The 63,141-nt window shown below is 46.4% G+C and overlaps 2 protein-coding genes across 2 annotated transcripts; both read left to right on the top strand.

Annotated features, from left to right (window-relative positions):
* Window positions 1-15,710: 15,710 nt before the first annotated feature.
* Window positions 15,711-19,249, top strand: TMEM70 (transmembrane protein 70). The gene is made up of 3 exons (XM_075272127.1): window positions 15,711-15,905; window positions 16,830-16,941; window positions 18,786-19,249. The coding sequence occupies exons 1-3, from the start codon at window positions 15,777-15,779 to the stop codon at window positions 19,232-19,234; spliced, it is 690 nt and encodes a 229-aa protein (XP_075128228.1). The 5' UTR covers window positions 15,711-15,776; the 3' UTR covers window positions 19,235-19,249.
* Window positions 19,250-34,066: 14,817 nt separating this feature from the next.
* LOC142201134 (lymphocyte antigen 96-like) lies at window positions 34,067-60,271 on the top strand. The gene is made up of 4 exons (XM_075271959.1): window positions 34,067-34,192; window positions 34,456-34,542; window positions 50,013-50,141; window positions 60,207-60,271. Exons 1-4 carry the CDS (start codon window positions 34,087-34,089, stop codon window positions 60,269-60,271), a joined length of 387 nt encoding a protein of 128 aa, XP_075128060.1. The 5' UTR covers window positions 34,067-34,086.
* The last annotated feature ends 2,870 nt before the right edge of the window (window positions 60,272-63,141 follow it).

Raw genomic sequence — 63,141 nt, 5'->3', positions numbered from 1 at the left:
ATTGCTGGAGCAGCAGTAAGCCCCGGCCACTATCACTGTAACATTGCTGGAGCAGCAGTAAGCCCCGGCCACTATCACTGTAACATTGCTGGAGAAGCAGTAAGCCCCGGCCACTATCCCTGTAACATTGCTGGAGAAGCAGTAAGCCCCGGCCACTATCACTGTAACATTGCTGGAGAAGCAGTAAGCCCCGGCCACTATCCCTGTAACATTGCTGGAGAAGCAGTAAGCCCTGGCCAATATCCCTGTAACATTGCTGGAGAAGCAGTAAGCCCCGGCCACTATCCCTGTAACATTGCTGGAGAAGCAGTAAGCCCCGGCCAATATCCCTGTAACATTGCTGGAGCAGCAGTAAGCCCCGGCCACTATCACTGTAACATTGCTGGAGCAGCAGTAAGCCCCGGCCACTATCCCTGTAACATTGCTGGAGCAGCAGTAAGCCCCGGCCACTATCCCTGTAACATTGCTGGAGAAGCAGTAAGCCCCGGCCACTATCACTGTAACATTGCTGGAGCAGCAGTAAGCCCCGGCCACTATCACTGTAACATTGCTGGAGCAGCAGTAAGCCCCGGCCACTATCACTGTAACATTGCTGGAGCAGCAGTAAGCCCCGGCCACTATCACTGTAACATTGCTGGAGCAGCAGTAATCCCCGGCCACTATCACTGTAACATTGCTGGAGCAGCAGTAAGCCCCGGCCACTATCACTGTAACATTGCTGGAGAAGCAGTAAGCCCCGGCCACTATCACTGTAACATTGCTGGAGAAGCAGTAAGCCCCGGCCACTATCACTGTAACATTGCTGGAGAAGCAGTAAGCCCCGGCCACTATCACTGTAACATTGCTGGAGAAGCAGTAAGCCCCGGCCACTATCCCTGTAACATTGCTGGAGCAGCAGTAAGCCCCGGCCACTATCCCTGTAACATTGCTGGAGAAGCAGTAAGCCCCGGCCACTATCCCTGTAACATTGCTGGAGAAGCAGTAAGCCCCGGCCACTATCCCTGTAACATTGCTGGAGCAGCAGTAAGCCCCGGCCACTATCACTGTAACATTGCTGGAGAAGCAGTAAGCCCCGGCCACTATCCCTGTAACATTGCTGGAGCAGCAGTAAGCCCCGGCCACTATCACTGTAACATTGCTGGAGCAGCAGTAAGCCCCGGCCACTATCACTGTAACATTGCTGGAGCAGCAGTAAGCCCCGGCCACTATCACTGTAACATTGCTGGAGCAGCAGTAAGCCCCGGCCACTATCCCTGTAACATTGCTGGAGCAGCAGTAAGCCCCGGCCACTATCACTGTAACATTGCTGGAGAAGCAGTAAGCCCCGGCCACTATCCCTGTAACATTGCTGGAGAAGCAGTAAGCCCCGGCCAATATCCCTGTAACATTGCTGGAGAAGCAGTAAGCCCCGGCCACTATCCCTGTAACATTGCTGGAGCAGCAGTAATCCCCGGCCACTATCCCTGTAACATTGCTGGAGCAGCAGTAAGCCCCGGCCACTATCACTGTAACATTGCTGGAGCAGCAGTAAGCCCCGGCCACTATCACTGTAACATTGCTGGAGCAGCAGTAAGCCCCGGCCACTATCCCTGTAACATTGCTGGAGCAGCAGTAAGCCCCGGCCACTATCCCTCTAACATTGCTGGAGAAGCAGTAAGCCCCGGCCACTATCCCTGTAACATTGCAGGAGCAGCAGTAAGCCCCGGCCACTATCACTGTAACATTGCTGGAGAAGCAGTAAGCCCCGGCCACTATCCCTGTAACATTGCTGGAGCAGCAGTAAGCCCCGGCCACTATCCCTGTAACATTGCTGGAGCAGCAGTAAGCCCCGGCCACTATCCCTGTAACATTGCTGGAGAAGCAGTAAGCCCCGGCCACTATCACTGTAACATTGCTGGAGAAGCAGTAAGCCCCGGCCACTATCCCTGTAACATTGCAGGAGCAGCAGTAAGCCCCGGCCACTATCCCTGTAACATTGCTGGAGCAGCAGTAAGCCCCGGCCACTATCACTGTAACATTGCTGGAGCAGCAGTAAGCCCCGGCCACTATCACTGTAACATTGCTGGAGCAGCAGTAATCCCCGGCCACTATCACTGTAACATTGCTGGAGCAGCAGTAAGCCCCGGCCACTATCACTGTAACATTGCTGGAGCAGCAGTAAGCCCCGGCCACTATCCCTGTAACATTGCTGGAGAAGCAGTAAGCCCCGGCCACTATCCCTGTAACATTGCAGGAGCAGCAGTAAGCCCCGGCCACTATCACTGTAACATTGCTGGAGAAGCAGTAAGCCCCGGCCACTATCACTGTAACATTGCTGGAGCAGCAGTAAGCCCCGGCCACTATCACTGTAACATTGCTGGAGAAGCAGTAAGCCCCGGCCACTATCACTGTAACATTGCTGGAGCAGCAGTAAGCCCCGGCCACTATCACTGTAACATTGCTGGAGAAGCAGTAAGCCCCGGCCACTATCCCTGTAACATTGCTGGAGCAGCAGTAAGCCCCGGCCACTATCACTGTAACATTGCTGGAGAAGCAGTAAGCCCCGGCCACTATCACTGTAACATTGCTGGAGCAGCAGTAAGCCCCGGCCACTATCACTGTAACATTGCTGGAGCAGCAGTAAGCCCCGGCCACTATCACTGTAACATTGCTGGAGAAGCAGTAATCCCCGGCCACTATCCCTGTAACATTGCTGGAGCAGCAGTAAGCCCCGGCCACTATCACTGTAACATTGCTGGAGAAGCAGTAAGCCCCGGCCACTATCCCTGTAACATTGCTGGAGAAGCAGTAAGCCCCGGCCACTATCCCTGTAACATTGCTGGAGCAGCAGTAAGCCCCGGCCACTATCACTGTAACATTGCTGGAGCAGCAGTAAGCCCCGGCCACTATCCCTGTAACATTGCTGGAGCAGCAGTAAGCCCCGGCCACTATCACTGTAACATTGCTGGAGCAGCAGTAAGCCCCGGCCACTATCACTGTAACATTGCTGGAGCAGCAATAAGCCCCGGCCACTATCACTGTAACATTGCTGGAGCAGCAGTAATCCCCGGCCACTATCACTGTAACATTGCTGGAGCAGCAGTAAGCCCCGGCCACTATCACTGTAACATTGCTGGAGCAGCAGTAAGCCCCGGCCACTATCCCTGTAACATTGCTGGAGAAGCAGTAAGCCCCGGCCACTATCCCTGTAACATTGCAGGAGCAGCAGTAAGCCCCGGCCACTATCACTGTAACATTGCTGGAGCAGCAGTAAGCCCCGGCCACTATCACTGTAACATTGCTGGAGAAGCAGTAAGCCCCGGCCACTATCACTGTAACATTGCTGGAGCAGCAGTAAGCCCCGGCCACTATCACTGTAACATTGCTGGAGAAGCAGTAAGCCCCGGCCACTATCACTGTAACATTGCTGGAGAAGCAGTAAGCCCCGGCCACTATCCCTGTAACATTGCTGGAGCAGCAGTAAGCCCCGGCCACTATCCCTGTAACATTGCTGGAGAAGCAGTAAGCCCCGGCCACTATCCCTGTAACATTGCTGGAGCAGCAGTAAGCCCCGGCCACTATCACTGTAACATTGCTGGAGAAGCAGTAAGCCCCGGCCACTATCACTGTAACATTGCTGGAGCAGCAGTAAGCCCCGGCCAATATCCCTGTAACATTGCTGGAGCAGCAGTAAGCCCCGGCCACTATCACTGTAACATTGCTGGAGCAGCAGTAAGCCCCGGCCACTATCACTGTAACATTGCTGGAGCAGCAGTAAGCCCCGGCCAGTATCCCTGTAACATTGCTGGAGCAGCAGTAATCCCCGGCCACTATCACTGTAACATTGCTGGAGCAGCAGTAAGCCCCGGCCACTATCACTGTAACATTGCTGGAGAAGCAGTAAGCCCCGGCCACTATCCCTGTAACATTGCTGGAGAAGCAGTAAGCCCCGGCCACTATCCCTGTAACATTGCTGGAGCAGCAGTAAGCCCCGGCCACTATCACTGTAACATTGCTGGAGAAGCAGTAAGCCCCGGCCACTATCCCTGTAACATTGCTGGAGCAGCAGTAAGCCCCGGCCACTATCACTGTAACATTGCTGGAGCAGCAGTAAGCCCCGGCCACTATCACTGTAACATTGCTGGAGCAGCAGTAAGCCCCGGCCACTATCACTGTAACATTGCTGGAGCAGCAGTAAGCCCCGGCCACTATCCCTGTAACATTGCTGGAGCAGCAGTAAGCCCCGGCCACTATCACTGTAACATTGCTGGAGAAGCAGTAAGCCCCGGCCACTATCCCTGTAACATTGCTGGAGAAGCAGTAAGCCCCGGCCAATATCCCTGTAACATTGCTGGAGAAGCAGTAAGCCCCGGCCACTATCCCTGTAACATTGCTGGAGCAGCAGTAATCCCCGGCCACTATCCCTGTAACATTGCTGGAGCAGCAGTAAGCCCCGGCCACTATCACTGTAACATTGCTGGAGCAGCAGTAAGCCCCGGCCACTATCACTGTAACATTGCTGGAGCAGCAGTAAGCCCCGGCCACTATCCCTGTAACATTGCTGGAGCAGCAGTAAGCCCCGGCCACTATCCCTGTAACATTGCTGGAGAAGCAGTAAGCCCCGGCCACTATCCCTGTAACATTGCAGGAGCAGCAGTAAGCCCCGGCCACTATCACTGTAACATTGCTGGAGAAGCAGTAAGCCCCGGCCACTATCCCTGTAACATTGCTGGAGCAGCAGTAAGCCCCGGCCACTATCCCTGTAACATTGCTGGAGCAGCAGTAAGCCCCGGCCACTATCCCTGTAACATTGCTGGAGAAGCAGTAAGCCCCGGCCACTATCACTGTAACATTGCTGGAGAAGCAGTAAGCCCCGGCCACTATCCCTGTAACATTGCAGGAGCAGCAGTAAGCCCCGGCCACTATCCCTGTAACATTGCTGGAGCAGCAGTAAGCCCCGGCCACTATCACTGTAACATTGCTGGAGCAGCAATAAGCCCCGGCCACTATCACTGTAACATTGCTGGAGCAGCAGTAATCCCCGGCCACTATCACTGTAACATTGCTGGAGCAGCAGTAAGCCCCGGCCACTATCACTGTAACATTGCTGGAGCAGCAGTAAGCCCCGGCCACTATCCCTGTAACATTGCTGGAGAAGCAGTAAGCCCCGGCCACTATCCCTGTAACATTGCAGGAGCAGCAGTAATCCCCGGCCACTATCACTGTAACATTGCTGGAGAAGCAGTAATCCCCGGCCACTATCACTGTAACATTGCTGGAGCAGCAGTAAGCCCCGGCCACTATCCCTGTAACATTGCTGGAGAAGCAGTAAGCCCCGGCCACTATCACTGTAACATTGCTGGAGCAGCAGTAAGCCCCGGCCACTATCACTGTAACATTGCTGGAGAAGCAGTAAGCCCCGGCCACTATCCCTGTAACATTGCTGGAGCAGCAGTAAGCCCCGGCCACTATCACTGTAACATTGCTGGAGAAGCAGTAAGCCCCGGCCACTATCACTGTAACATTGCTGGAGCAGCAGTAAGCCCCGGCCACTATCACTGTAACATTGCTGGAGCAGCAGTAAGCCCCGGCCACTATCACTGTAACATTGCTGGAGAAGCAGTAAGCCCCGGCCACTATCACTGTAACATTGCTGGAGCAGCAGTAAGCCCCGGCCAGTATCCCTGTAACATTGCTGGAGCAGCAGTAAGCCCCGGCCACTATCCCTGTAACATTGCTGGAGAAGCAGTAAGCCCCGGCCACTATCCCTGTAACATTGCTGGAGAAGCAGTAAGCCCCGGCCACTATCCCTGTAACATTGCTGGAGCAGCAGTAAGCCCCGGCCACTATCACTGTAACATTGCTGGAGCAGCAGTAAGCCCCGGCCACTATCACTGTAACATTGCTGGAGAAGCAGTAAGCCCCGGCCACTATCCCTGTAACATTGCTGGAGAAGCAGTAAGCCCCGGCCAATATCCCTGTAACATTGCTGGAGAAGCAGTAAGCCCCGGCCACTATCCCTGTAACATTGCTGGAGCAGCAGTAATCCCCGGCCACTATCCCTGTAACATTGCTGGAGCAGCAGTAAGCCCCGGCCACTATCACTGTAACATTGCTGGAGCAGCAGTAAGCCCCGGCCACTATCACTGTAACATTGCTGGAGCAGCAGTAAGCCCCGGCCACTATCCCTGTAACATTGCTGGAGCAGCAGTAAGCCCCGGCCACTATCCCTGTAACATTGCTGGAGAAGCAGTAAGCCCCGGCCACTATCCCTGTAACATTGCAGGAGCAGCAGTAAGCCCCGGCCACTATCACTGTAACATTGCTGGAGAAGCAGTAAGCCCCGGCCACTATCCCTGTAACATTGCTGGAGCAGCAGTAAGCCCCGGCCACTATCCCTGTAACATTGCTGGAGCAGCAGTAAGCCCCGGCCACTATCCCTGTAACATTGCTGGAGAAGCAGTAAGCCCCGGCCACTATCACTGTAACATTGCTGGAGAAGCAGTAAGCCCCGGCCACTATCCCTGTAACATTGCAGGAGCAGCAGTAAGCCCCGGCCACTATCCCTGTAACATTGCTGGAGCAGCAGTAAGCCCCGGCCACTATCACTGTAACATTGCTGGAGCAGCAATAAGCCCCGGCCACTATCACTGTAACATTGCTGGAGCAGCAGTAATCCCCGGCCACTATCACTGTAACATTGCTGGAGCAGCAGTAAGCCCCGGCCACTATCACTGTAACATTGCTGGAGCAGCAGTAAGCCCCGGCCACTATCCCTGTAACATTGCTGGAGAAGCAGTAAGCCCCGGCCACTATCCCTGTAACATTGCAGGAGCAGCAGTAAGCCCCGGCCACTATCACTGTAACATTGCTGGAGAAGCAGTAATCCCCGGCCACTATCACTGTAACATTGCTGGAGCAGCAGTAAGCCCCGGCCACTATCACTGTAACATTGCTGGAGAAGCAGTAAGCCCCGGCCACTATCACTGTAACATTGCTGGAGCAGCAGTAAGCCCCGGCCACTATCACTGTAACATTGCTGGAGCAGCAGTAAGCCCCGGCCAGTATCCCTGTAACATTGCTGGAGCAGCAGTAAGCCCCGGCCACTATCCCTGTAACATTGCTGGAGAAGCAGTAAGCCCCGGCCACTATCCCTGTAACATTGCTGGAGAAGCAGTAAGCCCCGGCCAGTATCCCTGTAACATTGCTGGAGCAGCAGTAAGCCCCGGCCACTATCACTGTAACATTGCTGGAGCAGCAGTAAGCCCCGGCCACTATCCCTGTAACATTGCTGGAGAAGCAGTAAGCCCCGGCCACTATCCCTGTAACATTGCTGGAGCAGCAGTAAGCCCCGGCCACTATCACTGTAACATTGCTGGAGCAGCAGTAAGCCCCGGCCACTATCCCTGTAACATTGCAGGAGCAGCAGTAATCCCCGGCCACTATCACTGTAACATTGCTGGAGAAGCAGTAAGCCCCGGCCACTATCACTGTAACATTGCTGGAGCAGCAGTAAGCCCCGGCCAGTATCCCTGTAACATTGCTGGAGCAGCAGTAAGCCCCGGCCACTATCCCTGTAACATTGCTGGAGAAGCAGTAAGCCCCGGCCACTATCCCTGTAACATTGCTGGAGAAGCAGTAAGCCCCGGCCAGTATCCCTGTAACATTGCTGGAGCAGCAGTAAGCCCCGGCCACTATCCCTGTAACATTGCAGGAGCAGCATGGTCGTGACTAGAATGGAGTTGCTCCTGGTAGGTATGATGTCACCGGAAGGGGCGTGGCCTCTCAGAGGAGGGCGGCGTTTCGGCCATCACTGCTCGGTGCTGTATAGAGGAAGCCGGAGCCGAGCACATGGAGCTGGAGAACAGAAAGCAGAGAGGATTGTAGCGTGGTAATGGAGGCTGGAAGGGGAGAGAGAGGTTTGTTTTACATGGGACTGCATGTTGGATGAGGCTGAGGGAAGGAGTGATGTAGTTACATAGGCCTGCATGTTCAATGAGGCTGAGGGGAGAGAGTGATGTAGTTACATGGGACTGCATGTTGGGTGAGGCTGAGGGGAGAGAGTGATGCAGTTACATGGGACTGCATGTTGGATGAGGCTGAGGGGAGAGAGTGATGTAGTTACATAGGCCTGCATGTTCAATGAGGCTGAGGGGAGAGAGTGATGTAGTTACATGGGACTGCATGTTGGGTGAGGCTGAGGGGAGAGAGTGATGCAGTTACATGGGACTGCATGTTGGATAAGGCTGAGGGGAGAGAGTGATGTAGTTACATGGGACTGCACATTGGATGAGGCTGAGGGGAGCGAGTGATGTTGTTACATAGGGCTGCATGTTGGATGAGGCTGAGGGGAGAGAGTGATGTAGTTACATGGGACTGCATGTTGGATGAGGCTGAGGGGAGCGAGTGATGTAGTTACATGGGACTGCATGTTGGATGAGGCTGAGGGGAGCGAGTGATGTAGTTACATGGGACTGCATGTTGGATGAGGCTGAGGGGAGCGAGTGATGTTGTTACATAGGGCTGCATGTTGGATGAGGCTGAGGGGAGAGAGTAATGTAGTTACATGGACTGCATGTTGGATGAGGGAAGGAGTAATGTAGTTACATGGGACTGCACATTGGATGAGGCTGAGGGGAGCGAGTGATGTTGTTACATAGGGCTGCATGTTGGATGAGGCTGAGGGGAGAGAGTGATGTAGTTACATGGGACTGTATGTTGGATGAGGCTGAGGGAGGAGTGATGTAGTTACATGGGACTGTATGTTGGATGAGGCTGAGGGGAGAGAGTGATGTAGTTACATGGGACTGTATGTTGGCTGAGGGGAGAGAGTGATGTAGTTACATGGGACTGTATGTTGGATGAGGCTGAGGGGAGAGAGTAATGTAGTTACATGGGACTGTATGTTGGCTGAGGGGAGAGAGTGATGTAGTTACATGGGACTGCATGTTGGGTGAAGCTGAGGGAAGGCGTGATGTAGTTACATGGGACTGCACGTTGAATGAGGCTGAAAAGAGAGTGATGTTTTACATCGGACTGTATCCTGGAGGGTCTGGGGGATTGGATTGATGTTTAGGGTGGTATAGGAGTCTGTTGGCATGGAGGGAGACAGGGTCCTTTGGGTGTTCCTGGCATTTAAGGGGGCGCAGGAGATCTTTGGGGGTACTGCTGGCATCTATGCTCAGCAGTGCCCCCCCCCCCCGCCACAGTATTATAGTATTACATGCCCAGCAGTGTCCTCCCCCCCAAACAGGATTATATGCCCATCAGCAGTGGCGTCACTACCGGGGTAGCTACCCCTGCCTTTTTTTTCTTTTTTTAATAGGCTGTTACCGGCAGCGGCCGGGATCGGTAAGTGACACCGCGGGGCCCCCAAGCACTATTATTATACTAGGTTTTTTTTTAATACTACTATTATACTATTTTCAGAGCCCCAAGTATAATGATCGGAGGCCCCGGAAAGGTAAGAGAACATAATAAACATCACACAACTAGGCCCGGGTCATGTGACGTCCGTACGTCATTAAAGGTGGCCGACGCCACTGAAGACTGCAGCGGAGCGGGAGATAGGTAAGTTACAGTGTTTTTTATGTTTGTATCACCCTTGGTCTCCGTTTATTATACTCTGGGGTCTGAAAAGACACCAGAGTATAATAATTGTTCATGGGTGGTCATTATGGGACATAATACTGTGTGCAGGGGCCACTATGGAACATAATACTGTGTGCAGGGGCCGCTATGGGGCATAATACTGTGTGCAGGGGCCGCTATGGGACATAATACTGTGTGCAGGGGCCGCTATGGGGCATAATACTGTGTGCAGGGGCCTCTAAGGGACATAATACTGTGTGCAGGGGCCGCTATGGGACATAATACTGTGTGCAGGGGCCGCTATGGGACATAATACCGTGTGCAGGGGCCGCTATGGGGCATAATACTGTGTGCAGGGGCCGCTATGGGACATAATACTGTGTGCAGGGGCCACTATGGGACATAATACTGTGTGCAGGGGCCACTATGGGACATAATACTGTGTGCAGGGGCCGCTATGGGACATAATACTGTGTGCAGGGGCCACTATGGGACATAATACTGTGTGCAGGGGCCGCTATGGGGCATAATACTGTGTGCAGGGGCCACTATGGGGCATAATAGCGCGTGCAGGAATGCGGCGGGAGGTCTTCGGTGTCGGTCAGGAAAGGGGGGGGCATGTCAAAAGTTCGCCATGGGGCCCCGCCATTCCTAGTTACGCCACTGTCCAGCAGTGTCCCCCACCCCCAAACAGTATTACATGCCCAGCGGTGCCGCCCCCCCCCCCCCCCCACACACACACAGTATTATATGCCCCGAAGTTCCCACCCCCACAGTATTACATGCCACACGGTGGCTCAGTGGTTAGCACTGCAGCCTTGCAGCGCTGCAGTCCTGGTGTTCAAATCCTGCCAAGGGCAAAAAAAAACATCTGCAAGGAGTTTGTATGTTCTCCCCGTGTTTGCATGGATTTCCTCCCATATTCCAAAGCCATACTGATAGGCAAAAAAAATGTACATTGTGAGCTCTATGTGGGTATATCTCTATGTGGGGCTCACAATCTACATAGAAAAAAAGAAAAAGGGCCTGGCAACATGCCGGTGCCCCTTTTCATTTACAATATATATAGTGGTCGGGGAACCAGGCTTTCCTCGACCGCTGTCATAGTGGTACTGGACCCCGGCTATCTCTAGCTGGTCACTATAGTTACGCCCCTGGCAGGGGGTCTTTGAGGTACTGCTGGCATCTAAGGGGGACAGGGGGTCTTTGGGGTACGGCTTGCATCTGAAGGGGGAGTAAACATCCCTGGGGTGCTGCTTGCATGTAATGGTGGGCAGGGGACTTGCTGCATGCGTTTGTATGGGATCCCAGGGGTATTGAATTTGTGTGTTGGGTTCCTGGGGCACTGCTTGTGTGTGAGAGGGAGTTCTGGAGGTGGTCCCAGGGTGCTGCCACCTGTGTCCTTGTTTGGAGGTCCCTGGGATGCTACCTGTGTGTGTGAGGGGGTGCTGGTGGTGGCCCCTTGGGTACTTCCACCTGTGGGCATGTGGCGGAGGTTCCGAGGTACTGCTTTGTAGTGTTTAGGTCACTTGGGTGATGCCTTCATGTAAATGGGGGATTCCTGCAATGCTGCCTGTATGTGGGCGGGGGTTGTTGATGGGCTCTGAGATGCTACCACCGGTGTGCGTGTGGGGATGCTACCTGTGTGTTGGAGGGGTCCGGCATCTGAGGTGCTGTCACCTATGTGTTAGGGTGCTTCTGCTGTATGCTGAGGGGGATGGGGGCTTCAGTCCCTGGGGGGGCTACCATCTGTATCCTGAGAGGGGCGCAGGGGCTGCCATCTGTATGCTAGGGGGATCCAGGACCTGGGGGCTGCCTCCTGTGTGCTGTTGTGATCTGGACCCTGGGGGGCTGCTGCTTGTGTGCTGAGTGATCCAGGCACTGGGGGGCTACCACTTGTGTGTTGGGGGGAGGGTCCGGTCCATGGGCGGCTGCTGCCTGTATGCTAGGAGAGGGTGGTGGTCCGGTCCTTGGGGGGCTGCCACCTGTATGCTGGGGGAGGGAGGTGGTCCGGTCCTTGGGGGGCTGCCACCTGTATGCTGGGGGCCTGCATCTGTGTGCTAGGATCTCCGGTACTTGGGAGACTGCTGTCTGTGAGCTGTTGTGATCTGGACCCTGGGGGGCTGCCTGTATGATACGGGTTCCAGTCCCTAGGGGCTGCCGTCTGTGCCTTGGGAAGGGGGATTCCTTAGAGGTTGCTGTCTGGTGTGGGGTGCTATCTTCATGTAAGTGTGGGGTGCTGCCTGTGTGTGAGGGGAGGCTGTGGGTGTCCCTGGGCAGGCTGCCACCTGTGTGCATGGGGTCAGGTCCCTGGTGGGTTGTCATCTGTGTGTTGGTGGAGGGGGTTCCTGGGGATTGCCGCTTTTCTAGTGTGTGTGGAGTCCCTGGGGTGTTTCTGCATGTGTGAAGTAGGTGGTTGGGGAAGGGGGCTGCTTGGGTGTAAGCAGAGTAAATCACGTATCTCTGGTTACATAGCGCAGGGACGCTGAAGTTATCACATACAGTAGTGCCCCTGTGTTATATATTCTCCCTCCTCCTGCATTATACATAGAATGGCCCCCACATCCTACTGTCCCAGCCTTTATATCCAGGGTGTGAGCTGTATGCATAAACATTCTGCACTGCTCACTCTCCACGGGGTATAAAGATGACCTTTCATCACTTGGGGCACATGCGGTTTTATACAGTGTGCTGAATTCAGCGCACCGTCGGCTTTCACGTTCTGTGCCCCGGTGAAGAGCTATCAGTGCCGGTACCGTAGCTCTTCATCAGAAGGGCGTTTCTGATACTCTGTCAGGAACGCCCTTCCTCACAGCAGCATCTATAGCGCTGTACTGTGCGAGCGGGAAGGAACGCCTCCTCCCTCTCCTAATAGTACTCGTGCATAGACTAGTACTGGGGGGGGCGTTCCTCCCCGCTCTCACAGTACAGCACTATAGGCACTGATGTGAGGGGAGGCTGTGGGCGTCCCTGGGCAGGCTGCCACCTGTCTGCATGGGGTCAGATCCCTGATGGGTTGTCATCTATGTGATGGTGGAGAAGGTTCCTGGGGATAATACTCGTCCATAGACTAGTAGTGGGGGGGGGCGTTCCTGCTCGCTTTCGCAGTCCAGCGCTATAGGCGCTGATGGGAGGAAGGGCGTTCCTGACTGTCATAAACTCCCTTCTGACAGTGAAGAGCTACGGTACCGGCACTGATAGCTCTTCACCTGTGACACAGAACGGGAAAGCCGATAGAGCGCTAAATTCAGCACACTGTCGGCTTTCTAGTGGTGTATTACACCGCATGTGCCCCAGGAGGTGAGAGCTCCTCTTTAAACAACGTACAGCCTGGCGCACATGTGATCCTGTCTATACTCTAGTAACCCCATCACATGAGACGACAGTGGCTGGTTTATTCCATGACAGCAGGTAATACTAGACCAGGACAGGTAAGTGGGTGGAAGGGGGGGGGGAGGTTGATAGACTACGTTGGTAACTAGTGGAGGTGGCTTTTTGTTTGTTTGTTTTTTTGTTTTTTTTTAAATGGATGAGGATTGTGCAGATGGTTTTATTTCAATAAAATATATATTTTTTTAAAATGTATGTTTGTTTTATTAATATTACTGTAGGTGGAGCTTATAAGATATAGGTCCTATACTGACTAACCTATAGAGAATATACCCAGACCATGAACCTACCGGCAGCAACTCCATTCTAGCCAATTCTGTAGTGAGACCGCTAGAATGGAGTTGCTGTAAGGAGGACCTACCTATAGCAACTACAGAATATACCGAGACCATGGACCTACCTATAGTAACTACAGAATATATCCAGACCATGAACCTACCTGCAGCAACTACAGAATATACCCAGACCATGTACCTACCTGCAGCAACTCCATTCTAGTCAGTTCTGTAGTGAGACAGCTAGAAGGGAGTTGCTGTAAGGAGGACCTACCTATAGCAACTACAGAATATACCCAGACCATGGACCTACCTATAGCGACTACAGAATACCCTGAGACCATGAACCTACCTGCAGCAACTCCATTCTAGCCAGTTCTGTAGGGAGACAGCTAGAATGGAGTTGCTGTAAGGAGGACCTACCTAAAGCAACTACAGAATATACCCAGACCATGAACCTACCTGCAGCAACTCCATTCTGGTCAGTTCTGTAGTGAGACAACTAGAAGGGAGTTGCTGTAGGGAGGACCTACCTATAATAACTACAGAATACCCTGAGACCATGAACCTACCTGCAGCAACTCCATTCTAGCCAGTTCTGTAGTGAGACAGCTAGAATGGAGTTGCTGTAAGGAGGACCTACCTATAGCAACTACAGAATATACTGAGACCATGAACCTCCCTGCAGCAACTCCATTCTGGTCAGTTCTGTAGTGAGACAGCTAGAATGGAGTTGCTGTAGGGAGGACCTACCTATAGCAACTACAGAATATACCCAGACCATGAACCTACCTGCAGCAACTCCATTCTAGTCAGTTCTGTAGTGAGACAGCTAGAATGGAGTTGCTGTAAGGAGGACCTACCTATAGCAACTAGAGAATATACTGAGACCATCATGAACCTACCTGCAGTAACTATATACTGATAAATCAGGCGCACAGCGATACGTCAGAATTTAGCTCTATATCAGTTATTAATTGCCATATATTTCCATCATCACTTACAACAAGAAAGTGACGCAAGTTATACATGAGTCCCCCTTTGACAACAATAACAAAGGATTAAGTCCCGCCCTTCCTATTTCCGGTCGAAGATCTCTTTCCGGTTTTGAGAGTTTGCCATGTCTAGCAGGGGTATAGGCATACTGTTTCGTGGTTACGACGAGCCTGCTGCAGAACCTCATTTGCTAAATGCTATACAGTATATATATTTATTTGCCGAATGCTATATATATATGTATAGCATTCGGCAAATGAACACTGATTCTGCAGCAGGCACGTCCTTGCCACGGGCAGGCAAGAGTTTTTCTCATTGGAATGAATAGTCCGATGTTAGACTCCGCCTCCTCAGACGAGCCTCTGGCAGAACCAGCGTTGATTGGCCAAATCACTGGCAACTGGCCAATCAACGCTGGTCTATTCATTTCAATGAGAAAAAGTCAACTGGTAACAGCATACTTACCTGCTCGTAGCAAGGACGAGCCTGCTACACAATCAGCCTTCATTTGCCGAATGCTATACACTGTATAGCATTCAGAAAATGAGGTTCTGCAGCAGGCTCGTCGTAACCCGAGGACCATACCCTGAAGTACATACCCAGCCCTGGTTAATTCACTAAGGAACAGGAAGTCTTCTTGCCGCCCTTCCATTGCGCATGTGCCAACCGGAAGTTCGCAGGGGGACTCATGTATAATAAAACACGTAAGGCTGCGGCGTCAACGCCCTGTTCAGACCATATGGCAAATATATATTTGTAAACTATATATGTAATATATATAGGTATATCTATCTATCTATCTATATATATATATATACATATATAAATATATATATACATATATATATAAATATATATATATAAATATATATATACATATATATATATATATAAATATATATATATAAATATATATATACATATATATATATATAAATATATATATACATATATATATATAAATATATATATACATATATATAAATATATATATACATATGAGTGTCATATGTATATATGTCCAGGAATGTGATTTCCTATATTCTTATTGATATTATATACATATACAATGTCTGTCTTAGCCAGTTATGGCTCCTTCCTATAGACACTCCATTCTAGCCAATTCTGTAGTGAGGGGACTAGATTGGAGTTTCTGGCGGCAGCTCCTCTAAGCAACTCCATTCTAGTCACTTCAGTACTGAACAGTCTACATTGGAGTTGATTCTAGCAGGTCCCTGCCTCCAACAACTCCAATCTAGTCACCTCACTAGTGAATTGTCTAGATTGGAGTTGCTCCTGGTAGGTCCTCCCTACAGTAACTCCATTCTAGCCCGTTCACTAGTGAGGTGACTAGATTGGAGTTGCTGGAGGGAGGACCTACCAGGAGCAACTCCATTCTAGACGCAACCGGAGCAGCATGCTGGACGATCATATTATATTACATCCGGGGCACACAACCTGCAGACCGGGCACCTCTAATGTATCCGGGTGGCGCCGCTGAATGAGAGGCGCAGCACATCCGGGTCACCGGCACAGAGGACGAACATGCTGCGGGTTGCCTTGTGCACGGGGCTGCGGAGGAGCGGGTGCCTTGGGGTCGGGGGTGCACGGACATGTCTGGCCTTCCTGTCCGTACACAGCAGAGCGCCATGTAGCCTGGTGGCCGGTGGTCAGGTGAAGTGTGACATTGTGTCCTATATATAGGGGGCTCCTGCCATATTGTCCTGGCCGAAGGCGCTGTGATCGCCTTGTTACCAGTAGCAACCAATCAGGGCACAGCTTATAGAGCTCTTGGTAAATGAAAGCCATGTCCTGATTGGTTGCTATAGGCAACAGCTTATGTAGTTATCCATCAGGCTCTGTCCCTGATCGCTCTGTTCATGATCATTCCACACCTGGGGACACATAAAATAATAGAAGTGCCCCATAAGCGGATGTCCGCGCTTACACCTCACGTCCTATGTATTACACACTTGCTCATAGTCCGTGCACCTCGTATGACACGTGTGCGTGGCTTGTTGAAAAGTGGATGTGACCCGATGTGCTAAACTGAGAGCCTGAAACCGGCAAAGTTTAGGAAATTTTGCCAAAATTTCAGCCATTTTGCAAACTTTTTTGTGCCAAAGAATATGTAGTGTAAAGTTAGACAAGAAAGTCTAAGTCTGTAAGCTAGGTTGTCACTAGTGTGAGAGTCTATCACATAAGTGACCACTCCCTCTCCAGTGACCCCCTGAAGCTACTGATTGATTTCAGTGGTCACATGGGGTGCAGGGCTTCCAGGGACTGAGGAACAAGACTTCACCAAGATAATTAAGGAGCATAGACGGCATGTTCAAGCACGGGCCCCGCTCATGCACACGGTCATGTACATAAGACGTAAGCAAGTATCTTGATAGGATTGATTTCTGCCAATGATGTCTTATTGTTTATGTTATGCAATATCACTTCTTGAGCTATGTCCTATCATTCAAATATATATATATATATATATATATATATATATATATATATACATTACATTATATATTACAGCTTTGGCTCAAACATTTTGTTAGAATTTCCTTTCGTGTTCACTTACATTTTTTTTGTTTTTTCTAGGTTTCTGTACCTGAAGTGAAGTTTGTCCGTTTCGTCAGCACATCCTCTGCTCCAGTAAACCATGAGCAAGACAGATTGGTTTATATTGGGAACCTGGGAAAGGCAGTGCGTGGTATGTTCTTATAGTCCGGAGAGGCTGATATTCTACAGACCTCGGGCCTTTGCCTGTGCACATCCCACTTGACTTCTGCCATTCGGGTGGACCGGCATCATTGTAAGGGCAAGGTTCCCACCGAGTTTTTTGCAGGTGGATTTTGAAGCTGAATCACTCTCATAAACTGTTTCCATTCATTTAAATAGGAGTCAGTAGCAGATCTTTTCTGCTAGTGTTTTTTTCTTTTTTTTAGTGGGTTTTTTTTTTGCAAAAGCAACTTCTAAAAAAAAAATGCTAGCGTTTCTTCTCTCTCCCATTTATTTCAATGGGCTTTGTGAAGAGAAATTCACCTTAAGATAGGCTCTGATGCTTCTTTTCTTCCCTGACTCCCGTCGAAATGAATATAATATATTTCATGTTTGTGTATTTTTGTGTTTGTTTGCAATCTAAAAATTTAAAATAATGATTCATAAATCATTATCTAGAACGGTGTTTCTCAGCCTTTTTCAAGAGAAGTCCTCTCTCGTGAGAGAAACTCCTACTCAAGTACCCCCACCACCACCACCACCCAAAGTAGCAATTACTTAGAAATGTTAACAAAATGAGGCTTCATTTGGATTTGCACTTATGCAATGGCTATCTCAGTAGACCCCCATGTCGGGCAGCAGCCCCCCACCACTGGCTGTGGTACCACTGAGTATCCAAGAAGCGTGCTGAGCATCATTCTTCCTAGGAGCGTGCCGCAATTTGAGCGCCTAGAGCAATGTGTTGAGTAATGAACAACTACTCACTCCTCAGGATGCTTGTAACTGCAATAAAGCTAAGGCTCCATGTTGCGGAAACGCAGCTTTTTTTGTTGCATTTTTTTTGAGCCAAAACCAAGAATGGCTACAAATGGAAAGGGAAGCTCTTATAGTTCTACCTTTTGCTGAGTCCACTCCTGGCTTTGGCTCGAAAAACCACAAAAAAAGCTGCGTTTCCGCAACGTGGGGCCCTAGCCTTAGTGCGTTCACCCATGAAAAGGAGCTCACTCATTGTCCCCCGTGGTCGTGCGCGGGCATCCGTCCTGGGCGGGGAAGATATTTCGCTTACCCCCAGCAACTGCAGGGCTACCTTTTGGAGTGTACGTACTGCAGGTTAAGAACCACTAATCTACAGTTACATTGCTATAGTGCAATACACTTAAAGGCGTATTCCCATGTACATAATCATATCTATATTTGTAGATAATTAAAAGTTAAACATTTTTGCAAATATAAGTAATTAAAAATTCTGCAAAAATTTTAAGATTTTCTCTAACTTTCTTATTGGTGACAGTCTGTTATCTTGATTGGTTGCCAATGGATACGACCACTAGTGCAGAAACTTTCTGTGGTCTGGGACCTGTCAGGAACCCAGCTATGATTTTCTTATTGTAGCCGGGTTATCAGGCAGGGACACTACATGTATCAGAAGATATCCCGGCCACAATAAATAAATCATGGCTGATTTTCTAACCTTAGAAAGTTCCTGCATTCATGGTCATATCCACTGGCAACCAATCAAGACAACAAGACTGTGACCAGAAGATATTTGGAGAAAATCCGCAAAATGTTTAATTACTTATATTTGCAAAAATGTTTAACTTTTAATTATATACAAATTTAAAAATTTGCAGCATGTATTAATGTCTGTACATTCTAGGGATACATGTCAGGAACTGTCAAGGAGCAGAGGGTGCATGTCCTCTAAGCTATATATTCTGTCTTCCTGTGAATCACCATGGTGTAAACGTACTAGGTTACATATTATAGCATTGTCTTCAGTGTTAATCTTAGCATGTACGGTATACATTACTAATGTGGTCTTTTCCCTTCATACAGTTGTGAAGTTATTCTCTTACTCTACCAGTGTGTTCACATTAATTCTTCTGCCAATGGTCTTGGCAAAGAGCGGCATTGGAGTGGACAGCCTTCCATTGAAGATTGCTTTCTATAGCATGGTTGGATTCTTCACCTTCATTACTCCGGTTACATTGCATTTTTTGACAAAGGGATATGTAATTCGCTTATATTACAACAAGGAGAAGGACCTGTATACCGCAGTCACTTATAATGCTTTTCTTATGGAGAAAAGGACTGAATTTTCTCCTGAGGATGTTGAAGTACCTGGGATGAGCAAAATGTTCACAACGTTTTATGCTAAAAAGAAATCCATGCTGATAAATCCAATGTTATTTCCCAGTTCCAACGATTATCAACACCTTATGGGTTATGATAAACCCTTCACTTTTAATCCAGAAGACCTAAATCCCCCCTCTAAGGAAAAATAAATCCTGTTTCTTGAGGTGTCAATTTCTTTTATGTTTTGTATTTTATAGGTCATGTATTATTGATCCTAGCAGACTGAAGCTGAGCTACTGCCACAGTACGTGTATAGTATATAACACCCTTATCTTTACAGTAAGCCATCATTGCATGGTGCGGGTCCATCATAATTTGGGCGTTTTTTTTTTTTTTTGTCAGTCCTATAGACTTTAAATGAAGTTTCAGTGTGCCAGATGACTGTTTATCCATTCAGACTGTGTCTGTGTTTCTTATACACTGCCTGGCCAAAATAAAAGTCGCGAGTGTTAATATTTAGTTGGGCCACCATGAGCACGAATAATAGCACGCATCCGTCTCGGCATGGAGTCTAGTGTAGACTCGGTGATTTTGATCCAATTCTCAAGTATCAGGGAGCCCAGGTTACGCAGATTCGTTGGGGGTGGTGAGTGACAGCGCAGGTTCCTTTCCAGCACATTCCAGTGTTTCGTGTGCTTCTCGTCGCACCTGGACATGACCATCACTTTGGAACAATGTGAAACGTGATGCATCTGACCACATGACCTTTCTCCACTGCTCTAGAGTCCAATCCTTGTGGTGTCTTGCAAATGACAGGCGCCGACGTCTGTTGGTCTCTATCACGAATGGCTTTCGTGTGGCGACACAATTGTTGAGACCCATTCTTTTGAGTTCTCGTCGCATTGTTCGCTCCGAAATGTGTCGCTCCATCGAGTAGAACATCTGTGTGAGCTCAAAGGTGGTTTTCCGGCGGTTATTCTTCACCAGTCGCTTTAGGGACATACGACCTCGAGCTTCTAGTATAGTCTTACACCCACACTTTCCAAGGTTGGAGGGGGGTTCTCCACCATCTCACCATGCTCATATAATATGCTGAACAGTTCTCTGTCCGATACCAGTTACTTTGGCTATCTCCTTGGTCGATTTGTTGGCCTGATGCAAACCAATGACTTGCCCTTTCTTGAAGGCACTAACATCTCTTCCTCTGGTAGCTCTTCCGTTGGTAGACATCGCTTCACACCTTTAATTATGATCTGCACTTGAAAGGCTACAGCTCAATTATATATATTCAAGAATATATGCAAATTCCTGTCATGAACAGTTCATAATTATATCAGGGGTGGAATGGTACCTTGTTGCACAAGGCGACTTTTTTTTTGGCCAGGCAGTGTATAATGGGACTAAAATCTGGGAAAGTGTATGGTCCACATGCAGGACTTATAAAAGCAAGAGAACGTCACTAAACACAGCATCTGTCATGTTGTTTACATTAAAGGGATCCTATCTTTCAAAGACATTTTTTTCTAACTAACACGTTGAAATAGCCTTAAGAAAGGCTATTCTTCTCCTACCTTTTGTCTTCTCCGTGTCGCCGTTCGCTTGAAATTCTGGATTTTCTCAGTATGTAAATGAGTTATCTTGCAGCACTGGGGGTGGGCTCTAGCACTCAAAAAGCACTGGGGGCGTCCCCAATGCTGCGAGAGAACTCTCTTCAGCGCCGCCTCCATCTTCTGGAACAAGGTCTTCACTGCGTCTTCTTCTGGCGCATGCTCGCGGCCACAAGAAAAATGGCCGCTTACACAGTATTGGAAGCGGCCATTTTCTCGTGGCCGGCGGGCCAGTGCTGTTTGAGCGGTGGGGCCCACCCCCCAGTGCTGCGAGAGAACTCATTTACATACCAAGAAAAACCGGAATTTCAAGTGAACAGCGGCGCGGAGAAGACAACAAAAGGTAGGAGAAGAATAGCCTTTCTTAAGGCTATTCCGACGTGTTAGTTAGAAAAAAATGTCTTTGAAAGATAGGATCCCTTTAATGTCACTAGGAACGGATACAGATGTAGGGGATTTCCTCTATGTCCATTACTCTGCTACAGTTGATGTCCGTAGCTGTCATCCTTTGACAGCAACTGACATTAATAACAGTAACGTGAACATAGCCTTTAAGTAGTTGCAAGTTGCTCATTTGCAACTATTTTTATTGGAAAAACTGGTGTAAACACAAAAATGATATACTTTTAACTGAGCTTCCACCTAAATAAATATACTTCATGTTTATCTCACTATCTTCGAGTTAGGAGTCATATTAGAACCTTACCCCCACCTAACTAGTTTGGAACCCCCAGTTATTGAGATGGTTTGATCACCCAGTACATATAAAGGACAAACTTCATTCAGTTGCAAATTCTATGCTCATTCTCAGACTCCTGTCAACTCCTATGACAGACTGGAAACTGGATGATCTTAGTCTAACTGATGTAGCCACCCTGAAAAGCCTTGGGTCAGACACACACACACGGTTTCTAGAAATGAAACTTAAAATATTTCATAGTTTACCCCCTGAAATGACATATAAGGGTGAATTTTCCAGTACCAGGCTGTTTTAATTGATGCAGATCTGGATCATTGGTTGGGGTTATGCCCAATTATTCAGCAATTTTGGGTCCAATTTATTATTTCATTGATGTTCTTACTTGTATTGTGTCAACATATTCTGGAGCACTACTTTACAGACATTACCAGTCATTGTCCCATATACACCTCACAATCTAATCACTATGGCATATGGGAGGAAACTGGAGTACGCAAAGGAAACGCAAATATGGGGAGAACACAAAAAACTCCTTTCAGGTGTTGTCCTTGGTCAGATACAAACTAAGGACTCTAAGGGCCCGTTCACACAGAGTAAACGCGCATGTATTTTGGAAAAATACACGTGTAAAAATAAAACTCCCATTTTCAATGACATTTTACACATGTATTTTGACGTGTTTTTTTTACATGTTTTTTAAACGAGCAAAAAAATGTCATTGAAGTCAATGGGAGAGTTATTTTTACACGTGTATTCTATACACGTGTATTATGCTAAAATGCGCTTGCATTAACTCCGTGTGCACGGGCCCTAACGCTGCAAGGCAACTGATCTTTTCCTCCTTGCACCAATACCAACTTTGGTAAGGTGCAAGGAGGTAAAAAATGGTCCCTTGTGGGCAGTTTTTAGGTTCATACCATGGGAAGTACAGGTCTTACAAATCATCACATCAGTGAAAGTAAAGTTATAAATGTAACTTTAGAGTCAGTTTTCCGCTTTTAGACTAAAGCCTCACATTACAGATTTTGCTGTAGTTTTTTTGAGCCAAAGCCAAGATTGGTTACAACAGGAATGGGAAATATATGGCACGTACTTATACTTCTCCCTTCTGTTCAGTCCACTACATGCCTTGACTCAAAAAACCACAGCAAAATCTGCTACAAAGTAAAGTTATTTTTCAGGTTTTATTTTCTAGACAACCAATTCTATTTGTTGAAAATGGACTAGGTAAAAGTTTCTCTGCAAAAGGAAAAGAGGAGAGCTTTGTTTTCCTACTTCCACAACGAATAAGGACAAATATCAGAAGCTATTTAGTCCAGAACATGATATCAAAGGCAAGTACTTGGGGCTCCACCTCTTTAGATGCCAGCCCTTCTTTGCTTTCCTCTATACGTTCCTGCCATGTGGGGGTGGCAGAGTGACCCATGTGCTCTCAGACTCATTTCCCAGGTCAGTGTCTTGGTGTACTGGTAACTGGAAGGTGGTGCCAGTTAACCCATCACGTACTGGTTGACAGAGATGTTTTTATCTTGTGTTTATATTTGAACTGTTAGGTGGGATGAATTTCTAGAAAACAAAGTCTCCACCACTTTCAGTTTCAAAACGGCAGACCCCATTATAGTCAAAGTATTCTGCCGGTCTCTGTGTGCCACCGCTGTTGTAGCAGTCTGGCTCTCCATCGTTCTGGTCCCCCAGTGGACCCAAATGATGGAGAGCCTGGCACTTATGTGAACCTAGTGTAATTGTGCAGATTATAATTTACTATAATAATGCCATTCTCTTGGTTGATGTTCGCTTGCTTAGTTATTTTGTGTCACCTATTCACTCTCCTCCCACATGAGGCTGCTGGACCACTGAATGACGAATAAATGAGCATCCCCCTCAACTGGAAACAGATGGACAGATTTTGTCTGTTTGCCCCAATCTCAATTTCTGTAAAGTATTGTATAATTAATGCTAATAATGAAACACACACATACTTTTATGAAGAAAAAATGATTTATTTGTAATAATTATAATGCCAATTATTTGATTAGGTCTTAAAAGGACCAGTAATATCACAACCCCTGACTCACGAAGAGTCACCCACCAGCACTCAGGAGAGGAAAACCCCCTGCGGAGGAAACCTCTGGGGAACCATGGCTGACGGACCGCCCTTCCCTCTGGGCATTAAGAGGCTGTAGAAAACTGTCTTATTGCAGGCAATGTTGCCTTTGGTAGAGTTTGATCATGAACTTGCATTAGCTCTGATTGGCAATGAGCGTTCCAGTCAGCGCTCAATCCCAACTACTAGCCTGTGTAAAGGGCACTGACCAGCCAACAAAAAAGTGAACTCGTTTGTTGACTGATCAGATTTAATTTATTGACTGTCCAAGATGTACTGACTGTCCCTCACAAAGAGATACATAGTGACTGTCCAAGACAGCCTCACAAATATCTGTGTATGACAGCCCATGGCAAACTTCCTAGTCTATATAGTGACTGTCTAAGACAGCCATCCGAAGTCTATATAGTGACTGTCCATGACAACCTTCCCAAATCTATATAGTGACTGTCCATGACAGCCTTCCCAAATCTATATAGTGACTGTCCATGACAGCCTTTCCAAGTCTATATGGTGACTGTCCATGACAGCCATCCGAAGTCTATATAGTGACTGTCCATGACAGCCTTCCCAAGTCTTTGTTGTGACAGTCCATGACAGCCTTCCCAAGTCTATATAGTGACTGTCCATGACAGCCATCTGAAGTCTATATAGAGACTGTCAATAACAGCCATCCGAAGTCTATATAGTGACTGTCCATGACAGCCTTCTCAAGTCTATATAGTGACAGTCCATGACAGCCTTCCCAAGTCTATATAGTGACTGTCCACTACTGCTTTCCCAAGTTTTTGTAGTGACTGTCCATGACAGCCTTCCCAAGCCTATATAGTGACTGTCCGTGACAGCCTTTCCTAGTCTATGTAGTGACCGTCCATGACAGCCTTCCCAAGCCTATGTAGTGACTCTGTCCGTGACAGCCTTCCCAAATCTATAAAGTGACTGTCCATGACAGACTTCCCAAATCTATATAGTTACTGTCCATGACAGCCTTCCCAAGTCTATATGGTGACTGTCCATGACAGCCATCCGAAGTCTATATAGTGACTGTCCATGACAGCCTTCCCAAGTCTTTGTAGTGACTGTCCATGACAGCCTTCCCAAGTCTATATAGTGACTGTCCATGACAGCCATCCGAAGTCTATGTAGTGACTGTCCATGACAGCCTTCCCAAGTCTTTGTAGTGACTGTCCATGACAGCCTTCCCAAGTCTTTGTAGTGACTGTCCATGACAGCCTTCTCAAGTCTATATAGTGACAGTCCATGACAGCCTTCCCAAGTCTATATAGTGACTGTCCACTACTGCTTTCCCAAGTTTTTTGTAGTGACTGTCCATGACAGCCTTCCCAAGCCTATATAGTGACTGTCCGTGACAGCCTTTCCTAGTCTATGTAGTGACCGTCCATGACAGCCTTCCCAAGCCTATGTAGTGACTCTGTCCGTGACAGCCTTCCCAAATCTATAAAGTGACTGTCCATGACAGCCTTCCCAAGTCTATATGGTGACTGTCCATGACAGCCATCCGAAGTCTATATAGTGACTGTCCATGACAGCCTTCCCAAGTCTTTGTAGTGACTGTCCATGACAGCCTTCCCAAGTCTATATAGTGACTGTCCATGACAGCCATCCGAAGTCTATGTAGTGACTGTCCATGACAGCCTTCCCAAGTCTTTGTAGTGACTGTCCATGACAGCCTTCCCAAGTCTATATAGTGACTGTCCATGACAGCCTTCCCAAGTCTATATAGTGACTGTCCATGACACCCTTCCCAAGTCTATATGGTGACTGTCCATGACAGCCATCCGAAGTCTATATAGTGACTGTCCATGACAGCCTTCCCAAGTCTTTGTAGTGACTGTCCATGACAGCCTACCCAAGTCTATATAGTGACTGTCCATGACACCCTTCACAAGTCTATATAGTGACTGTCCATGACAGCCATCCGAAGTCTATGTAGTGACTGTCCATGACAGCCTTCCCAAGTCTTTGTAGTGACTGTCCATGACAGCCTTCCCAAGTCTTTGTAGTGACTGTCCATGATAGCCTTCTCAAGTCTATATAGTGACAGTCCATGACAGCCTTCCCAAGTCTATATAGTGACTGTCCACTACTGCTTTCCCAAGTTTTTGTAGTGACTGTCCATGACAGCCTTCCCAAGCCTATATAGTGACTGTCCGTGACAGCCTTTCCTAGTCTATGTAGTGACCGTCCATGACAGCCTTCCCAAGCCTATGTAGTGACTCTGTCCGTGACAGCCTTCCCAAATCTATAAAGTGACTGTCCATGACAGACTTCCCAAATCTATATAGTGACTGTCCATGACAGCCTTCCCAAGTCTATATGGTGACTGTCCATGACAGCCATCCGAAGTCTATATAGTGACTGTCGATGACAGCCTTCCCAAGTCTATATAGTGACTGTCCATGACACCCTTCACAAGTCTATATAGTGACTGTCCATGACAGCCATCTGAAGTCTATGTAGTGACTGTCCATGACAGCCTTCCCAAGTCTTTGTAGTGACTTTCCATGACAGCCTTCCCAAGTCTATATAGTGACTGTCCATGACAGCCTTCCCAAGTCTATACAGTGACTGTCCATGACAGCCATCTGAAGTCTATATAGTGACTGTCCATGACAGCCTTCCCAAGTCTATATAGTGAATGTCCATGACAGCCTTCCCAAATCTATATAGTGACTGTCCATGACAGCCTTCCCAAGTCTATATGGTGACTGTCCATGACAGCCATCCGAAGTCTATATAGTGAATGTCCATGACACCCTTCACAAGTCTATATAGTGACTGTCCATGACAGCCATCTGAAGTCTATATAGTGACTGTCCATGACAGCCTTCCCAAGTCTTTGTAGTGACTGTCCATGACAGCCTTCTCAAGTCTATATAGTGACTGTCCATGACAGCCTTCCCAAGTCTTTGTAGTGACTGTCCATGACAGCCTTCCCAAGTCTATATAGTGACTGTCCATGACACCCTTCACAAGTCTATATAGTGACTGTCCATGACAGCTATCCGAAGTCTATGTAGTGACTGTCCATGACAGCCTTCCCAAGTCTTTGTAGTGACTTTCCATGACAGCCTTCCCAATTCTATATAGTGACTGTCCATGACAGCCTTCCCAAGTCTATATAGTGAATGTCCATGACAGCCTTCCCAAATCTATATAGTGACTGTCCATGACAGCCTTCCCAAGTCTATATGGTGACTGTCCATGACAGCCATCTGAAGTCTATATAGTGACTGTCCATGACAGCCTTCCCAAGTCTTTGTAGTGACTGTCCATGACAGCCTTCCCAAGTCTTTGTAGTGACTGTCCATGACAGCCTTCTCAAGTCTATATAGTGACTGTCCATGACAGCCCCCCCAAGTCTATATAGTCACTGTCCACGACTGCCTTCCCAAGTTTTTGTAGTGACTGTCCATGACAGCCTTCCCAAGTCTATGTAGTGACTGTCCGTGACAGCCTTTCCAAGTCTATACAGTGACTGTCCATGACAGCCTTCTCATCTTTGTAGTGACTGTCCATAACAGCCTTCCCAAACCTATGTAGTGACTGTCCATGACAGCCTTCCCAAGGCTATATAATGACTGTCCATGACAGCCTTCCCAAGTCTATACAGTGACTGTCCATGACAGCCTTTCCAAGTCAATACAGTGACTGTCCATGACAGCCTTCTCAAGTCTTTGTAGTGACTGTCCATGACAGCCTTCCCAAACCTATGTAGTGACTGTCCATAACAGCCATCCGAAGTCTATATAGTGACTGTCCATGACAGCCTTCCCAAGTCTTTGTAGTGACTGTCCATGACAGCCTTCCCAAGTCTATACAGTGACTGTCCATGACACCCTTCACAAGTCTATATAGTGACTGTCCATGACAGCCATCCGAAGTCTATATAGTGACTGTCCATGACAGCCATCCGAAGTCTATATAGTGACTGTCCATGACAGCCTTCCCAAGTCTTTGTAGTGACTGTCCATGACAGCCTTCCCAAGTCTATATAGTGACTGTCCATGACAGCCTTCCCAAGTCTATACAGTGACTGTCCATGACAGCCATCCGAAGTCTATATAGTGACTGTCCATGACAGCCTTCCCAAATCTTTGTAGTGACTGTCCATGACAGCCTTCCCAAGTCTATATAGTGACTGTCCATGACAGCCTTCCCAAGTCTATATGGTGACTGTCCATGACAGCCATCCGAAGTCTATATAGTGAATGTCCATGACAGCCTTCCCAAGTCTTTGTCGTGACTGTCCATGACACTCTTCACAAGTCTATATAGTGACTGTCCATGACAGCCATCCGAAGTCTATATAGTGACTGTCCATGACAGCCTTCCCAAGTCTTTGTAGTGACTGTCCATGACAGCCTTCCCAAGTCTTTGTAGTGACTGTCCATGACAGCCTTCTCAAGTCTATATAGTGACTGTCCATGACAGCCTTCCCAAGTCTATATAGTCACTGTCCACAACTGCCTTCCCAAGTTTTTGTAGTGACTGTCCATGACAGCCTTCCCAAGCCTATATAGTGACTGTCCGTGACAGCCTTCCCTAGTCTATGTAGTGACCGTCCATGACAGCCTTCCCAAGCCTATTTAGTGACTGTCCGTCCTTCTCAAGTCTATATAGTGACTGTCCATGACAGCCTTCCCAAGTCTATATAGTGACTGTCCACGACTACCTTCCCAAGTTTTTGTAGTGACTGTCCATGACAGCCTTCCCAAGCCTATATAGTGACTGTCCGTGACAGCCTTCCCTAGTCTATGTAGTGACCGTCCATGACAGCCTTCCCAAGCCTATGTAGTGACTGTCCGTGACAGCCTTTCCAAGTCTCTACAGTGACTGTCCATGACAGCCTTCTCATCTTTGTAGTGACTGTCCATAACAGCCTTCCCAAACCTATGTAGTGACTGTCCATGACAGCCTTCCCAAGGCTATATAATGACTGTCCATGACAGCCTTCCCAAGTCTATACAGTGACTGTCCATGACAGCCTTTCCAAGTCAATACAGTGACTGTCCATGACAGCCTTCTCAAGTCTTTGTAGTGACTGTCCATGACAGCCTTCTCAAGTCTTTGTAGTGACTGTCCATGACAGCCTTCCCAAGCCTATGTAGTGACTGTCCATGACAGCCTTCCCAAATCTATATAGTGACTGTCCATGACAGCCTTCCCAAGTCTATACAGTGACTGACGATGACAGCCTTTCCAAGCCTATATAGTGACTGTCCATGACAGCCTTCCCAAGTCTATATAGTGACTGTCCATGACAGCCATCCGAAGTCTATATAGTGACTGTCCATGACAGCCTTCCCAAGTCTATATAGTGACTGTCCATGACAGCCTTCCCAAGTCTATATAGTGACTGTCCAAGACAGCCTTCAGAAATGGATATGTAGTGACTTTCCAAGACAGCTTAGCGAGTGTCTATGTAGTGTCTGCCCTACGCAGCATTTATAATGGTCACTTTGTCTATGGAGTCTACTCTATTTTGTTCCTTATCTACTAGTGCTTATGTCCTGTGTCCTCCTGGTGACATTATTGTCTCCTCTGCATCTCATCCACGTCATTATCTGAAAGACATAATACAGGTCACTTCTTTTTTTAAGTTCATGTTATAATTTAATATTTGAATGTATATGAGTGGTTTTATTATATAATTGTTACACACACCAATCTGTCTATCTACCGTATATTCTCGAGTATAAGTCCAGTTTTTCAGCAGTTTTTGTGCTGAAAAAGCCCCCTTCGGCTTATACTCGAGTCAGGCAAAAAAAAAAAAAAAAAAATATATATATATATTTTTTTTTTTTTGGGGGGGGGGGTCTATGACCAGCCGCATTAGTAATGTATAGAATCTCCCATAAAATAGTGAAAAAAAGGAAGCTTTAAAAAATATTATAAAAAAGTAAAATAAATAAAAGTTCTAAATCCCTCCTTTCCCTAGAATACATATAAAAGTAGAACATTACTGTGAAACACATACACATTAGGTATCCCTGTGTCTGACAGTGCCCGGTCTACGGAATATAGGGTATCTGCAGTGCTCCTGTTCCATCGGGAAGGGGTTAATAGGAGCACTGCAGATACCCTATATTCAGCCAGGCTGAATTCCAAGTGGGGGAAACCCAGTCCTCAAGCTCAGGGAAGGGGCAGAGAGACAACCAAAACGACCCCCTCTACCCCATTTCCCAGCACCCAGCATCTACTGCACCCAAAAACTCTGACCATTTTAATTTTTGAAAATTTCCAGTAGATGCTACATTTCCCCCCTCGGCTTATACTCGAGTCAATAAGCTTTCCCAATTTTTTGTGGTAAAATTAGGGGCCTCGGCTTATATTCGGGTCAGCTTATACTCGAGTATATACGGTATCTATCTATCTATGTACAGTTTTTATGTTAGAACCATCTGATTATGATGTCACACAGTTGTCATAGCAAGCAGTCAGAAAACTGTTTTATTTAAAGAGGACCTTTCACCACCTACAAGTCTATCTCTTTCCATCATTTACTAGGGGCTGATCCACTGATTCTGGCAGAGTTATAATTTTTTCACTAGCACCCACCAATACCGAATATTCTGTGCTTTTAGTTTCAGTGTCTGATATGTCAGGTGGGCGGTGTCAGGCAGGGGGTGTGATTCAGGGCTCCAATCAGAGGCAGCCAGTGTCAGAACTCAGAGTCACCCCCCCGTCTGCTCCTGCCTGACACCACCCATCTGACAGTAAAGAGGCTAAATAGTAAATCAGCCACCATAACTAACTGCATTGATTGCTTAGAGACAGTGGAGGCTAGAGAAAAAAATTCCAACTGTGCCAGAATGGATGGAGGAGTTAACATGCTAAGAACTGGAGTTGGTGGGGGATGGTGAAAGGTCCTCTTTAAAATCCTGCCCAGAAAAAAATAAAGCTGGATTCTGATTGGTTGCTACAATACAGACACATTTTCTTACATAAGTTTTTATACTTTTGACATTCTGTAGAAATTTTTTTACCTGGTTACAAAATTTTGGGCAATGGTGAATTTGAAAACATAAACACTAATATATACGATATAGACTTCAGTAGAAACTGACCAATAAGAACAACCACTATATATATGTCCCATGTGAATGATGAGTGGTCGGATCTGTAGGAAGTGCTGTATTTAAGCTTTATATCACCTGGACTAAAGATGAATTCCACCTCTCTTAACCTCTATCCAAATATTCTAACCATGGGACTTTTGCTTTTTACCCCCACTGTCTCCCTGGCACCCACTAACCAAGGCCATGCCACATGAATCACAAGATACATCCTGTTGACAACTCCTCTACCTATTTTATGCTGAAATTTCCCCAATGTGGGACTATTAAAGGATTATCTTATCTTCATATCCTTTAGTTCACTTACCTTGCCTTCCCTTATATATCTGGAAGTGTCTAGGTTACCCCTAGATGTATATTTGGAGGGTTCAAAGGAGCTGCAGCAGTGGGGTGCACATCTTTGTGCCGACAGAACCAGACTGCAGCTGGTGCACTGTGTGCGGAAAAGAAGTTATGGCATTATGACATCACATCATGAGCTCACAGCTGAAGAGGGTGTGGCCTTTTCTTATCTGAGCTCTGATTGGTCACTGTCGGTAACGTATTCTTAGCTGAGCTCTGATTGGTCTTGGGCAGCAAAGGCAATTTTATTTTTTGGGCATATCCAGACTTGTATACCATGCAGCTTAACGCTAGGTTCACACCTGCGTTCTTCTTTCCGTTCTGTGCTTTCCGTCTTCTGCATGCCAGAAGACGGAAAGCACAGACCGGGTCCGGCCGTGAGCGGCGGTGAGCGTTTTAGGCTCTCCGCCGCGAAACCGGATTTTTTTATGTCCGACTCTGTGTCCGGATTATAAAGCCCGGTTTCGCGGCGGAGAGCGCAAAACACTCACCGCCGCTCACGGCCGGACATCTCTCTCACCCATTCAAATGAATGGGTGAGAGAGACTCCTGCAGGTTTCCGTCTCCTGCCTCTGTTTTAGGCAGGAAACGGAAACCTGCAGTACGGAGAGGGCGACGCAGATGTGAACGAGCCCTTACTAGCAGGTAGATAAACTGCAGTATATTACAGTATCAGTAAAATGGATTCAATCTCATTCATATGCCATAGAAAACACCACAGAGAAAATTATCCTTTGGTGTGGACTTTAAAACTTTGACATGTCAATTTATGCTGCAGATTTTCACTGTGAATTTTACCCTTCGGGATATGTAGGGTTAATTGTCACAAAGCAGTACCAGTAAGATTTTTTGTTAGATTTTTCTGCAGATTTATAATTCCCAGTCCATTCTATCTATGGAATTGTCTAATGAAAAACGGGACTGGTGACAAAAAGGAGACCCGGTTCCAAGGATTTCCACCATAACTCATGCTGTGCAGTAAATGACGTATTACATTTTGCACACTCAACAAGTTCTTACATGATCTTATTAATCCTGCTCTATACAGTTCATAAAGAGAGTTAATAGGGAGGGTTTGTAAGATATTCAGAGGAACTTTTCTGTGAAACATCTATTTGGTTATCTCATATCTATCTATGAATACTGTTCCCTATCTGAATAGTATGGCAAGTGGCGCAGGTGCATTTCCTCTACATTCATTCTCTATGGAACTGTCGGCGATAGCCAAGCACATGGGTATCTCAAGCAATCTCACAGACGGAATGGAACCATTTCTGGGAAAGCTGGGAGAGAGCAATTAATGCTGTCATTATACATTTAGAAGTTGCCAAATATGATGAATGGATCGGCAAGGCATATGTGTAAGCATCAGTTCATTCATCTCCCTTCATGCAGTTGGTGGTGGCCCAATGGTGGAGCCCTAAGTCCAACCCCAAGTCATCAGACATAGATGAATGATAAGCTGTGATTGTGACACAACTGCTTTAAGATAAGCAAGAAGATCTATTAGATACCTTATAGTAAATAAGTGGAGGACTAAACTGCTGGCCATGGCGGAAGCCTTGTCAACTAATGACCAATTGTCTTTCTGCCAAGGACAGATTGTCAACCTCTGGTACAGTGGATCTACACCTAAAGACTATTGAAAATATCCGCCGTGGCAGACCTATCCCTATTAGAGAAGAATCCCACTTAGTCTTGTTGTGTGTTACTTTTTCTGCAGTTTACTTTACCTCCTTCCATTAGGACACAGCTATAATCACTGAGGGAGTCTGGAATCCACCATTTGTCTTGTCAGAGGTTTTTGCACTGCTCCATGCTTTACACTGCAGCTCTGCTTTTTCAGATTGACTGCTGTGTAAAAGAACAAGTTGAAGAGATATTGTCCAGTGCCCTGCATAGTGTGGAAGCATCTTCTGCAGTTGCTACAAGGGCCCCAGTTCCAGACACCATCCCCTACCCTATGTGTTGGCAAATTAGCAATGTCCAATGACCATACTGACTTCTTCAAACATTTTCTCAGTCAAATGGCTCAATTTATTCTAATTTGTCACCACCTTGGCCAGAAAAGATTGATGCTTTTAAGGATTCTTGCTTTTCGATAGACTAGCATGGATCAGCCATTTATGAAGTAGTTGAAGCTGTGGTCGGAGTGTGGAAAAACTTGAGGAGTCACAGTCAGTGGATTGACTTATCGACTCCGCAGTCCTTGTATGGTTTCATGGCCTTTCTAACTTACACGAAGAAGTAGCCTCCAATGAACAACATGGGTGCTGACATAAAAAAAACCCTGTGATGTCCATAGCTTACAAAAATGGCGGCTATGTTATCTACTATGCAGGTACTGGAACGTTCAGCATGTTTACAGCTATGGGAGATATGGATATCATGCATCTGCATTGAACACTTGAAGTTTTTGCAAAGTACAAGACACATCTACCTTCAATGGAAACTATGGACGCTGTGGTCTCTTTATGTTGGTACATATGAGCACTGGAACATGGTCCATTGGCAGTGTTTGATGTTATATTGAATGATGACACCATATGACACTATCAAACTGGACTATTTTGTAACTTGTGAGCTCAATACTACGGAGCTGGAAGCACAGGTCATATCACAGCTAAAGGGGTCTCCCAACTTTATTACTTGATGGCCCTTCTTGAGTGTAGGTCATTAACTAAAGATCAGCGGGGTAGAGCACCTCGTGGTCAGCTGTTTGATCGGATGGCATCGGTTGGACACGTGTTGCAGCCTCCTCACAGAAAACCAAGGACAGCGCCATGCATTGCATAGTGGCTGTGCTTGGTATTACAGCTTGGTCCCATTCACTTGACATGTGACCAATGAATGTGACATAATTTGGCTTGTGAAGCAGAAGTTGTGCTTATGGAGCACCACAGTCACTTCAAGCAACTGATCTGTGGGGATCCTGCATGTGAAACCCTTGTTGATCTTCAAATAACCCTTTAATATGTAATATCCAGGCACTGAGTCAAAATAATTAGTTTGTAAACTGAATTTTTTGTCGGAGAGACAAAAAAAAGTACTAAACCACGACGTGGATTGTGCATTGTGGGAGGAGTAATCTCTGACTCAAAGGAACCGGAAAATTACAAAAGAGGAACTTGACATTCAGTCACTTATTGGACGTCTAGGTCAAACAATATAGCACAGATCGCTGCTGCAGGGTCTTCATGATTCTGAGATGTTTCACGTTCTACTGTTCCTTCTTGGATTTGTGGCTGTGGAATCTAATAGGAGACATCTGATTTGTAAAACACCAAAGGTAGAGGCATTTTATGAGATGTGTGGTAAGTCATATAGTCCTTTCTACTCTGTTACGGTACAATGGACAATATACAATTTGCTGGAGTGCCCCTTTTCGGAAATATTCATGGATATTCTAATTTATTGAGCTGAACCTGTAGCTTTTGTTTCATTTGTAACTCTTTTTTGGAAACAGCTGAAAGTTTGTCAATTTTGCAGCTAAACATAACTTACAATGGGGGGTGAATAATTTTGCTTGAGTGTGTGTAAATCCTCTTTATAATCTCTCTGCTTCTTTCTCCTATAGATGACAGTTTTACACCAGTGGTTAAGGTGGAACCTTGTGAGCTGAGCAGGAATACAGCACTGAATTATTCTTTTACCGTAATTGCAAGTATGTTTAATGCAGAAATTATCTTCATGTTATATTACAATGAAGGGTTTTCCAGCTGTATCCTTTACCAGGGCTTGTATTTCTCAATGCTGCGCCATAAACTGGGTGTGTTCAGAATAGCACCAGTGGCGTAACTACCGGGGTAGCAGGGGTAGTGGCTGCCACAGGACCTGGGACATTAGGGGCTCGGCGACAGCCGCTACACCTGCGTTTTTTTTCTTTTTTTTAATAGGCCGTTAGCGGCTGGAGTTATGCCGCGGGCCCCACAAGCACTATCATTATACTCGGGGGTCTTTTCAGACTCCCGAGTATAATGATCGGAGGCCCTGGAAAGGAAAAGGAACATAATAAACTGTGGTACTTACCTTTCCATGCTCCGGGCAGGCTTCGGGCCTTGTCGTGTGACGTCACTGACATCACATGACTGGGGCAGCGTCTCGGGACATGTGACATGAGTTTGTCATTAAAGAAGGCCGACACCGCCAAAGACTGCATCGGAGCAGGAGATAGGTAAGTAACAATGTTTTTTTATGTTTGTATCCCCCGGGTCTCCGATTATTATACTCTGGGGTCTTTTCAGACCTCAGAGTATAATAAATGTTCATGGGTGTTCATTATGGTGCATAATACTGTGTGCAGGGGCCACTATGGGACATAATACTGTGTACAGGGACCACTATGGGGATAATACTGTGTGCAGGGGCCACAATGTGGCATAATATTGTGTGCAGGGGCCACTATGGGGCATAATACTGTGTGCAGGGGCCACTATGGTGCATAATAGAGCACGCAGGAATGCGGTGGGGGTCGGTCGGTCGAGGTCGGTCAGGAAGGGGGGCGGCTCCATGTCAAAAGTTCGCCACAGGCCCCGCCATTCCTAGTTACATCACTGAATAGCACATTGTGTAAGTCTCCATCCAGAGGATCATTTCAACTGTACTGATCGTTGTTACTTACTCATTATGGTAATAGAAGGAGGATTCTAGGTTATATATCCCAAAAATGCTGTTCTGAGATGTCAATGATGCAAGGTGGCACTTCTATGTAACACACATTTAACCATAATACTTTAAAGGATTGTTAGACACAGTTGTGTCACAGTAAAGGTATAGTAAGTAGAGATGAGCGAACACTAAAATGTTCGAGGTTCGAAATTCGATTCGAACAGCCGCTCAATGTTCGTGTGTTCGAACGGGTTTCGAACCCCATTATAGTCTATGGGGAACAGATACTCGTTAAGGGGGAAACCCAAATCCGTGTCTGGAGGGTCACCAAGTCCACTATGACACCCCAGGAAATGATGCCAACACCTCTGGAATGACACTGGGACAGCAGGGGAAGCATGTCTGGGGGCATCTAACACACCAAAGACCCTCTATTACCCCAACATCACAGCCTAACAACTACACACTTTACACACTCAATACCACCTCTCTGACAGTAGGAAAACACCTTGAAACATGTGTATTTGGCACTTGCAGTGAGGAGAGCTTGTCACCAGCAGTGAATTTGGCCCTTGTAGTAAGTTGAGGTTGGCACCAACATTTGTTTTGAAAATCAGGGTGGATTGAGCCTCTAACCAGCAGAGTTTGGGCAAATTCATGGTGGAGGGAGCCTCTAAAAACCCCAGTTTGGACCAATTCATGGTGGAGGGAGACTCTAAAAACCCCAGTTTGGACCAATTCATGGTGGAGGGAGACTCTAAAAACCCCAGTTTGGACCAATTCATGGTGGAGGGAGCCTCTAAAAACCCCAGTTTGGACCAATTCATGGTGGAGGGAGCCTCTAACCAGCCCAGTTTGGACCAATTAATGGTGGAGGGAGCCTCTAAACAGCCAAGTTTTGGGAAATTCATGGTGGAGGGAGCCTCTAACCAGCCCAGTTTGGACCAATTCATGGTGGAGGGAGCCTCTAACCAGCCCAGTTTGGACCAATTCATGGTGGAGGGAGCCTCTAAACAGCCCAGTTTGGGCAAATTCATGGTGGAGGGAGCCTCTAAAAAACCCAGTTTGGACCAATTCATGGTGGAGGGAGCCTCTAATTAGCCCAGTTTGGACCAATTAATGGTGGAGGGAGCCTCTAACCAGCCCAGTTTGGACCAATTAATGGTGGAGGGAGCCTCTAACCACCCCAGTTTGGGCAAATTCATGGTGGAGGGAGCCTCTAACCAGCCCAGTTTGGACCAATTAATGGTGGAGGGAGCCTCTAAACAGCCAAGTTTTGGGAAATTCATGGTGGAGGGAGCCTCTAACCAGCCCAGTTTGGACCAATTCATGGTGGAGGGAGCCTCTAAACAGCCCAGTTTGGGCAAATTCATGGTGGAGGGAGCCTCTAAACAGCCCAGTTTGGGCAAATTCATGGTGGAGGGAGCCTCTAACCAGCCCAGTTTGGACCAATTAATGGTGGAGGGAGCCTCTAAACAGCCAAGTTTTGGGAAATTCAAGGTGGAGGGAGCCTCTAACCAGCCCAGTTTGGACCAATTAATGGTGGAGGGAGCCTCTAACCACCCCAGTTTGGACCAATTCATGGTGGAGGGAGCCTCTAACCACCCCAGTTTGGACCAATTCATGGTGGAGGGAGCCTCTAAACAGCCCAGTTTGGGCAAATTCATGGTGGAGGGAGCCTCTAACCAGCCCAGTTTGGACCAATTAATGGTGGAGGGAGCCTCTAAACAGCCCAGTTTGGGCAAATTCATGGTGGAGGGAGCCTCTAACCAGCCCAGTTTGGACCAATTAATGGTGGAGGGAGCCTCTAAACAGCCAAGTTTTGGGAAATTCATGGTGGAGGGAGCCTCTAACCAGCCCAGTTTGGACCAATTAATGGTGGAGGGAGCCTCTAACCACCCCAGTTTGGGCAAATTCATGGTGGAGGGAGCCTCTAACCAGCCCAGTTTGGACCAATTAATGGTGGAGGGAGCCTCTAAACAGCCCAGTTTGGGCAAATTCATGGTGGAGGGAGCCTCTAAACAGCCAAGTTTTGGGAAATTCATGGTGGAGGGAGCCTCTAACCAGCCCAGTTTGGACCAATTCATGGTGGAGGGAGCCTCTAAACAGCCCAGTTTGGGCAAATTCATGGTGGAGGGAGCCTCTAAAAAACCCAGTTTGGACCAATTCATGGTGGAGGGAGCCTCTAATTAGCCCAGTTTGGACCAATTAATTGTGGAGGGAGCCTCTAACCAGCCCAGTTTGGACCAATTAATGGTGGAGGGAGCCTCTAACCACCCCAGTTTGGGCAAATTCATGGTGGAGGGAGCCTCTAACCAGCCCAGTTTGGACCAATTAATGGTGGAGGGAGCCTCTAACCAGCCCAGTTTGGACCAATTAATGGTGGAGGGAGCCTCTAACCACCCCAGTTTGGACCAATTCATGGTGGAGGGAGCCTCTAACCAGCCCAGTTTGGACCAATTCATGGTGGAGGGAGCCTCTAAACAGCCCAGTTTGGGCAAATTCATGGTGGAGGGAGCCTCTAAAAAACCCAGTTTGGACCAATTCATGGTGGAGGGAGCCTCTAATTAGCCCAGTTTGGACCAATTAATTGTGGAGGGAGCCTCTAACCAGCCCAGTTTGGACCAATTAATGGTGGAGGGAGCCTCTAAAAAACCCAGTTTGGACCAATTCATGGTGGAGGGAGCCTCTAAACAGCCCAGTTTGGGCAAATTCATGGTGGAGGGAGCCTCTAACCAGCCCAGTTTGGACCAATTAATGGTGGAGGGAGCCTCTAAACAGCCAAGTTTTGGGAAATTCATGGTGGAGGGAGCCTCTAACCAGCCCAGTTTGGACCAATTAATGGTGGAGGGAGCCTCTAACCAGCCCAGTTTGGACCAATTAATGGTGGAGGGAGCCTCTAACCAGCCCAGTTTGGACCAATTAATGGTGGAGGGAGCCTCTAAACAGCCAAGTTTTGGGAAATTCATGGTGGAGGGAGCCTCTAACCAGCCCAGTTTGGACCAATTCATGGTGGAGGGAGCCTCTAAACAGCCCAGTTTGGGCAAATTCATGGTGGAGGGAGCCTCTAAAAAACCCAGTTTGGACCAATTCATGGTGGAGGGAGCCTCTAATTAGCCCAGTTTGGACCAATTAATTGTGGAGGGAGCCTCTAACCAGCCCAGTTTGGACCAATTAATGGTGGAGGGAGCCTCTAACCAGCCCAGTTTGGGCAAATTCATGGTGGAGGGAGCCTCTAACCAGCCCAGTTTGGACCAATTCATGGTGGAGGGAGCCTCTAACCAGCCCAGTTTGGACCAATTCATGGTGGAGGGAGCCTCTAAACAGCCCAGTTTGGGCAAATTCATGGTGGAGGGAGCCTCTAAAAAACCCAGTTTGGACCAATTCATGGTGGAGGGAGCCTCTAATTAGCCCAGTTTGGACCAATTAATTGTGGAGGGAGCCTCTAACCAGCCCAGTTTGGACCAATTAATGGTGGAGGGAGCCTCTAACCACCCCAGTTTGGGCAAATTCATGGTGGAGGGAGCCTCTAACCAGCCCAGTTTGGACCAATTAATGGTGGAGGGAGCCTCTAACCAGCCCAGTTTGGACCAATTAATGGTGGAGGGAGCCTCTAACCACCCCAGTTTGGACCAATTCATGGTGGAGGGAGCCTCTAACCACCCCAGTTTGGACCAATTCATGGTGGAGGGAGCCTCTAAACAGCCCAGTTTGGGCAAATTCATGGTGGAGGGAGCCTCTAACCAGCCCAGTTTGGACCAATTAATGGTGGAGGGAGCCTCTAAACAGCCCAGTTTGGGCAAATTCATGGTGGAGGGAGCCTCTAACCAGCCCAGTTTGGACCAATTAATGGTGGAGGGAGCCTCTAACCACCCCAGTTTGGACCAATTCATGGTGGAGGGAGCCTCTAACCACCCCAGTTTGGACCAATTCATGGTGGAGGGAGCCTCTAAACAGCCCAGTTTGGGCAAATTCATGGTGGAGGGAGCCTCTAACCAGCCCAGTTTGGACCAATTAATGGTGGAGGGAGCCTCTAAACAGCCCAGTTTGGGCAAATTCATGGTGGAGGGAGCCTCTAACCAGCCCAGTTTGGACCAATTAATGGTGGAGGGAGCCTCTAAACAGCCAAGTTTTGGGAAATTCATGGTGGAGGGAGCCTCTAACCAGCCCAGTTTGGACCAATTAATGGTGGAGGGAGCCTCTAACCACCCCAGTTTGGGCAAATTCATGGTGGAGGGAGCCTCTAACCAGCCCAGTTTGGACCAATTAATGGTGGAGGGAGCCTCTAAACAGCCCAGTTTGGGCAAATTCATGGTGGAGGGAGCCTCTAAACAGCCAAGTTTTGGGAAATTCATGGTGGAGGGAGCCTCTAACCAGCCCAGTTTGGACCAATTCATGGTGGAGGGAGCCTCTAAACAGCCCAGTTTGGGCAAATTCATGGTGGAGGGAGCCTCTAAAAAACCCAGTTTGGACCAATTCATGGTGGAGGGAGCCTCTAAACAGCCCAGTTTGGGCAAATTCATGGTGGAGGGAGCCTCTAACCAGCAGAGTTGGGGGAAATCAGGGTGGAGGGAGCCTAGTATTAGCAGAATTGTGCAACGCTTATGGTGGATGAGTATGAGGATGCGGAGGAATTGGAGAGGTTGAGTACAGACATGGAGTTTCATGTTGGGGTGCTTTACACAGGTGGGCACAAAAATGACGGCTCTACCCAGTGGTGGTTCATTTTTATCAAAGTGAGCCGGTCGGCACTCTCAGCTGACAGACGGGTGCGCTTGTCAGTGATGATGCCACCGGCTGCACTGAACACCCTCTCAGATAGGACGCTGGCGGCAGGACAGGACAGCACCTCCAAGGCATATAGGGCAAGTTCAAGCCACAGGTCCAACTTCGACACCCAATACGTGTAGGGCGCAGAGGGGTCGGAGAGGACAGGGCTGTGGTCGGAAAGGTATTCCCGCAACATGCGCCTATACTTCTCACGCCTGGTGACACTAGGACCCTCCGTGGCGGCACTTTGGCGAGGGGGTGCCATCAAGGTGTCCCAGACCTTAGACAGTGTGCCCCTCGTTTGTGTGGACCGGTGAGAACTTGGTTGCCTACTGGAGGAACTGCCCTCCCTGCCGCCAACGTCACATGCTGGAAACATCTCCATCATATTCTGCACCAATTGCCTGTGGCAAGCATTGATGCGATTGGCCCTCCCCTCTACCGGAATAAAAGACGAGATGTTGTTTTTATACCGGGGGTCAAGGATAGCAAAGATCCAGTACTGGTTGTCCTCCATGATTTTGACAATACGCTTGTCGGTTGTAAAGCACCCCAACATGAACTCAGCCATGTCTGCCACAGTGTTAGTTGGCATGACTCCTCTGGCCCCACCGGAAAGTTCAATCTCCATTTCCTCCTCATCCTCCATGTCTACCCATCCGCGCTGCAACAATGGGACGATTCGAAGTTGCCCGGAAGCCTCCTGTATCACCATCACATCATCGGACAACTCTTCTTCCTCCTCCTCCTCCTCCTCCATTAAACGCAGTGAAGCGGACAGATGTGTGGACCTACTCTCCAGCTGTGACGGATCGGATGCTATCCCTAACTCCTCTGTGTGATCTGAGTTATCCCTGATGTCAATCAGGGATTCTCTCAGAACACACAAGAGCGGGATTGTAAGGCTCACCATCGCATCCTCAGAGCTCACCCTCCTTGTGGACTCCTCAAAGACCCGTAGGATGTCACAAAGGTCTCTCATCCATGGCCACTCATGGATGTGAAACTGAGGCAGCTGACTTTGTGGCACCCTAGGGTTTTGTAGCTGGTATTCCATCAAAGGTCTCTGCTGCTCAACCACTCTATTCAACATCTGAAACGTTGAGTTCCAGCGTGTGGGGACGTCGCACAAAAGCCGGTGTTGTGGCACATGCAGGCGTTGCTGGAGAGATTTTAAGCTAGCAGCGGCTACTGTCGACTTGCGAAAGTGGGCGCACATGCGCCGCACTTTCACCAGTAGCTCTGGAACATTGGGGTAGCTCTTTAGGAAACGTTGCACCACTAGGTTGAAGACGTGGGCCAGGCATGGAACATGTTGGAGTCCGGCAAGCTCCAGAGCTGCTACCAGGTTCCGGCCGTTATCACAAACGACCATGCCTGGGCCCAGGTGCAGCGGCTCAAACCATATTGCCGTCTCATCGAGGAGGGCATCCCTCACCTCGGAGGCAGTGTGCTGTCTGTCCCCCAAGCTGATCAGCTTCAGCACAGCCTGCTGACGTCTACCAACGCCAGTGCTGCAACGTTTCCAACTCGTAGCTGGGGTCAATCTAACAGCGGAGGAGGAGGCGGTGGCGGAGGAGGAGGCGGTGGCGGAGGAGGAGGCGGTAGAGGAGGAGGAGGAGGGGGGTGTTCTTCTCGTGTCCCTGCCAGGAATGTTAGGCGGGGAGACGAGGTACACCGGGCCAGTTTGGGAAGCAGTCCCAGCCTCAACTACATTCACCCAGTGTGCCGTCAGTGAAATGTAGCGTCCCTGTCCGCATGCACTTGTCCATGCGTCGGTGGTCAAGTGGACCTTTGTGCAAAGCGCGGAACTAAGGGCCCGCCTGATGTTGAGTGACACGTGCTGGTGCAAGGCGGGGACGGCACACCGGGAGAAGTAGTGACGGCTAGGGACGGCATAGCGAGGTGCCGCAGTTGCCATCAGGTCCAGGAAGGCGGGAGTTTCAACAAGCCGGAAAGCCAACATCTCCTGGGCCAGCAGTTTAGCGATGTTGGCGTTCAAGGCTTGCGCGTGTGGGTGGTTAGCAGTGTATTTCTGCCGCCGCTCCAATGTCTGAGAGATGGTGGGTTGTTGTAAAGAAACGCCTGATGGTGCCTTTGATGGTGCAGGAGAAGGAGATAAGACAGGACCAGGGGAGGATGAGGTAGAAGTCAACAAAGTGGCGGAGGCAGATGAAGTGGTGTCCTGGCTCGTCCTCTGGAGTGCATCGCCAGCACAGTCAGCAGTGGCAGTGGCAGAGGCAGTGGCAGAGGCAGTGGCAGTGGCGTGAACGGCAGGCGGCCTTTGTCCTGCCGTTGCTGCCTGCCACTGATTCCAGTGCTTGGATTCCAAATGACGGCGCATTGAAGTGGTGGACAGGTTGCTCTTCTCAGAGCCCCTAATCAATTTCGAGAGGCAAATTGTGCAGACAACACTATATCTGTCCTCGGCGCATTCCTTGAAAAAACTCCACACCTTCGAGAAACGTGCCCTCGAGGTGGGAGTTTTTCGGGGCTGGGTACGAACTGGAACATCTTGGGAGATTCCGGGTGTGGCCTGGCTTCGCCTAAGCTGCTGACCTCTGCCTCTGCCTCTAGCTACCCTTTTTGGTGCTGCACCTGCCTCAACATCCACACTACTTTCCCCGCTTGACATCCCCCCTGTCCAGGTCGGGTCAGTGTCCTCATCATCCACCACTTCCTCTTCCAACTCCTGTCTCATCTCCTCCTCCCGCACAATGCGCCGGTCAACTGGATGCCCTGACGGCAACTGCGTCACATCATCGTCGATGAGGGTGGGTTGCTGGTCATCCACCACCAAATCGAACGGAGATGGAGGAGACTCTAGTGTTTGAGCATCTGGATACAGATGCTCCTCTGTTAGGTTCGTGGAATCGTGACGTGGAGAGGCAGGTTGAGGGACAATGAAAGGAGCGGAGAACAGCTCTGGGGAGCAGGGACAGTTTGGGTTATTGTTCTGTAAAGCTTCGGAATTTTGGGAGGAAGGAAGACAAGACTGTTGGGTAATAGGAGGAGAGGAGGCAGAGTCTGACTGGCTGCTGGACAATGTGCTGTAAGCGTTCTCTGACAGCCATTGCAAGACCTGTTCCTGGTTCTCGGGCCTACTAAGGTTTGTACCCTGCAGTTTAGTTAATGTGGCAAGCAACCCTGGCACTGTGGAGTGGCGCAATGCTTGCTGCCCCACAGGAGTAGGCACGGGACGCCCTGTGGCTTCACTGCTACCTTGCTCCCCAGAACCATTCCCCCGACCTCGCCCACGGCCTCGTCCACGTCCCTTTCCGGGAGCCTTGCGCATTTTGAATTCCTAGTTAGAAATTGGCACTGTATACCAGTAGTAAAAATTGTGGGTGCACGTAACCCCAATATATTCTTTGAATTCCCAGTCAGACACTGGCACTATATGGCAGTAGCAAGAAATGAGGGTATTTGTATTCCCAATATACTCTTTGAATTCCCAGTCAGACAATGGCACTGTATACCAGTAGTAAAAATTGTGGGTGCACGTAACCCCAATATATTCTTTGAATTCCCAGTCAGACACTGGCACTATATGGCAGTAGCAAGAAATGAGGGTATTTGTATTCCCAATATACTCTTTGAATTCCCAGTCAGACAATGGCACTGTATACCAGTAGTAAAAATTGTGGGTGCACGTAACCCCAATATATTCTTTGAATTCCCAGTCAGACACTGGCACTATATGGCAGTAGCAAGAAATGAGGGTATTTGTATTCCCAATATACTCTTTGAATTCCCAGTCAGACAATGGCACTGTATACCAGTAGTAAAAATTGTGGGTGCACGTAACCCCAATATATTCTTTGAATTCCCAGTCAGAAACTGGCACTATATGGCAGTAGCAAGAAATGAGGGTATTTGTATTCCCAATATACTCTTTGAATTCCCAGTCAGACAATGGCACTGTATACCAGTAGTAAAAATTGTGGGTGCACGTAACCCCAATATATTCTTTGAATTCCCAGTCAGACACTGGCACTATATGGCAGTAGCAAGAAATGAGGGTATTTGTATTCCCAATATACTCTTTGAATTCCCAGTCAGACAATGGCACTGTATACCAGTAGTAAAAATTGTGGGTGCACGTAACCCCAATATATTCTTTGAATTCCCAGTCAGAAACTGGCACTATATGGCAGTAGCAAGAAATGAGGGTATTTGTATTCCCAATATACTCTTTGAATTCCCAGTCAGACAATGGCACTGTATACCAGTAGTAAAAATTGTGGGTGCACGTAACCCCAATATATTCTTTGAATTCCCAGTCAGACACTGGCACTATATGGCAGTAGCAAGAAATGAGGGTATTTGTATTCCCAATATACTCTTTGAATTCCCAGTCAGACAATGGCACTGTATACCAGTAGTAAAAATTGTGGGTGCACGTAACCCCAATATATTCTTTGAATTCCCAGTCAGAAACTGGCACTATATGGCAGTAGCAAGAAATGAGGGTATTTGTATTCCCAATATACTCTTTGAATTCCCAGTCAGACAATGGCACTGTATACCAGTAGTAAAAATTGTGGGTGCACGTAACCCCAATATATTCTTTGAATTCCCAGTCAGACACTGGCACTATATGGCAGTAGCAAGAAATGAGGGTATTTGTATTCCCAATATACTCTTTGAATTCCCAGTCAGACAATGGCACTGTATACCAGTAGTAAAAATTGTGGGTGCACGTAACCCCAATATATTCTTTGAATTACCAGTCAGAAACTGGCACTATATGGCAGTAGCAAGAAATGAGGGTATTTATAACCCCAATATATTCTTTGAATTCCCAGTCAGACAATGGCACTGTATACCAGTAGTAAAAATTGTGGGTGCACGTAACCCCAATATATTCTTTGAATTACCAGTCAGAAACTGGCACTATATGGCAGTAGCAAGAAATGAGGGTATTTATAACCCCAATATATTCTTTGAATTCCCAGTCAGACAATGGCACTGTATACCAGTAGTAAAAATTGTGGGTGCACGTAACCCCAATATATTCTTTGAATTCCCAGTCAGAAACTGGCACTATATGGCAGTAGCAAGAAATGAGGGTATTTATAACCCCAATATATTCTTTGAATTCCCAGTCAGACAATGGCACTGTATACCAGTAGTAAAAATTGTGGGTGCACGTAACCCCAATATATTCTTTGAATTCCCAGTCAGAAACTGGCACTATATGGCAGTAGCAAGAAATGAGGGTATTTGTATTCCCAATATACTCTTTGAATTCCCAGTCAGACAATGGCACTGTATACCAGTAGTAAAAATTGTGGGTGCACGTAACCCCAATATATTCTTTGAATTCCCAGTCAGAAACTGGCACTATATGGCAGTAGCAAGAAATGAGGGTATTTGTATTCCCAATATACTCTTTGAATTCCCAGTCAGACAATGGCACTGTATACCAGTAGTAAAAATTGTGGGTGCACGTAACCCCAATATATTCTTTGAATTCCCAGTCAGACACTGGCACTATATGGCAGTAGCAAGAAATGAGGGTATTTGTATTCCCAATATACTCTTTGAATTCCCAGTCAGACAATGGCACTGTATACCAGTAGTAAAAATTGTGGGTGCACGTAACCCCAATATATTCTTTGAATTCCCAGTCAGAAACTGGCACTATATGGCAGTAGCAAGAAATGAGGGTATTTGTATTCCCAATATACTCTTTGAATTCCCAGTCAGACAATGGCACTGTATACCAGTAGTAAAAATTGTGGGTGCACGTAACCCCAATATATTCTTTGAATTCCCAGTCAGACACTGGCACTATATGGCAGTAGCAAGAAATGAGGGTATTTGTATTCCCAATATACTCTTTGAATTCCCAGTCAGACAATGGCACTGTATACCAGTAGTAAAAATTGTGGGTGCACGTAACCCCAATATATTCTTTGAATTCCCAGTCAGAAACTGGCACTATATGGCAGTAGCAAGAAATGAGGGTATTTGTATTCCCAATATACTCTTTGAATTCCCAGTCAGACAATGGCACTGTATACCAGTAGTAAAAATTGTGGGTGCACGTAACCCCAATATATTCTTTGAATTCCCAGTCAGACACTGGCACTATATGGCAGTAGCAAGAAATGAGGGTATTTGTATTCCCAATATACTCTTTGAATTCCCAGTCAGACAATGGCACTGTATACCAGTAGTAAAAATTGTGGGTGCACGTAACCCCAATATATTCTTTGAATTCCCAGTCAGAAACTGGCACTATATGGCAGTAGCAAGAAATGAGGGTATTTGTATTCCCAATATACTCTTTGAATTCCCAGTCAGACAATGGCACTGTATACCAGTAGTAAAAATTGTGGGTGCACGTAACCCCAATATATTCTTTGAATTCCCAGTCAGACACTGGCACTATATGGCAGTAGCAAGAAATGAGGGTATTTGTATTCCCAATATACTCTTTGAATTCCCAGTCAGACAATGGCACTGTATACCAGTAGTAAAAATTGTGGGTGCACGTAACCCCAATATATTCTTTGAATTACCAGTCAGAAACTGGCACTATATGGCAGTAGCAAGAAATGAGGGTATTTATAACCCCAATATATTCTTTGAATTCCCAGTCAGACAATGGCACTGTATACCAGTAGTAAAAATTGTGGGTGCACGTAACCCCAATATATTCTTTGAATTACCAGTCAGAAACTGGCACTATATGGCAGTAGCAAGAAATGAGGGTATTTATAACCCCAATATATTCTTTGAATTCCCAGTCAGACAATGGCACTGTATACCAGTAGTAAAAATTGTGGGTGCACGTAACCCCAATATATTCTTTGAATTCCCAGTCAGAAACTGGCACTATATGGCAGTAGCAAGAAATGAGGGTATTTATAACCCCAATATATTCTTTGAATTCCCAGTCAGACAATGGCACTGTATACCAGTAGTAAAAATTGTGGGTGCACGTAACCCCAATATATTCTTTGAATTCCCAGTCAGAAACTGGCACTATATGGCAGTAGCAAGAAATGAGGGTATTTGTATTCCCAATATACTCTTTGAATTCCCAGTCAGACAATGGCACTGTATACCAGTAGTAAAAATTGTGGGTGCACGTAACCCCAATATATTCTTTGAATTCCCAGTCAGACACTGGCACTATATGGCAGTAGCAAGAAATGAGGGTATTTGTATTCCCAATATACTCTTTGAATTCCCAGTCAGACAATGGCACTGTATACCAGTAGTAAAAATTGTGGGTGCACGTAACCCCAATATATTCTTTGAATTCCCAGTCAGAAACTGGCACTATATGGCAGTAGCAAGAAATGAGGGTATTTGTATTCCCAATATACTCTTTGAATTCCCAGTCAGACAATGGCACTGTATACCAGTAGTAAAAATTGTGGGTGCACGTAACCCCAATATATTCTTTGAATTCCCAGTCAGACACTGGCACTATATGGCAGTAGCAAGAAATGAGGGTATTTGTATTCCCAATATACTCTTTGAATTCCCAGTCAGACAATGGCACTGTATACCAGTAGTAAAAATTGTGGGTGCACGTAACCCCAATATATTCTTTGAATTACCAGTCAGAAACTGGCACTATATGGCAGTAGCAAGAAATGAGGGTATTTATAACCCCAATATATTCTTTGAATTCCCAGTCAGACAATGGCACTGTATACCAGTAGTAAAAATTGTGGGTGCACGTAACCCCAATATATTCTTTGAATTCCCAGTCAGAAACTGGCACTATATGGCAGTAGCAAGAAATGAGGGTATTTATAACCCCAATATATTCTTTGAATTCCCAGTCAGACAATGGCACTGTATACCAGTAGTAAAAATTGTGGGTGCACGTAACCCCAATATATTCTTTGAATTCCCAGTCAGAAACTGGCACTATATGGCAGTAGCAAGAAATGAGGGTATTTGTATTCCCAATATACTCTTTGAATTCCCAGTCAGACAATGGCACTGTATACCAGTAGTAAAAATTGTGGGTGCACGTAACCCCAATATATTCTTTGAATTCCCAGTCAGACACTGGCACTATATGGCAGTAGCAAGAAATGAGGGTATTTGTATTCCCAATATACTCTTTGAATTCCCAGTCAGACAATGGCACTGTATACCAGTAGTAAAAATTGTGGGTGCACGTAACCCCAATATATTCTTTGAATTCCCAGTCAGAAACTGGCACTATATGGCAGTAGCAAGAAATGAGGGTATTTGTATTCCCAATATACTCTTTGAATTCCCAGTCAGACAATGGCACTGTATACCAGTAGTAAAAATTGTGGGTGCACGTAACCCCAATATATTCTTTGAATTCCCAGTCAGACACTGGCACTATATGGCAGTAGCAAGAAATGAGGGTATTTGTATTCCCAATATATTCTTTGAATTCCCAGTCAGACAATGGCACTGTATACCAGTAGTAAAAATTGTGGGTGCACGTAACCCCAATATATTCTTTGAATTACCAGTCAGAAACTGGCACTATATGGCAGTAGCAAGAAATGAGGGTATTTGTATTCCCAATATATTCTTTGAATTCCCAGTCAGACAATGGCACTGTATACCAGTAGTAAAAATTGTGGGTGTATATAGCCCCAATTCTATTGCTAGGGGACTTGCAGGGTATTTCTGGGGTGAAGGTGGGGGGGCACACCGTTGGAACGGGTATCGGGGTATATATCGGGTATACGGGAATACACTGACAGTGTATTCCATTCAGGATCCTGGGAAAGCTGGGTTGCGGCGATTGAGCCCGTCAGTGCCACGTTACACTGACAAGCTTCTCCCTGGAATTTAGCTCTTACAAGAGCTGTTGGTTGTCTTCTCCTTCCTATCCTAGCCTGTCCCTGCCTACCCAGAATCTAAGCCCTAGCTAGCTGGACGGAAACCTCCGTCCTCGGTGAATTGCAAGCTCAGAATGACGCGAAGCTGGGCGTCGCTGTTCTTTTAAATTAGAGGTCACATGTTTTCGGCAGCCAATGGGTTTTGCCTACTTTTTTCAACGTCACCGGTGTCGTAGTTCCTGTCCCACCTACCCAGCGCTGTTATTGGAGCAAAAAAGGCGCCAGGGAAGGTGGGAGGGGAATCGAGTAATGGCGCACTTTACCACGCGGTGTTCGATTCGATTCGAACATGCCGAACAGCCTAATATCCGATCGAACATGAGTTCGATAGAACACTGTTCGCTCATCTCTAATAGTAAGCGTAGTTATAGCACAATACCCAGATAATAAACAGTTATGCCACAATACACAGATAATAAACACTGTGATGTCACAATACACAGATAATAAACACTGTGATGTCACAGCGTATGGATAATAAACAAAGTGACGTCGCAGTACAGTGATAATAAACACAGTGATGTCACAGTACAGAGATAATATACACAATGGTATTTTAGCTCAGAAAAAAATCACTGTGTTTACCATGACATCATAGCATAGAAAAATGGGGAGCCATAATGAATATTTGGATTGGGCCACATTTAATTTTTCACCCCCCCATCGATTACCCATAGTCATTCAATACCTGTATCTTATACAGTATATCAGTGCAAATGGACCTCATGAGTTGTCAGGCCCTATAACATACTGATACATGCTACCCTAATAGAAGCGCCAATGTTAATGGGGTTTGTTATTTTTTTTCTCTAGAAACAGCACCACTCTTGCCCATTGTCTGTACCTGGTATTGCAGCTCAGCCTTCAGTAGTAATAACATTTGTTTATTGTGGGACAGAAAAGAACATTGACCGCTTATATTCTGTGGTGCAAGTTGCGAAGGAATCTGTGACAGTCTCAGAACGCAGATATGACTTATGTTCTGGAGCCGATGATGAATATGATTTCTGCGGTGCTCTAAAAGGAGGTAAGAGATAAACATGGGGACTTAGCCTGAGTTTCTTCTCAGTACACATGTGGAGACATTCTCTTCATTTACAGAGTAGCAGATCTCAGGATCATGTACACACAGATTATGTCTTACCCTTGGTTCACATCTGCATTTGGTAATCCGTTCTGGGAGTCTGCATGAGGACCCCCCGAACGGACTACTGAACACATTTGTGAGCAATGTACAGTGAAAGAACACGGACCCCATAGACTATAATGTGTTCTTGCTGCAAGATCTCCGCATGAGTCATGAGGACAGGAAAGCAGATTATGAAGTACTTTCCTGTCCGCATGTTCCCTGTAGAGATCTCATGGCAAGTACACAGACCCCATTATAGTCTATGGGGTCCGTGTGCTTTCACTGCACACTGCTTGCAAATGCGTTCGGTAGTCTGTTCGGGGTCCCCCATGTGGAATCTCCCGAACGGATTACCGACGCAGATTTGAACAAGGCCTTACCCTCCTCCTGTAAAGTAGATCACTCCTTAAGGTTACTTTCACACAAACAACCCATTGAACAAACGTTTATTCTACTATATTTCTGTGTTTGAGCCGTGTGTTTTATCCATGTGCAATCCGTGTCCCATCCATGTGTCATCCATTTTTTTTGCCTCCTAAAAAAACCTGAATATCGTCTTCTTTATTTCTCAACATCACCTAGCAAAGAATCTGTGAAAAACGGATGAAAAACACAGACAGGAAGTCTGTATGCTGTCTGGTTTTTTATTCGCAGCTTCATATCCTTGCAAGGCCAATCGTTCAATGGGGAGGATGCAGGTGTGCTGCCTGGGGGAGAAGATGGCTAGATGGTTGGATGAGTTTTAACCTTGGGACAGAGGGACGGCATAAATGGTATAGACAGGGAGAATGGTGTAGATAGTGACAGGAGGATAAGCAAGGAAACTGGGGGCGAAGCTGAGTGAGGGGTTATAGCAGTTAATAAGAAAATGCAGACTAGGGATAAAGTAAAACAATGGCAGGAGTCTCAACAACAGGATTGACTTTGAATAAATGGGCAACCGCGCTTCTCCAGGGTTTGGATATAGTCGTGGGTGACCACCCGTTTTCAAACACGTATGCACAATTGTGCCTCTGGACAACCGAGTTGTGGATGGCAGCGTAAACCAATATGCGACACAAGGTCAGCTGACTGTTTCACAAGTAAGTTGTGGATTGTATCCAAACAAATAGTAGGTTTCGCGCTCACTCGGAACAAATTAGTAGAATGGATATGATATCAATAGTTACTTTATTTGGAATATGATTACGCGTTTCGGGGTGCTGAAGTCACACACATGGCTTCACCCCTTTATCAGATCTATGAAAAACAAAATTACACTAATATGTATAAAAAACAAATATAAAACATAAATAAAACAGATTTACCATTTGAATGTTTAACAGACCATCTCATTGCTCTCATTTTATCTTGTGTAAGTGAGTTTATCATAAGGCTGTGTTCCCAGCTGTTGAAATGAACAGAAGTCCAATGGTACAATTTACAACCTTTGTTGCAGTTTGCATAATGAGTAATAAACGCAGTGTTTACTGCACGCCATTCAGCGTTTTATATAGAGAAGAAATGCGTGTTTTCGTCGTCTCTGCGCTCAGCCTTGCTGCGATACCGAGGTCCGCTTTACTTCGCATGCACATACACCCGCTGTATGTCTGGCTGCCGTATGTTATGTTCGGGCCGCTTCGGAGAGCAGGTGCATGCGCAGTCTTCCTCTCTGCGCATCAAAGTGATTAGATTTCACAGAGGTATCGTACGGGCCATACGAGAGTAGCCACGCATGCGCGGCAGCTCTTGTCTGTATGCCGGCATCATTGACAGTCTCAGGGTTCGTATTTCTTTGTAAAGAGACATTGTGTCAGTGTGTTACCACCAGTGGCATAACTAGGAATGGCGGGTCCCCGTGGTGAACTTTTGACATGGGCCCCCCCTAGACCGACGCCGAAGACCTCGACCAACTCCCTCCTATGCACTCCTGCGCGCTCTATTACGCCCCACAGTGGGCCCTGCACACAGTATTATACCCCACAGTGGCCCCTGCACACAGTATTATCCCCCATAGTGGCCCCTCCACACAGTATTATCCCCCATAGAGGCCCCTGCACACAGTATTATCCCCATAGTGGCCCCTGCACACAGTATTGTACCCCATAGTGGCCCCTGCACACAGTATTATGTCCTACTGTGAACACCCATAAACAATTGTTATACTCTTTTCAGACCCCAGAGTATAATAATTGGAGACCCAGGGGGAGAAAAACATTTAAAAAACTCTGTTACTCACCCATCTCCCGTCTCCTACGCTGTCGGCCTCCGAAGTAGTCCATCTTCAATTACGTCAGACGTCACATGACCCGGGACGCAGGCCGGGGTCATGAGACGTCAGACGACTAGGCTGAAGCCTGTCCGGATCATGGAGAGGTAAGTAACAGTGTTTTTTATGTTTCTTACCTCTCCCAGGCCGTCGATCATTGTACTCGGGGATCCGAAAAGACCCCCGAGTATAATGATAGCAGCGGTAGCGGCTGTCACCGGGCCCCTAATGTCCCGGGCCTTGTGGCAGCTTCCTCTGCTGCCACAGCGGTACTTACGCCACTGGTTACCACTATTTAGTGTAGAAGATTAATGTTGTTACTAGATACAGATTTATCAATGTATATATACACAGAATCAATTTGTTCATAAAAATCTAATTATTAAACGCTGTAGCAGTTAATATGAAGCTATAATATTTCTAAAATTTAGATGAAGATCATACAGTAGCTGTACAATAATAAAAAAATCGCATGTAAATATATGAGCGCGAAACCTACAACTTACTTGTAAAACAACAGGATTGAGGAATTAGAAGCAATAATGTTGGAAGAGAGATACAAGGTAGTGGGGATAAGCGGGACATGACTGGATAACAGCTATGACGGGGATGTAAATATACAGGGGTACAGTCTGTTCAGAAAATACTGAATAATTATGAGGGGGGCAGGGGTTTGCTTCTACATAAAATCCTGCCTAAAACCTATACTGAGAGATGTCATCGCTGAGGAAAATGCACAATAGAGTCCCTATGGGTGGAAATAAGGGGACGGAAAATTAAAAATGTATAAGTCTCCAAGTATAATGAGGAGTCAGCTAAAAATAATGAGGTAATTATTATGGGGGACTTCAACTACCACAATATAAATTAGGATATAGAAACCTTCAGGTCCAGCAAAGGTAATACGTTTTTGACAATAATTAAAGATTTCCCGACTAGTACAGGACCCAACATTAGAGGAGGCACTTCAGAGGGACACTATTGGCATACCACCCAACCGTCCCGATTTCCGCGGGACAGTCACGATTTGGGTGACATGTCCCGCGGTCCCGGTTGGAGGGAGGTATGTCCCGATTTCAACTCAGATCGGCGTCCAGAGGACGCCGATCTGAGTTGAACACATACGCGGCTGAGGCAAGGAGCTGACACAGATCAGCTCCTCGCTTCGCCGCTGCCCGCCTCTCTCCCTGACACGTGCGGCTGAAGCTGCTCGCGTGCTCGCTTCGCCGCTGCGTCTCTCTCTCGCTGACACATGCGGCTGAAGCGAGGAGCTGACCTGTGTCAGCTCCTCGCTTCGCCGCTGCCGCCGGCTCCTGGCTTGTAGACGCGATGTACAAGACAGGAGCCGGCGGCAGCGGCGAAGCGAGGAGCTCACACAGGTCAGCTCCTCGCTTCAGCCGCATGTGTCAGCGAGAGAGAGACGCAGCGGCGAAGCGAGCACGCGAGCAGCTTCAGCCGCATATGTCAGGGAGAGAGGCGGGCAGCGGCGAAGCGAGGAGCTGACCTGTGTCAGCTCCTTCCTTCAGCCGCATGTGTCAGCGAGAGAGGCGGGCAGAGAGCGGCGAGGGAGCGGAGGAGAAGGTAAGTTTAATGTGGAGGTGGAACGTGAATCTGGGGGCAGATGAAGGAGAGGACGGCATGACACTGGGGGCAGAGATGTGGGGACATGAATCTGAGGGCAGAGATGGGGGACATGAATCTGGGGGCAGAGATGGGGGACTTGAATCTGGGGGCAGAGATGGAGAGGACATGAATCTGAGGGCAGAGATGGAGAGACATGAATCTGGGGGCAGAGATGGAGGGACATGAATCTGGGGGCAGAGATGTGGGGACATGAATCTGGGGGCAGAGATGGGGGACATGAATCTGGGGGCAGAGATGGAGAGGACATGAATCTGGGGGCAGAGATGGAGAGGACATGAATCTGGGGGCAGAGATGGAGAGGACATGAATCTGGGGGCAGAGATGGAGGGACATGAATCTGGGGGCAGAGATGGAAGAGGGACATGAAACTGGGGGCAGATGAAGGGTGTATATGATAGAGGGGGGGACATATAATTTACGGGTGACTGTAGGAGGATTATACTGTGTGCGGGCACATGAAAAATTAACGAGTGGGTGGAGTCAACACAAAAGTGGGCGGGGCTAAATTTGCGCGCCGCACATTTTGTCCCTCTTTCAGTTCTTCAAAAGTTGGGAGGTATGCTATTGGGGTTAATACTGTGTGCAGGGGACACTATTGGGGTTAATACTGTGTGCAGGGGCCAGTAAGGGACATAATAGAGTGCGGAGGAGGGGGTTGGTCGAGGTCTTCGGCGTCAGTTGGGATGGGGGGGCGGGGGGGGCATGTCAAAAGTTCGCCACGGGGCCCCGCCATTCCTAGTTACGTCACTGGTCCATATCAAAAGTGGAGGCTGGGTATGATCTGGGAGACTGACCACAACATATTACATCTTCTAATATACTGAAATAAGATGTGGGGTTACAAAACGCTAACCTTCAGAAAGAACCATTTTTTGAAGTGGTATAAAACCGAAGACACAGCCATTTGAAGTGACTATAGCTAGAAGGGAGACACCTAGTGGCAAGAAATTTAGAGAAGTTTTTCAGGCAAAAAGCAGCAACATTTGTAATCACTTTACATTACATTTTGATCCAGAATCACAGGCTTTATAAAATGAGACTACGCTGAAAAGTCAGTGACTATCTAAACAGACATGAAATATCCCTCCTCAGCTGATGATTGGGAAATAAGGCAAAACTCTTGTTGGCTCAGGGTCTCAGAGCTCTGGCTAGCATCAGAACCAGGTGAAGTTTCACATGTCAACATGGAAACCTTAAATCACATTAGTGAGCAATGCTGGCTGCAGTGAGAATATATACTGAGAATCCTGACAGCAGGATCTAGATTGGTTATGTCTGCCAGTGAGGATCAATGACATCTACCAAGGACTCATGGCTGGTGGAAGGGTCCTCTGTCCTATTTCCTTCTCTGCTAGAGCAAAAAAAGGAAATTTTCTTTTATTAACCGGTTAAGGACCAGGCCCAAAAGTATGTTAAAGACCAGGCCTTTTTTTTCAAAACTGACATGTGTCACTTTAAATGGCAATAACTTTGAGACGGTTTAACTTACACAAGTGGTTTTGAGACTGTTTTTTTCGTAACACATTATACTTCATGTTAGTGGTAAATATTAATCAATATTTGTGTATTTATTTATAAAAAAAACTAGGAAATTTGATGGAAATTTGGAAAAAATTGCAATTTTCAAAATGTGAAATTCTCTGCTTTTCAGGCAGATAGTCATACCACCCAAATACATAAATAAATATTATCTCCCATATCTCTGCTTTATATCGGCATCATCTTTTGATTGTCTTTTAATTTATTTTGGACGTTACAAGGCTTACAAGTGTAACAGCGATTTTCTAGATTTGCAAGAAAATTCCCCAAACCAATTTTTTAGGGACCGCTTCAGTTCTGTAAGGAATTATAAAGGCCTGTATAATAGAAACCCCCATAAATCACCCCATTTTCAAAACTACACCCCTCAAATTATTCAAAACAGCATTTGGGATGTTTGTTAACCCTTTAAGTTTTTCATAAGAATAAAAATAATATGGCAGTGAAATTTAGACATTTTATTTTTTTTTCATTAATACATTCATTTAGACCTAAAATTAACACATTCACAAAGGGTTAAAGGAGAAAATGCATCTCACATTTTGTTATGCAATTTCTCCCGTGCACAGAAATACCCCACATGTGGGCGTAAACTGATTTTTGGGTACACAGCAGTGCATGGAAGGGAAGGAGCGACACTGGGTGTGTGAACAGCAGATTTTGCTGGAATAATTTTCAGGCACCATGCCTCATTTGCAGAGCCCCTAGAGTACCAAAACAATGGAAACCCCCCAAAAGTGACCCCATTTTAGAATCTACACCCCTCACAGAATTCATCAAGGGGTATAGTCAGCATTTTGACCCTACAGTTGTTTCACAGATTTTACTAACATTGGGATGTGTAAATGAAAAATTACTAAAATGTCACTTTATCCCCAAAGTTTTAATTTTCACAAGGGGATAAAGGACTAAAAGCCCCCCACAGTTTGTTACACAATTTCTCCTGAACACGGCAATACCCCATGTGTGGCCATATTCTGCTGTATGGGAACATGGCGGGGCTCAGAATGGAAAGAGCGCTATTTGGCTTTTGGATGGCAGATTTTGCTGGAATAATTTTAGGTGCCATGTCTCATTTGCAGAGCCCCTAGAGTACCAATACAGTGGAAACCCCCTAAAAGTGACCCCATTTTGGAAACTACACCCCCCACAGAACATATTAAAGGGTAGAGTGAGCATTTTGACCCTACAGCTGTTTCACAGATTTTATTAACATTGGGGCATGAAAATGAAAAATTACTTTTTTTCCAATAAACTGTCAATTTAGCCCCAAATTTTTCATTTTCACAAGAGGATAAAGGGGAAAAAGCTCCATAAAGTTTGTTAAACAATTTCTCCTGAACACAGAAATGCCCCATATGTGGTAATAATCTGCTGTATGGGAACATGGTGGGGCTCAGAATGGAAAGAGAGCTATTTGGCTTTTGAAGGACAGATTTTGCTGGAATATTTTTCAAGTCCCATGTCGCATTTGCAGAGCCCCTAAAGTACCAATACAGTGGAAACCCCCTAAAAGTGACCCCATTTTGGAAACTACACCCCTCATAGAATTTATCTAGGGGTTTGGTGAGCATTTTGGCCTCACAGCTGTTTCACAGATTTTATTAACATTGGGATGTAAAAATGAAAAATTACTTTTTTTCCCAATGAATCATCCATTTAGCGCCATATTTTTAATTTTGCAAGTAGTTAAAGAATTAAAAGCCCCCCCACAGTTTGTTACAAAATTTCTCCTGAACACGGCAATACCCCATATGTGGCCATAATCTGCTGTATGGGTACATGGTGGGGCTCAGAATGGAAAGAGAGCTATTTGGATTTTGGAGGGCAGATGTGGCTGGAATAGTTTTCAGGTGCCATGTCGCATTTGCTGAGCCCCTAAAGTATCAATACAATGGAAACCCCCCATTGTGACCCCATTTTAGAAACTACACCTGTCAAGGAATGAATCAAGGGGTATTATCATTTTGTGCCTAAAATGCTTCCAAAAAATGAATGTCCAAAATGAAAATTTAAATTTTGAAAGAAATATGCCATTTTGGTGCCCCATACATTGCACCCACTTTGTGTTGTCAGAGACCTGCACTCCTAAAACTATTAAGGGGCCATCCCAAGGGGCAAAAAATATATATATGTGGGTGTAAACTGCTGCTTGGGCACACAGGAGGGCTCAGAAGGGAAGGAGCACTGCGCTTTTTAGCTTTTGGAGTACAGATTTAGAGGGACTTTCTGGGGGCCATGTTCCTTTTGGAGAGACCTGGAGGTAACTGTAAACCCCATTTTGTAGGGGCAAGTTTAGGGTCTCTGCAAAAGTGTCATGGCATCCAAAAACCAAACCGTCTGCGCTCCAAAAACCCAATAACCCTTCTTCCCTTCTGTGTCCGGCTGTGCCCTAATATCAGTTTATACCCACATATGACATTACGTACGTTATCCGGGGTACACCAGTGTCATACATGTGTCATGCATGTGGCATAAACTGCAGTTTGGGCGCACAGCAGGGCGCAGAAGGGAAGGAGCGCGATGAGGCTTTTGGAGTACAGATTCAGATGTTTGGTATCTGGATGCCATGTCATGTTTGTAGAGCCTGTAAGGTACCAGAAAAGTGGATTCCCCAAAGGAGTGACCCCATTTTGAAAACTGCACCCCTCAAAGAATTTCTCAGGGGGTGTAGTGAGTATTAGTATCCCGGACATGACTGCACAGCGGATGGCGAAGAGGGAATGTGTAAGCGGTGCGGAGTACATTGCAGACACCAAATTCCCTACTATGTCCCAGTAGCTCCTATGATTGGGGGAGTCACTCTGGGGCTCATTTTGGGGGTCACTTCTGGTGTCTTTCCCTTGTAAACTGTAAATCTGGGGTGTCTCCTGAAGTACACTGACACAGCTTATACATTCCCTTCCTGACGCCGCCAGTTGTATTCTAATAATTTGGCGATTTTGGGTTTTTTTGTCTTCACATTGGTAGATGCTATATTTTCTTTATTCTTTTGGTGACGCGGCCATATAAGGGCTTGTTGTTTGCGGGATGTGATATATTTTGTAATGACACCATTTTTGGGTGCCTACAACATACTGAATACATTTTATTAACTTTTTCTTGCTGGATTTAAAAAAAAAATAAAATCCTGGCATTGAGTTGTACCCTTTAAATTTTTCGCCATGCAGCGCAGAGTAAAAGTAACATGTTCCCTTTATTCTGCGGGTCGGTACGGTTACGGCGATACCTCATTTATACTATTTTTTTATGCGATACTAATTCTGCAGAACAAAAACACATTTGGGGACATAAATCAGTGATTTTTGCATCGCCATCTTATGAGAGGCGTAACATTTTTATTTTTCGGTTTACAGTGTTGGTTGAGGGCTTATTTTTTTGCGGGACAACCTGCGCTTTTTATTGGTACTGTTGTGGGGTGCATATGATTTTTTGATCACTTTTTATAGCATATTTTGTAAGGTGATATGGTAAAAAATCACTACTTCTGGCGGGTTTTTTCCGTTTTTTTTTTCAGATGTACACCGTATACATTAAATATTATTTCAGTTTTATTGTACAGGTTGTTACGGACGCGGCGATACCAAATATGCATTGTTTTTATTAATTTTTAGTACTTTTTTATATAGTTCATTTTGTATAGAGAAAAAGGGATTTTTGGGCTTTATAACTTTATTACTTTTTTCATACACTTTACTTTTTTTTAACTTTTTTTTTTTTAACTTTTTCATGTGTCCCTTTAGGACACTTGAATCAGTTGATGCTTTCATGAAAGCACCAACTGATTCTGTATAGTAGCTTGCAGGACACGAGCAGGACATGAGCCTGCTCGTGTCCTGCAAGCTGCAGAGGAAGTGAGACACATCGCTCACTTCCTCCATCGGTCGGCAGGATCAACCAGGTATGTGGGGGCTCCGGTAGTCTGGGGTCACTGGCCAGACCCCAGACTACCTTCTACTGACATCGGCACCCCCCGATCTCGCCGCGGGGGGTGCCGATCAGCTTCAATATGCGGCGGATCCCTTTCGATCGCGCCGTGATGTTTCACGGCACGATCGAAAGGGTTAAAACGTTCAGTCGGAACTGAGTCCGACTGAATGTTGTTGAGGGGGTGGTTAGGTGTTAGTAACACCTAATACCTGCCCTCCCCCCGCCCCACCCCCTGCCTAGTGAGTCTCTGAAGACCGGCCATAAATTTACAATCGGCTGGTCTTAGAGACCAGGACTGCTGGCCGTAAATTTACGGCCAGCGGTCCTTAACCGGTTTTAAGAGGTCGGGCCTGCTGATAGATCTCCTGGCCTCCCAGTGGGCCAGTCTAATGCTGGGTGTACAGCTCTGGCTCTACAGGATGGCACAGCCTAATGTTCCATTGTTAATATCTTTGTTTGGTGTTTTTCACATACAAGCAATATAGGAACAATAATGTTGGATAACAATAAATTTACTATGATTGTGCATGTGACTTTGAGTGGAAATAAATATTGCATTTTTATTCTTTTGCACATTTTACTAATGGTTTATTATGTTACAGAGACAGTGAGCTTTTCTTCCCATGGTCGTAGTCCTAAGAAGATGCAGTTTTCAGAGGTATTATGATGCTATGTTACTTCTTAATTGTACTTTCTGGCCATGTTGTCTTTTTATGTGTTTTTGTTGCTTTTTTGGGCACAATTTCTGTAATCTCTCTGTCTTGTGTTCATCCTTTATGGGAGGATGACTCAATCATCTTGTCACTTTTCTTCACTAATTCTCTTATTTACCTTTAAGGCGTTGCTGTACAAACATGATCCGTATTACACTAGGTTCACACTGGCATTACCGAACTGCCATTTTGGTCCATAGGAATCTGTTGGCTATAACGGGGTCTGTTGGAAGTCCATTATTTTAAAACTGAATCCGGCAGTAGAAAAAGCCCCTCATGTACAATTTTAAGGCGGGCACTGCAATGCAGTCTCCAAGAGACTCTAGCCCAGTTGTGAACATAGCCCTAAAGTTTGTTAGAGTAAAATATGGTCAATTTATCAAGAGGGATGCTTTATATATATTTGATGCACTTTTTTTGGCATAGATATCCGCTATAATTTATGGTTTTTTTTTTTTTTTTTTTTTTTTTTTTAATACAACCAAATTGCAGAACCTGGGAGAAGTGGAGCCTGGGCTGTTTTAATACATCGGAGCTACATCTGCTGGATGATAGCAACAAAGTGAACCAACCACACAAAATATATGAATAAAAATTAACTTTTATTAAGTGCTCCTAAAAAGGTGTAGCAACATATATACATACAAAATATATAAACAAACATAAAACAAAATCATATAGGGGTAGACAATGCTACAAATACCAACTTGTCAGCCATGGAATGTACACTGGATGGCAACACTAATATCATAGTACAAAGGGCTCAACCATAGCTAAGACTGAAAGTGTCCAATAATAAAGTGTTGTAAATGAAAACAACAAATAATCAGTATAATAACCCACAGATAGCTATGAGACTGCCCACATAAGATGATCCAAGATTAGCCTCCATACATACCAACAGTAAAGGGACCCTGACAAGTTGGTATTTGTAACATTGTCTACCCCTATATGATTTTGTTTTATGTTTGTTTATATATTTTGTATGTATATATGTTGCTACACCTTTTTAGGAGCACTTAATAAAAGTTAATTTTTATTCATATATTTTGTGTGGTTGGTTCACTTTGTTGCTATGGTCATTTACCCACACATAATTTGTTATATTTGCCTCTATTGTTTACTATCTGCAGGATGATGAAGCAGGGAGTGAACGGCTCCCTATTTCAACACTGGCTTCAACTCATTGGTGTGCAGATAGCAAGGACCCACTGCCCTGGACAGCAAATGTAGCACTGTCCTGCTGTCCAAAGGGGACCCATGCTACCATAGAGCCCGGTGCAAGTCTACCGTTGGCCCTATGTTTAAAACAGCCCTGAGTAGAGCCCCAACCTGGTTCTGCTACTGGAAAGCAACTGCTCAACTTGCCTGTAGCCTGCGCACTGCATGGGATAAGTGGTAAGTTTTAGTACTTACCTTTCTGTTTCCCAGCCCCTCCTACTTTAGTTGCACATAATGTCACTGCAGTGCCCCCAGAGATAAGAGTCAGAGTGGGACCTGGAGCAGGCAGATAAGTGATGAGCTAATTGTATGGGGGACCAGTGAAGGGACCACTGTATGGCGCATGCAGTGGCTCTTTCAATGGTTCCCCCATACAGTGGCCCCTTCACTCGTTCCCAATGGAGACATTATATCGTGTGGGGGCAGTGATGGTGGTGGTGGGGGCAATATCCTGTGGGCACACTAAAGAGTATGGGGGGTATATTTAACCCCTTAGCGACCCTTGACGTAACTGTACGTCATGGGTCGCATGGGGATGTATGGAGCGAGCTCACACGCTGAGCTCGCTCCATACACGGCAGATGCCGGCTGTATCATACAGCCAGGACCTGCCAATAACAGCAGCGGTCGGTGCCCGAGCCGATCGCTGCTGTTAACCCTTTACACACTGCGGTCAAACGTGACCGCAGTGTGTAAACGGCGCCGGCGGCATGGGCGCCGCCATGTTTCGCCGATCGCCGCCCTCCTGAACGTCACATGAGGGCGGTGATCGGTTGCTATGACAGCCGGAAGCCTATTGAAGGCTTCCAGGCTTGTCTCTGCACTAGATCTATTAGACGATGCCAGAGGCATCATGTAATAGAAGTGCTGGGATTCTGCTATTCACTGCAGTACTGTAGTATTGCAGTGAATAGTATGAGCGATCAGACTCCCTAGGTTTCAAGGTACCTAAGGGGTCTGATCATAAATGTAACAGAAGAAAAAAAAAAGTTTTTAAAAGTATTAAAAAAATAAAAAAAATATAAAAGTTCAAATCACCCCCCTTTCCCTAGATTAGCTATAAAAGTAATTAAAGAACATTAAACATAAACATATTAGGTATCCCCGCGCTCCAAAATGCCCGAACTATTAGAATATTAAAACATTTATCCCGTACTGCGAACGGCGTAGCGGCAAAAAAAATAAAAACCGCCAAAAAGCATTTTTTTCAACACTTTGCCTCCTATAAAAAATTGAATAAAAAGTGATCAAACCATCAGATCTTTCCCCAAATGGTATCAATAGAAACGTCATCTTGTCCCGCATAAAAAGACGCCACAACCAGCTCCATACATGGAAATATGAAAAAGTTACAGGTGTTAGAACATGATGACACAAAATTTTTTTTCTATTTTGCAAAGTTTATCATTTTTTTAAAAGTATCAAAACATTTCAAATACTATATAAATTTGGTATCACCGCGTTCGTACTGACACGTAGAACACAGGTAACATGTCATTTGTACCAAACAGTGAACGCTGTAAAAATTAAACCCATAAGAAAATGGCGCAAATGCATTTTTTCTCCAATTGCACCTCATTCTGAATTTTTTTCCAGCTTCCCA

The sequence above is a fragment of the Leptodactylus fuscus genome, chromosome 4 (assembly GCF_031893055.1).
Source record: "Leptodactylus fuscus isolate aLepFus1 chromosome 4, aLepFus1.hap2, whole genome shotgun sequence".
In the NCBI taxonomy this organism is placed as follows: domain Eukaryota; kingdom Metazoa; phylum Chordata; class Amphibia; order Anura; family Leptodactylidae; genus Leptodactylus; species Leptodactylus fuscus.
The sequence above is the reverse complement of the archived record's forward strand: the minus strand, read 5'-3'. Positions and strand labels throughout refer to the sequence as shown.

Coding starts and splice junctions, on each gene's coding strand:
- TMEM70 (XM_075272127.1), top strand. CDS start 15,777: ATGCTGCGGGTTGCCTTGTGCACGGGGCTGCGGAGGAGCGGGTGCCTT. Junction 15,906..16,829: donor GCCTGGTGGCCGGTGGTCAG/GTGAAGTGTGAC, acceptor TGTTTTTTCTAG/GTTTCTGTACCTGAAGTGAA. Junction 16,942..18,785: donor CCTGGGAAAGGCAGTGCGTG/GTATGTTCTTAT, acceptor CCCTTCATACAG/TTGTGAAGTTATTCTCTTAC.
- LOC142201134 (XM_075271959.1), top strand. CDS start 34,087: ATGTTTCACGTTCTACTGTTCCTTCTTGGATTTGTGGCTGTGGAATCT. Junction 34,193..34,455: donor GGCATTTTATGAGATGTGTG/GTAAGTCATATA, acceptor TTTCTCCTATAG/ATGACAGTTTTACACCAGTG. Junction 50,142..60,206: donor CTGCGGTGCTCTAAAAGGAG/GTAAGAGATAAA, acceptor ATTATGTTACAG/AGACAGTGAGCTTTTCTTCC.